General features: G+C 35.4%; 1 protein-coding gene across 4 annotated transcripts; it reads left to right on the top strand.

The window, feature by feature from the left end:
• Nucleotides 1-19,591: 19,591 nt before the first annotated feature.
• LOC148946034 (uncharacterized) lies at nt 19,592-63,797 on the top strand. Of its 4 annotated transcripts, none has more exons than XR_016142533.1 (6): nt 19,592-19,699; nt 29,537-29,721; nt 41,458-41,543; nt 46,950-47,057; nt 53,020-53,183; nt 63,669-63,797. XR_016142533.1 is itself a non-coding variant. In XM_089097978.1 (5 exons), exons 1-4 carry the CDS (start codon nt 19,663-19,665, stop codon nt 47,011-47,013), a joined length of 372 nt encoding a protein of 123 aa, XP_088954104.1. In that variant the 5' UTR covers nt 19,592-19,662; the 3' UTR covers nt 47,014-47,057; nt 53,020-54,329. The 4 variants fall into 4 exon arrangements, 2 of the variants coding, with proteins under 2 accessions (XP_088954104.1, XP_088954103.1); XR_016142532.1 differs by having other exon boundaries at nt 63,633-63,765; XM_089097978.1 differs by lacking the exon at nt 63,669-63,797 and having other exon boundaries at nt 53,020-54,329.
• Nucleotides 63,798-72,089: the final 8,292 nt, after the last annotated feature.

The following is a 72,089-nucleotide window of genomic DNA, read 5'->3' as shown; positions in this document are numbered from 1 at the left end:
AGGCCTATTAATGTTTTTTTTTTTTTTAAAATTGGGAAATGTATTTACATATCTTTAAAATCTTATAAATTGGGATTGAGCAAAGCTGTGAAGCTGAAAAAAATTTTTCTGTACTTGATTTAAGCAGAAGATCTATTTTGCAAGGTTTCACTTTTATAACACACATATTTAAAGAGGGTTTAAAAACCCTCTAGAGGGAGAAAGAGTGGAGGTAGTTACTTCAAAACAACTTCCCATGACATACTTTAACCTGTAGATCCATCCCTGACAGTTTCATTTTCCTAACCCAACCCATTTCCAAGATAGCCAAATGTAGCTAAAGTAGAATTTTATGTTAATTTTTAATAACTGTTGGCAAGTTTTGCATGAAGTACTAAAGCAATCAAAGTAGAACAAAGCCCAAATTAGGCCTGTTGAGAAGGAAATATATTATGAAAACAATTCTTGCTTTATAATAGGTTGTAAAGAATAATTGTTGTTAACAAAGTCTGACAATAGCTCCACTATCATTTACCCCTCCCCCCCGCCTATGTACATACAAATCAGAGCTGGAGTTAGGTTTTTTTCTTGGGCATGGCAAATGTAGACTTTGCTGCTCCTAGCTGCACCATCAAAACTGTTAATATTACAATTTTTGCCCATAAATATTACAGGAGCTTGTTTTGCTGCCCCCCCCCCATTTGTGGCATATGGGGCACTTGTAATTTATAGCCCAAATTACATATTTCCCATTTGTTTTTCTGATTCTTGATTTTTTGTCACATCTGATTTAATTTACCACTACATGGGTTGAAACAAGAATGATGAATAGGAAATAACCTACATCATTTGGGCTAGGCTATATATTTGCACATTAGGGTTGGGAGAGGGGTTGGTGGTAAATTATAGTGGAGCTGTTGCCAAAATGTATTAACTGCAATTATTCTGCATATTATGAAATAAGAATTGTTTTCTTAACATATTTCCTTCTCAACAGCCCAAATTCTAGACTTGTAGGCTATCTGCTTCATTTAAGCAGAAGATCTATTTTGTAAGGTTTTACTTTGACAATGCCTAGATTGTTAAATTCATCAATGGTTCATGCTCTATGGAGGGAGAAGAAGTAGATGTAGGTGCTTCAAAATATCTTCCCATAAGATTATTAAGGTCCTGGATGCATTCCTTAGTTTTATTTCCTCAACTCAACTACTTTCCCAGGTAGCATAAAGTGCCTAAACTAGAATCGTACCATAGTCTGACCACAAAAGCTTTTCAAAATGTGGTTTATAGAGTAAATTACTGGTTTTGCATTCAACTTTCAATGGTCTGTCTGGTAATGATACTAGCTTGTAGCCCAGTTACAATCTTGAACCTCATGCTGAATGGATTTGTGATTCTTAGGTGAGCATATGGCTGATCATCAACTTATCCATCAGTAGTTTATGGATGAATAGTTGATCAATCTATACAGCTTCTGAACTGATAATGTTCATAGTCCTTGTACTACCAAAACAAACATGTTCAAAAGGGATATGTTTTCTGCAGTTGCTGCAGAGATTCTATTTTTCAGGAAACTAGTGATTCTGTGAATATCTCCCCACAGAAGTAACATTCACAGGTTTCACATCAGTCAGAATTAGGTTTCAACAATCTGTTCTTATTTTTCTTGACAATGCCAACTTCATGTTTTATCTGTTGTGACTGGTTGATTCTGCTGACATTGTCCTTACTTCCAACTGAGTTTCTGTGTATGTTCTTGCCACTTTGATCAAATCTGAAAGGGTCAATTCTGATCTTTTCTTATATTAGACTTGTGATGAGGTGATCATGGAATGTTTTATCAATAATTGTACCTCCATATAAGCAGTCAAACACTTAGATTTTTTATTTATTTGCTTACTATTCTATAGCTTTGTCCTCCCTTTGGTCATATTTTTAGAACATATATCAGGAGAATATGAGAATCAACTATGGACTAAAGTAATCATTCAAATTTGGCAAGGTATGCACTTATTTTTCTTTATCCAGAGCTGCTAGTGTCCAAGTGCTGAAAACATCTTGTACTTTTTCACCAAGCCAAATGAGGAGATTTGTAAATTTGATTTTCTGACTTTCTTCTGCTCAAGAGTCCATCAGACATCAGACTAGTATGAGTTTTGAATCTTGTCCAAGCCTCTTTTAGATTTTCCTGCTCCCAGTCAAGCTCAAGATATTGGATAGTGGTATCCATATTCTACTCTGACACCATGTAAAAAAGTTTCTTTTTAAGCATTAACTTCAAAAGTCTAGGTCACAAACCTCAAATAATAGGTCTACATCCTAAACAAAAGCATTACCTATACAAAAACACTGCACATATACATAATGCAAGCAAACCATGGTAAGAAAATATTCATGTCCATGAGTATTACAAGCTGCTTGACCATCCACCTTACTCACCAGATCTAGCCCCAAGCATACATACTTAGACCACCCTCATACATACTCATCACTGGAGCTTCTAATATTCTAATCTTGGTTTGCACGCTTATATTCCTATTCTTTCATAACCTTTTTAACCATGAAAAAAACACCCTGGATCTTGGCTATTCTACTATTAACATCTTCACTGTATCCACCATCTTTATTAATAATAAATTAAAAAAAAGAACTTTTCTAATAAAGAAGTTTAAAAAAAAGTAAAGGCCTTATTAAACTTAGAGTGGAAGAAATAGAAATCTACAATAACTTGAACTCAAAACGACCAGAATAAATACCATTAAATAATAAATGAAACCCAAAACAAACATATATTAAATAAACAGTCTTAGAAAAAATAAATAAACAATTGTAGCAAAAAAAACATACAACAGATACTTATATAAATGAATAAATAAATCTTAAAATGAGCAAAGCTTAAATTGGATATGCCAATCAAGCTTAAAGCAGGAAAAAATATTTTGCTTTTGAAGCATAAATGAAACCCAAACAAACAGAAATTAAATAAATAAACAAACATAGCAAACAAACCTACAATAGATACTAATATAAAAGAATAAATAAATCTTAAAAACATGAAACTTAAATTGAATATGCAAATAAAGCTTGAAAAGAACAAAAATGACCTCAAACAATAGTTTGGGTTTTGCCTCCTCTTACTGTAAAAGTCTGAAACATATTTCACCTTTAGTGCTTTTACTGAAAACAAATCATATTACAAATTCCTCTTTTCTACAACATTGAAAATAAAGATAAATTACAGTAAAATTAGATTTTGAACTGATGAGCTTTTAGCAATTAATATCATACAGTATATCAAATATTCAGTTTAATTTTATTAGTTCTTTCCAAGACTAGAAACAAATAAAGTTTCACTACAAACAAAAGTTTGAATACTGCCCCCTTCCCTTACTGTAAAAGTCTAAAGCCTACTATGTCATTGCTGCTTCACTGAAAATGAACTATAACTCAAATATTTTCTTTTCTAGTTATTACAGCATTGAGAATGAAAATAAAAAGTACAATGAAATAAAATCTTAAACTGATGATCTTTCAACAATAATATCATTTTATATCAAATATATATCATGATATATTAACAGCAACATAATAAAAACATAAAGTTTTCATTAAAGTGCCAATGATGCAGTAGGTTTTAGACGTTTACAGTGAGAAAAGAAGGCAAAACCGAAACTCTTGTTTGAAGTGATTTTTGTTCTTTTCAAGCTATATTTGCATATTCAATTTAAGTTTCACTGTTTCTAAGATTTATTTATTAATTTATATTAGTACCTACTGTATGTTTGTTTGCTATGATTGTTTATTTAATTTCTATTTGTATTGGATTTCACTTATTCTTCAAAAATAATTTAATTGAAGTTTTAAGCTTTATTTGTTTTAAGATTTATTCATTCATTTATATTAGTACCTAAATAATTTCTTAGACCACACTGCTTTTCCATTTACAAAAAATTAAGCATATACAAACGTGTTTCAGTTTCAACAAAGCAGTGAACAAAAAATAAAAACAAAACAATACACTAATTAAAGTATATATATATATATATATATATATATATATATATATATATATATATATCCAGGAGCCTTTTTCAACAGAAAAAATAGCTTGAAAACCAAAAAAATTGGCTTCCAATCAAAACAAAAAATTTACCATTGGAATTGCCATGGCCTAAAGCCTTATGCAGGAAACTTAAAGTCCTCTACCCTGAACAACAAAGAAAATCACCTTTTTGCTATAGGTAGCACTTATGTATCCTCTTTTTTCTTTTTTTCTCTACTCCTAGCAGGGTACTTCAACATCATATACATAGCTGTTAAGGGTTCTTTAAAGAAATGCTATATCTACATTTTTTGTAATTTTCTAAATATGATATTAAAACTAAATATATCTTTTAACAAAAAACTTTATCTTTGTATACAAGATGATGTTATATTGGGTATGATGTCATATTTCAGTGACTGTGCTACCTGGTTCCCTTGAGTTCATTCTTTGCTAAATCAAACTAAGGAAAAGCTGAAAGGCTTTTTCCTGTGTGTAAAGTTTATTTGAGACAAGGAATATAATAATGGTTGAAGTGATATTTTTTTAAATGCATAGCTAAAATTTTGGTAACAACTGCTAGACTTTGTTCTTCTCTTGGTTGTGTCTCAAATTGCAACCATGATTAATACTGTATACTTATTAGTATTATCATGGTTGCAGTAGCAGCTGCAACCTTGTAAAGAATGAACTCAAGGCCATAATAACTGAAAATTCAATTATCCAATACCAAATACCTTGTGGTGCAATATCTCTTGTCCCTTAAAATGACTGTGGTTTCTTTGATTGCAGCAAATGACAATAGAGCTTTTAATTTTTGTTTCTCAGTCAATATCAAATCACATTTGCTGGTACTTTTTCAATCAGCATTTTTGCCTCAACCTAAAAAACTCAAATTTGTGAAAGAGCTAGAGCAGGAAACTGTTTGGATTTGGAATCAGCATATATTTTTTGGTTAGGTAGTGAAAGAATCATTTGTATAGTAATTTGTTTGAAGTTGGCCCCTTTTTTCACAATTTTCCTAGAACTTCTCTCTCTCTCTCTCTCTCTCTCTCTCTCTCTCTCTCTCTCTCTCTCTCTCTCTCTCTCTCTCTCTCTCTCTCTCTCTCTCTCTCTCTCTCTCTCTCTCTCTCTCTCTCTCTCTCTCTCTCTCTCTCTCTCCTCTCTCTCTCTCTCTCTCTCTCTCTCTCTCTCTCTCTCTCTCTCTCTCCGTCTCTCTCTCTCTCCGTCTCTCTCTCTCTCTCTCTCTCTCTCTCTCTCTCTCTCTCTCTCTCTCTCTCTCTCTCTCTCTCTCTCTCTCTCTCTCTCTCTCTCTCTCTCTCTCTCTCTCTCTCTCTCTCAAAGCTTTCAGTCCCAAAGAATTCTTTTGACTTTAAGTATTTAGTTTCAGGTTCGTCAGCCAAAAAAAGAGTATAGAAATGACATCTAATCACATTTGTTAGTATTTACTCAATCAACATTTTTTGCCTCAGCCTCAAATTCAATGTCAAAAAACTCAAATTTGTGAAAGATCTAAAACGGTAAACTTCTCAGATTCAGAATCTACATATATTTTTGGGTTGGGTAGTGAAAGAATCATTTGTTTGAGGTTGACCCCTTTTTTCCACAATTTTCCTAGACTAATGAAAGAAAATACAATAATCTGATTAATATAAACACTCTGTATAGTGTAAAGTAAGAATTACATTGTTTTTCATGCTATTTTTTTATATGTAGTCTGGAGACTTATGAGACATAGGGGAGGGGTGAATTATCAAAAATGTAAACCAAATCATAAAATTAACAATATTAAAAATGTCTTTTTGCTCTAGCATGTCTCTTTCTAAAGAACTTCTATTCTTACCCTTTACTATATTGAACCCTTAAAATGACACTCAGTTTCTTATTGGGTTACGATCTTGGTTAACCTCTCTTCCTCCTGTTAGGCCTTGAACCATTCAAGTAGTACAATATTGTTATTTTTGTTATTTTTCTTTTTGCTTCTTATAATGAATGATCAGAAAAAACATGTAATGCACTATTTTGGCAAGCATAATCAACACCTGCAGTATTTCCTCCAAGGTAACTTTCTTTCAATCGTTTCTGAAGAAGCAGATCTTGGAGTAATTGTTGATGACCAATTGAATTTCAGAACCCATGCTAGTGTTGCAAGATTACCATAAAATAAAAACTCGGTAAATAAAATTGCTAGAAACAGGTACTCCCTAGGATTTAAATGGTAAAATTGGTGTTTTAAGAGTAGCCTCATAGCTACAAGACCAGTTTAGCAATTCTTTTTAAGTATCATTTACAGCTTTTAATGACACACAGCTTTTTACAGCCTTTTAATGATTCTGATTTTCTTGGGCTTAAAAAAAGTAATGCCCCTTCATCCAGATTTCTGTCAATTTAATTAACAGTCTAGTGTATTCCTTTGGCAATCACGTGCCTAGGGTAATGGCTCAACAATTGAACAGTGCTTGATGTTGGATATTGATTTTGTAAAAAAAAAATCAAGTTTACTCTCATTTGGAAGTAAAATCATATTAGCATTTTTTCTACATTTAAACCTAATAAATGTTACCTTAACAGCCTTGAATATTCAAATAGCAGTATTCAGCCACATTCCTCATATCATGTACATGTTGCTTTTCATTCATTTATAAAAGGACTAAATACAAGGAAAAAAAAAAGAGAATTGTAACACACACACAAAAAAAACTGAACAAAAGTCATGGATATGGTCCTAAAGATTATATATTAATTTATATCCCCACCCCCCCAACTTCTGTCCCTTAAAACTAATTCTGCATTTATCTAAAGATTCTTTCAAAACTACTGAAACACAAGGGCTTTTACACTGTAATAATAATTTCTTTAAGATACTGAAGTCAGTAACAACTCATTCAGTAATGCCGGCTCCCAAAACCTTGCTTTAAATAGAGTTACTGGAGATATTCCTATAAATCCAATTTAAAATAACTTAAACTTAAAAGATTAAGATGTTATTTTTCTTCAGTTTAAATTAAGGATCATCTGACCACAACTTTAATGAAAACTAGTTCAGTTATACAAGCCAAGTCAACCACTAAGCAGAGAATTCTTGCCCATTCTAATTGGTGAATAGTTTTCTGTTTATTCTGGCTTGTTTTTTTTTTTTTTTTTTTTTTTTTTTTTTTTTTCATTTAGTCTTTCTCCTAGCCTATTCTGTTAAGAGTTACTTCAAAAGGTTAGTTTTCCCTATTTTTTTTAGCACTGAAAATGGCTGGGTAGACGTTCCTGACAAAATATCTGCTTATATAATTTTTGCTTCTTTTTTGTCCACTGGTTGACATTACCCTCTATTTTCTCGGCTATTTAAAATTATTTTCTTGTTTGTCATGTGTTAATTCTGCTTGTATTCCTTTCTGTATTTAGCAATTCACAGAACTAATGTAATTTTATTTCAGCTAATATTTAACCGTTTTAAAATTATAATTACATGTACATACACTCTATTGTTCTGATAACAAGAGATTGAAGTCAGACAGATTGCCTTTTAAACCAGGGAACACAGCTAGACACAAAAAAATTGTATTCAATCCTTTTTCTGTCAACTTCTTTGTACTTTTGTGCTGTGACAATTTGAAGTGCAGTAAAATATGTAAAATACTCCTTTTATGGAGGTCCATAAAATGACATTAAAACATCCAATTGTATCAGTTACAACTCTAACCCAGGTCATCATCTGCCTTTTAATCACTTGACATTATCAAAAGAACAATCTCAATCCTGCATCTAAAGCGTTTCTAAAATTGTATAATGCAATGGTTCAACTGTGATTTGAGACTGGAATGTCTTTGACATCTCCCTTTTTTAAAGTGACAAAGGAAGTTCTGGAAATGTACAGTTAAGAGAAACTAAGATGATGAGTTGATTGGAGCCAGTGCCTTATAAAGAAAGTCTGTACCATCTTAAACCCCACATAAAATACATGTCGAAAAAATGTGGAGGTAACAATTCTTGTCTGTACAGTTCTTATATCTGAGAACAAAATATGGAGATATCAATTCTTGTATGCACAATTCTTATATCTAAGAACACCCTTCATGATCTATTTGCCCACCCTTTGCATCTCCTGACTAGAGAATACTGTTTTAAAATTACCCTACTATAGAAAGCCAGTCAAGCATTTTTACTTTTACTTTTAATGAACATTTTCAAAGATTTTGATTTTCCTAGTTTTAAAAAGGTGATATCACTCCTCTTTTGAAGACCAATAGGTCGAAATTTCTTAGCATATATGATTTCAAGTTTTGTTAAAATCCTATTTAGTTTATGACATATACATTTGAGTAATATAAATTTTATTTATATATAATAAATAGAACAATTTACAAAATATAATAAATAGATTTTGATTTGCTTAGGGTCTAAAACAGGGGCTAATTTGGGCCCAATCCCCTGACACTTCAAACTTCCTTGAACTTCGGGAGGCTCACTAATCCTATCCCTTGATGCCCCCTGTCCTCTCCCTTCCCAGAAAAAAAAAATATTTATGACTTCCAATTCAGTTCTTCTTTTATGATATACCTTCTGCAAGCATACTCATTCAACAGCCTTAAAAAACAACAACAAGTATATCTCATTCCATTTTATCCGACTTCCATCTTGGCATAGGCATTAAAATAAATGATTGTTTAATTTGCTCTTTGTTTGTTGTTTTGAAAATTGATGGCTACTTGGTTGCCATTAAAATTTGTTTTAACAGGTGTTTTTCTTATGCCCAATGTATCCATTCTAATACTATGCTATACACCTCTAAGAAATGCTTGGCAAAAAACCCCAGGTGTGTCTTAGGGCCAAAAAGCTGTCTGACTTAAAAAAGTGTATCAGAACAGTAATGTATTAAAGTAGATGTGGTTATAATTCTTAAATACTGGAATATTACCTGAAGTAAAATTCTGTGTCGTTGAAGATAATCTGCAGTTTCAACTATGTAATTAGTTCTCACAAATATAGGCAAGGATCATACAATATATTTTTCAGGGGGAGGGATGGCAAGTTGTCTTTTCAATTGTTTGCATTGAAAAGACAAGAAGGTTTATCTATTTTGATTAACTGACGTTGCAATGGTTGAATGTTTACTGCATAGTTTGTGTGTGTTTGCACTAGAGTAGCAACAGGGAAAAAAAATGCTGGGTAATAAGCGCCAATTTTGTCTTGGGCCTTAAGCCTAGGACACATACCTTTTTAAGGTGTGGCCGGCGTTTACCCCCCGGAAAATACCCCTGTGTAGAATATACCCCTCTGTGGAGAATATCAGGACCTCCCCCCCTCTGCAGAAAATATCACTGGAAAATACCCCCTCCATGGAAAATAAGGCTTTCCAAATGTGTGAAATTTATTTGAGTTTAGTTTTTTTTTTTTTTTTTTTTCCATAGGGGAAAGGAAATTTGGTACTTGTACATTATGCGCCACTCACTCAAGTTTACGCTGTGTAAAACTCAAGAACAAACCGGTTTTTCGTTAGTTTCTTTGTTACTTTAGAAGCAGATTTTGTCTATAGATTTGGGGGGGGGGTGAGGGGTATAGCGGGTCTACATGCTAAATATGTTAGGTGCAATTATTCTACATATTAGGTAGATAAATAGATAAGTATATTTTCAAGCCAAATATACGGACAGGTATACGGACATAGTAAAATAACATAAATAGGCCTATGGTCATTAAAAAAGCACACTTGGAAAAATACTTGAATGAAACGTTACATTCACTTTATACTTGGAGTTTTTTTTTTTAGTTAACAAAATTTCTAGATAGCTTGCTTCTCTACAAATAAACTGAGGCGACTTACTATTAAAGACACCTGTAATGCATCAACTCGTTTTTTCCAATTATCCTTTCCCTTATCGTAGAGAGCCTCTGGCACCAGCTCAAGCAGTGCACCAAATAATCTTCTTTAACTCTGCATAGCGGGCAAGTAGATCTGTCTTCATTGGAACATTTTTCTTTAGAATATCTTTCAAATCTTGCTCTAATTGGCAGGCAATTAGCCCTGAGCTGCATCCAAAACGTCAAATATCTAGCTGGTAAATTCAGCTTAAGGTAGAACTCCTACCCATAAACCACCTTAAGATCTTTATAAAACTTTAATGTTTCTGTTTTTTTTTTATGTCCTCACTCATTTTTTGATCTTTTGATTCTCTTTTGCTATCTTAATCTCATACTCCGATTTGTATTTATATCCTTTGGCCCTATACCTTCATTCCAAACAAAAGAAAGATCTGCTAAGTCTAAAATGTATTTTATTTTTAGTGACCATGATCTTTTTTCGCCTGTGAGAGTAAATCTTCAATAGCTGACTTAAGCAACCTATCACTCGGTAACTGGACGACTCTCAACCAAAATTTAATCATTGATACTAGTCTGTAATTTTTCAGTGGCCAAATACCTAGAAATAATTGTCTTCTGACTTCAAACTGTCCAAATACTTTAGCCCCCCCCCCCCCTTTATGTGCTAATATATAACCAAAATTATATATTTCCCTTATTTTCTGTCTCTTGTCTCTGTCCTGTCTCACGCTAGGCTGAAAAAAAACTAATGGAGAAACCGGTTTCTTCTCGAGTTTTACACAGCGTAAGCTTGAGTGAGTGGCACATAATACACAAGTACCAAAATTCCTTCCCCCTATGGAAATAAAAAAAAAACTCAAATAAAATCCTCAAATTTGGAAAGTCTTATTTTCCACGGGGGGGATTTTTCGTAGGGGTGGGTGTTTTCAGGGGGGGATTTTTTCGCGAAGGGGGGGGGTATTTTCCGGGGGTGGTGAGTAAACGCCCAGAACCTTATTCAGGTACTCCTTTCAGCAGCTCAGTTGGCGAACAAAAGCACTACAAAAAATGCTCTTGAAATTGTCAAAACTAAATATTATGGATACGGACACCATTTGCGAACTCTGTAGGTTATCAATAGTTGTATGATTGAGCTCAACTTATTATTTAATTTTTTTAGTAGAGTTAAGTCTTTTATTATTAAAATTCAAATTTTATTCCATCAAAATTTTTAGTTATTTTAAATTCTTTCATCATCAAATTTTAACAATTATCATTATTAATCAGATCTTTTGATTTTCATGCTGAAGAGAAGGAAAGGATTTAGATTTTTTTTATGATCGTAATGAAATTTGATGCTGTTTTTGCAAATTCGCACCAAAAGGTAGAATTTTTTTAAGCTCAAATAAGCACCAATTGCACAAAAAAAACATGTTTAGTGTTCTAGGGTTTATTTCATGCTGCAAGAGAAGGGCGACTTAAATACCAATTTATTATTTGATCATAGACACTTCAAAACAAAATTAATGATTGTAATTAACAATTATATTAGTTTTTTTTTCCTGTTGTGTTTCCAGTAAAATTCACAATAACATATCATACTGAAATCTATTTTTCTTAATCTTTGGGCAGTTTTCCATAATGATAACAGTATGGGGCCATAAAATATATCAGTAAAATATTGGTAAAATAGGTAAAGTAACAATTTAACAGGAGGCCATAAAATTATGGTAAAATACCCAATTTTACCATGACCATTTTTACCAGTTGCCAAGCAACATTTTTCCACTAGAGAAAGAAGCCAATTCTCCAGCAAGAGATTTGTCAACCTTGTAGAACGAGCTTTCAGAAGACATAATGTCTGCTTAGTCAACACACACATTTAAGTATAAAATGAAAAGGTGAATCCTCAACCAGGTAGTAATAAGCAGCCAGACAAAAAAAAAATTCCTACATATTTCATCTCTGAGCATAACATGGATTGAAATCCTTAACTCATTCCAACCCGCAGTTCAGAGTTATTTTAAGCCGATATTCTGTAAGGCTATATAATAAATGGCCTAATCTTAAATGTGATTTGTAGGTTTAAATAGTTAGGACTTGCAGATAGTTAGGACTAGGTTAGTTTGGGTTGGCTTGCTACAATCTTGGCAAACTTTGTTTTCAACATTTAATTTAGTTTTTGTGGTTCCATCAGGAAGGAATTAGAAAAAAAAATGTATTTAAAGAAAGTTCCAGAAATATTAAGAGTATCAGAAGTGTCTGCTATGTTGTATGTTTTGCTATACAAGTACTTTAAAATACAAATCTTTACTTGAAGAGCCAGAGGTTCCCATTTGAAAACAAGAGAAGTGTCTAGATTTGGACAAAGTATCTTATTTGTGTATCAAGAATATCAATACTTTGATATTGATGTTTTTTTTTTGTATTGTGGCCCTAACTTGGATATAACTGTAATACGTTGGTTTAATCTAATTTGAAAAGCTCTAATTTGAAAGTTTGGGTTGGTTTGCTATAATCTTGGCAAACTTTGTTTTCAACATTTAATTTAGTTTTTGTGGTTCCATCAGGAAGGAATTAGAAAAAAAAATATTTAAAGACAGTTCCAGAAATATTAAGAGTATCAGAAGTGTCTGCTACATTGTATATTTTGCTATACAAGTACTTTAAAATACAAATCTTTACTTGAAGAACCAGAAGCTCCCATTGGAAAACAAGAGACGTGTCTAGATTTGGACAAAGTATCTTATTTGTGTATCAAGAATATCAATACTTTGATATTGATGTTTTTTTTTGTATTGTGGCCCTATGTTGTAATATTGTAATACGTTGGTTTTTTCTAATTTGAAAAGCTCAGACAAGTGCTCGGTTACAGTTTAGTTAGGTCTGAAACTTAAAACAGGGAGTTCCTTGGAGTTGAACCAACTTTTAGGCTAAATGTAAATTTGGACTCAAAGTTAGAACCAATTTACCTAGAATTGTATTTAGGAACACAAAGTTTGATCCTCACTTATGTTGTAGACCCATTCCTAAAACTTTGCGGATGCTTCAGGGCCAGATGGCAATGCTTCAGGACCGGTTGATGGTATTAAATTAAAAGTTTCATTGTGTGTTGAAGGGGAAGTTGAAAAAAAGGTGCTATTTGCATACTGCTACTAATGCTACTTCTGCTAATACAAATGTTGCTATGCATAATTACTGAACTTTTCAACAATGCTGAAAAAATTGATGTCTCAAAACTTTGTTTGGATGTTTTTTATGGGAAAGGATGGGCATGGGAGAGGGTTTCCTTCATATCTCTTTGACTCTTAAAAAGGGCACTATAAGTTCCAATTTAAAATCAAATGAGACCCATCTGAATTGAATATGACTACCCATTCCATAAAAACCTTACATGCCCTCAGGGCATAACTTCAAGTCCTTTTCCCAGGGTTCGGGGGGGGGGGGGTTGTGCTAACCCTGGAGACACTGTTATATGTTTGTTGGACTATTTTAAACAAAACTGCCGTCGCACAATTTCAATCAGATGCATTTGGTGGAAAGAGAGATAGTTGGGTAAAGGGGGGGGGCTACCTGACCTTTATCACTATTGACTCTTCAAAGAGAACTAGAACTTCCAATTTCAACCAAATGAGCCACCTATAAAGTTTATACAACGATCCCTTCTATAACAACCTTAAATGTCCCTGGGGCATAACCTACAATCCTTGCCCTCAGGCTCTGGTGGTTTATATCAACCTCAAAAGTCTTGTTATAGGATATTTGGGCTGTTTTGAATAAAATGACTGTCAAAATATCTATTGGATACATCTCGGAAAAAAATGTTGTGTTTGTTTGTGTGTGGGGGGGGGATAGCTGCGCTCTGATCACTTTGAGTGTTAAAAAGGCCACTAGAACTTTTGATTACCAATCCAATGAGTCCCCTCCAAAGCATATACGACCATCCCTTCAATAAGAACCTTGTATGTCCCAGGGCATAACTCACAGCCCTTTCGCTGAGAGATATAGGGGGATGGGAGTTGTGTTCCACACAGACATAATTTCTGAAACCTTCAACTAAAATGAACAAAATTTATATCTCCACATTTTCGGTGGAAGTGTTACGGGAAATGATGAGCGTGGATGGGGGGCTGATTGATCTTAGATCACTTTGACTCTTAGGGCACTATAACTTCCAATTTCAAATCAAATGAGCCTCATCTGAAGTTTATACGACCGCCCATTCCATAAAAACCTTATATGCCCACATGGCATAACCCAACCCTATCTCCGCTTCGCTAGAGGGTTCTGTCACCCTCTAGAGACGTTATTATATGTTCTTTTGACTATTTTTAACAAAATCACAATCTCATAATTTCAATCAGATGCGTTTTGTGAAAAGAGTGGTTGTCGGGAGGGGGGGCTATATGCCTTCCGTCACTTTTGACACTTTAAAAGGAACTAGAACTTCCAATTTTCAACCAGATGAGCCTATTGTAGAGTTAGACAACCCTACCTTCTGTAAAAAAAATTTAAATGCCCCGCAGCATAACTTGCAACCCTTGTCCCTAAGCTCGTGTTGTTTTGTATTAACCCTAAAAGCCTGTTATATGATCTTTGGACTATTTTGAATAAAACGAGTAATTTTTTTTCGTTTGATGCATTTCGGGAAAAAACTACATGTTTGGAGGGGGGGGGGTTGCCATCTCATCACTTTGACTCTTAAAAAGGGCACTAGAATTTCAGGTTACCAATCCAAGGCGTCCCCTCTGAAGTATATACAACCACCCTTTCTATAAAAAACCTTGTATGCCCTGGGGTGTAACTTACAACCCTTGCCCTGAGAGCTGGGTGCATTTGCTATCCTCAAAAATATAATTTCCGGACCTTGTAAATACGTTAAACAAAATGGCTATCTAAAAATTTTGATTGGAAGTGTTTGGAGAAATAGTGGGCATGGAAAATAGTTCTCTCCAATCATTCAACTATTAAAAAGGACACTATCCTTTTCAATTTTCAATCACATTGGCCCTTTTTGAAGTTGTCTACAACAATGCGTTTTATAAAAACCTTATATACCCTAAGGGCATATTAGGGAGGGGGAGGAATTAGGAGGGGAGCCTACAATCCAAATCGAATTGTAGGCTAAACTTATCTGACAAATGTGTTTTTTCGTAACCGAAGCTGTTAAAAGTAAGTAAATAAAGCTCAACTGTTTTAGAGTAGGCTATTATTATCTTTCTTGCTCATCTGATGGTCAAGCTGTTTGATGATTCTAAGCAATGATGTCAATTCACGTAAAAATAGGGGGTGAGAGCAAAATATATTTTTAAAATCTAGGGAGGGGGGATTTTTTTGTTTTTTGAATGAAGGTCCCCCAAAAAATTACTTTCAAAGAATATACCAAAAACTGTGTTTTTCCAAATGAACTTTCCTGATTCTACAAAAATGAACTGACATATTTGTTGGTCATTAATGTTCTTGTATATGTAAAATAGTTTAGGTAAAAAAACTAAAACATGCAGGCCAAATTGCTTCTATTTTGTCAATAAATTTCATTAATATTGCGAAATAATTTTCAGGATTAGCAGGAAGCTGATAATTTGTATTTTTGGCCAATTTTTCTTTTTCTTTTTTTTTGGAGCCAATTTAACCAACTCATAGACTCATAGACTCATTTATTTATAAACAACTATCGTAGCCGTGGCCGAAGCCCCGACTAAATGGCGCTGTTTAGTACATTGCATAAAACTGGTCACTGGCGGTTTAAATAACTGACAAAAAAAGGCACGAAAGAATTGCTGTGACGGGTTGTTCGACACTTTGGCGGCACTAGTTGATTTTTATGGCGGGTGTTGGCGGTGATAGGAGCAGGTGGGGGAAGCAACGAACGGTGTTTCTGGGACGAAAGAAGGGACTGCCCAAAATTGCACATTAACTGTAAGCGCCTATCACGCAACGTTGGCAGTCGTAAGGTACTAAGGGCAGCCTCATAAGAGTTGTATTTCGGGCCTAGTATCACTTTCACTGCCCGTTTTTGAATGGCTTCCAGATCTTCACTTAGGTATTCAATATTATGAGCCTGAGGGCCCCACACAGGACACGCATATTCAAGGATTGGGCGCACATACGTGACGTAAACCGTCTTCAGCTGACTTTGTGAGAAACCCAGTCGGCGCAAGGTAATTAGCGACTGTAATGCGCAACTACCTTTTTTCACCAGACCGGCGATGTGCGCGCTAAATGAACAGTCGTCACTGAAAGTAACCCCGAGAATCACTGAGGTTGAGGTAGTGGGGTACCAAGGAACCGGGCATGAGAGGTCACGCTTAAGCGGATTAAACCTCATGACTTTTGTTTTATTCATATTAAGCTGGAGGTCATTAATGCTACACGCCTCGAGAAAGGAGTTCCTGATCTCACTGCTGAACTGGGGATACACGTCTGACTTTTCAGCAAGATATTTCAGAAGTAGGGAGAGATCGTCCACGTATTTGAATCTGTCTTCAAACTCGAGGATAATGTAGTTAATTACCGCTAAAAACAAAAGAGCTGCCAGCTTAGTGCCTTGTGGTGCGCCACACGTTAGTTCAGCCCACTCAGAGTTTAAGTCACTAGGGAAGAGAGCATAGACACACTGACAGCGGTTACGCAGGAAGTCAACAACTAAGAGCAAAATATGCTTCCTAGCGCCCATCTTTTTGAGGTTATTTGCTGCTGTATAGTGGCGGATCAAGTCAAAAGCCTTACGATAGTCGACTAAAAGCAGGTCAACGAGGCTACTGCCTTTGTCCAACCACTCGGTAATCAGGTGGTAGAGACGTACTAGATAATGCGTCGTACTACTCCCTTTCAAGCAGCCGTACTGAAACGGATCTAGGGCTGGCTGAACTTGGGCTAGGAGCTCTCTATAAATAAAAGATTCAGTCACTTTAGCCATATTAGGCGTAATAGAAATCGGACGAAGCTGATTGCAGGACTTCGGGTCTTTGACTTTAGGTAAGACGCGGACGTAGGCTTTTTCCAAGCACTCGGGAATTTGTGCTCCTTGAACGACTGATTGATCACTGATGAGAGTGGTTTTGCTAAAAACATAGAATATTCTCTTAAAAGTTTAACTGGCAATTCTCCTGGGTAAGAAGCACAGTTGCTTTTTAACTTTTGAAGTTCTTTATACACCGCGAACTCGGATACTTCAACGATTGTATCTTCAGAGACGTCAGCAATGAGGGCTTCGATTTCGGCTTCGGTGAAGGACGGGTGAGTAGTACAGATTGAAGTGAAAAAGGCGTTCACTTCGGCTGATTTTATCAGCGTTTTGTCGTCTTTCTGTATCTTAATTTCACTGGTGGTACGTTTACCGGTAAGACGCTTGACTTCAGAGTGCCACCTACGGGGCTCACCTTGAAGGAGAGGCGAGACTTTGTCATGAACGTACCTTTTCTGCGCTGCTCGTAACAGTTTAACAATGCGGTTACGAAGTATGTTTGCTTGAACAATATCCCCACTGCGATGTAACTGGCAGCGAGTTAAGATAAGCTTCTTTAGATCGGGTGTTACCCAAGGTTTGTCAGTATCACTAACAGTTATTTTTTTCTCAGGGAAATGTTCGTGATATTTACATGACAGCAAAGAGTTGAAAGTATCAACTTTCTGGTCGATATCTGTCATAGAGCAAATCTCATCAAAGTCAAACGTCCCAATCCACTGTCCACTCGTATGTTGTTTCATCCTTAAATATTCTAAGATTTTTTAATTCCATGTTATTGGCGGGACCCCGTATAGGGTCCTCGGGTCCAATCCCTATTGGAAAATATTAAGCTAAATTATTGTTCTTTCTTTCCAGAAAAATCATTATTCAGATCAAGAAAAGGGTTGGTGCAAATACGAAACTGCATAAAGCGCTGTGTATGCTGTTGGGCTTTTGTATGCTGTTGGCCATAGTTGGTGTTCATCTGGCCATAACCACAGCTCCTTTGAAGGCTGACACCAGTCCTGTCAAAGATGGTGACACACTGGGAAGTGAAAAAGGGTCACTCTTATATTTTCTTCAGGTAAACTTATCTGGAATTGGTATATAACACTCTAAGAACACCCAGAAATCTTCTTTAGTATAAGCTGATGTCCAAAATCTGTGTAATTTTTACATTACATTTGGCTGGCTCAGAGATTTTTTCAAAGGTAAAACTAATGTGTTCTCAGACCTCTTCCCCCTAAGGCCAAGATTTTGGGTATTTGCTTTCTAATTTTGTTCTTCTTTGTTTTGTTTTTTGGCTCACACAACCTATGCTTTTGAGTTGAAGCAAATAAACTGATTATGTTTTCTTTTTGAAATAAATAAATAAATTGCTTACATAGGATGTTGTCAATAAAAAAAAATGAAAGGAGGAGGGTCATATCAGGCTTTGCGAGGGGAGGAAATTAGGAGGGGAGTTACAAGGAGTATTAGAGTTTTGAAGGAAACGAGCTGAAATTAACATGAGTAGGGCTCAAAACCCCTAAGCCTTCCCAAGGCCAGAACATAATTTGCACTTTACTGAAAAAAATATAATTGTTTTTGCTTTTATAATTTTAATAAATCAAATAATATTAACATTTTGATTCCTAAATATCAGTATATGTATATTAAACTGACAATGCACATTCATTGGTATTTTTTCAGTAAAGTGCAAATCATTTTCTGGCCTTGGGAAGGCATAGGGGTTTTGAGCCCTAATCATGTTAATTTCTGCTCGTTTTGAGTTTAACTCGGTAATTCACTATATTTTCTGTTCGTTTTGGGTTTCATTTTTTATCGATGCTGATTTGTGGTAGTTTCAGGCTTGGTAGATTATTTGATTTTATTTTTGCTCATTTTTGGTTTAATGGAGTTCTTTACTTTTCTTTAAAAAACTTTTTTTGTTAAAAAAGTTTTTTTTTAATTATTCCAATCTATTCAAAGCCTTACCCAGTCTTCCAATCTAATCGAAGTCTCCCTTTTGATACCCGCCTATAAAGTTCCCATTTCCTTAAAATCCTTCTTTATGACGTCCTCCCACCCCAGACGAGGACGACCTGCTTTCCGTTTAGCCCTACACGGCTGGCCGAAAAGAACAATCTTGGGCAATCTGTCATCCTTCATCCGCACAACGTGCCCTAGCCACCTCAACCTTTCTTTCATTATAGCCATAAAGAGCGGTATTGAACCACATTTTTCGTATAGCCTAATATTTGAAATACGCTCAGTCAGATGGGTACCCAGAACAATCCTTAAGCAATTTCTCTTGAAAACATCAAGCAAATCTTTATCCACTTTTCGGAGCGCCCATGCTTCAGAGCCATATTTGACCACTGTCATTACTGTAGCTTCTAATATTCTAATCTTGGTTTGTAGACTTATCTTCCTATTCTTCCAAACTCTTTAACTGTGAAAAAACACCCTGAGCCTGGGCTATTCTACTTTTGAAATCTTCACTGCTCCCACCATCTTTACTAATAATACTACCAAGGTAAGTGAAGCTGTCCACATGATCAATCTTTTCATTACCCAACTTCACCTTTTCATCTTCACTTATTCCTAGCCTTAGTGACTTAGTCTTCTTAACATTAATTTTCGAACCTATTCTAGCACCCTGAACTCGGAAAACGTCTTAAACTTCATTCATTTTGCTCACACTTTCTTCTAGGATGCTTAAATCTTCAGCATAATCTAAGTCCAGGAGACTTTTTCTTCCCCATTTGATTCCGTGGTTTCCCATTGCCTTTCCTGTGCTCCATGTATATATACATTTATTATAGTTCTACGTTTTTTCTAGATAACCGACTTTCACATTAGCGTGTTCAAAGAATCTGAATGGCATGAAGACCTCTGGACCTTTTACGATGATAATATGCGAGTTATAAAACCCAATGCTGTTATTGCGTCTGGTATGGTAACTTTAACTCCTTTTGATATTTTTTTTTTCTTTCAAATAAAACCAAGAATGATTAGGATATAGGTTGTTCTCCCTAAAAATCAGCAGTGTTTCCTTTACCACAACGCCGAAAGTTTAAATCTAGAAAAATTTACTGAACTTCAGACCACGGCTGAAATACTTGGCTCTTCCGTCATCTGTGTTTCCGAGGTCCACCGGCAAGGTCTTAATTTATTGAGGGTTCCCAACTTTTCTTCTTTTATTAAACTTCGGCCTGATGACCATCCTCTTGGGAAAAAAGGAGGAGGAATTATGCCACTCGTGCACGAAGATTTTAAACCTCAGCTTTTAATTATACCTTTTCTTGAATATAATGATGGAATTATTTGGGAAAAAGCCCAACCTACGCGACTCCCTAGGCCGCTCTCTGCCGTAGCAGTGTTCGTTTTCTATTATTCACCTGGTCAACCAGCTGCAGCAAGAAAAGCTTTTTGGGAGAAGCTGCAGGAATCGACCGATTACGTCCAGAGAACTCACCCATATTTTGGAGAAGTAATGCTAGGAGATGCTAACGAACTCGATAGCAAATCGCTGGCCAGGTCACTTAACCTCAAAAATCTAGTCGATTTCCCAACAACTAAGGGGAATACTTCTCTGGATGTAATCCTGACAAATCTTTTGGAATATTACCAGAATCCAAGTAAACTAGCACCACTTGTAGAAGTTATCATTATATGTTACAGTGGAACCCCTTAGAAAAAGTAAAATTAAATATTCAGTAACCCAAGTTACTTCAAGGCCGATCACTGACCATGGTCTGCTGCAATTCAGTGACTGGATAACGGGAGAAAACTGGGTCGCAGTCTCTTCAGCTAAAGACTTGGATTCCCAAGTAGAAGAATTCCCTAATAAGGTAAATTCAAAATTTCTTGAGTGCTTTCCCTCCCAAACGTAAGACTAAATTCTGTTCTAGTTATAAACCATACGTAAATTCAAAAATAAAGCGACTGATAAAACATAAATTGCACCTAATACGAAAAGGTCAAAAGAACCAAGCAAAACAGTTGGCAAACCAAATAAAATGGAAAATCAAACAGGGCATAAGCAAATTACTATGAAAATGAAGTTGACAATCTTTTGGAGTCCAAGCCGTCGCTGTTTTTCAGTAAAGTAAAAAGTCTGACTGGCAAAAGTTCTCAAAAAGTTGACTTCATGAAGGAGGAGCCTCTAGAGAAAACTGTGAATGATTTAAATGCCCATTTTGCTTCAATTGTGCAGTCTTATTCCCCCTCTTCCACCCGAGGATCCTCCAGTAAATTTAACTACTCCTTCAGATGATAATTTAATTGCTGATATTTCATCGGCAAGTATAATCCGTAAACTCTTCGTTAAAAAGAACTTCCGTTGCCCCTTTTGACATTCCAGTTGCTCTCATTAAAGCATTTGCTAAAGAATTATCATTTCCCCTTCAGATAATTTTCAATAATATAAAAAAAATAAACAGGATATATTCAAAGAAATGGAGGAAAGGGTTTATTACCCCCATTCCAAAGAAAGGAGCAGCGAATGATTTCTCTGGTGTCCGGCCAATCACAGTTATGTCAGTTTTTAGCAGAATATACGAAAGCTTTGTTCCTGCATGGCTGAAAAAATATCTTTTGAAAGTAACTGATCGAAAGCAATTCGGTAACATCCCTAAGTGTTTGACAGTTCATTACCTTGTTGATAACAAAATCCTTTTAGAAAAAATGGCGGAAAAAAATATACCCAGCTTTATTATTAAAATCATCAAGAGCTTCTTAACAAATAGAGAGGAAACTGAAGTATAAAGACCAATTTTCCACTTCTCTGCCAGTTTTTTGTGGAATTCCACAAGGAACTGTGATCGGGCCGCTGGGCTTCCTCCTCATGATAAATGAAATTGCTGCTGAGCTGGAGGACAGATGGAAATACGTTGACGACTTGTCCTTAACGGAACTCGTATCTAAAGATTCGAAGAGCAATGCTGAAGCAATGCAGAGCTATAAGAAGCCACTATTGGGCTTCTTAAAGTCCTGACGGGCACTGAATTGAGCAAAAAATGTTTATTAAAAAACATCAAAACAAGCTAAAACTGGGCCGGATAAAGGACGATTGGAGCGATCGGGCCTCGCGTTTGAAGGGGCCCCGGGCTGCCATCAAAATGAACAACTGATTTTTGAAATTCCAGTAAGCGTTGCTTCTGGAGAGATTTTCCAGGCTAAAACCAATAAAAAAAAATACCTGATATCAACAATAATCAGGATAGACTAAATAGTTAAGCAATTATGTTCAAGGCCGTACCCAGAGGGGGTTTGACCCCCCCCCCCCCCCCCCGAAATGTTTGTCTGACTCGTTAAAGCGTAACAAAAATGGACATAAACAAATTTTCTTTTTTTTTAGTTTTTTTTTGTATAACCCTCCCCCCCCCTCCCGAAAATTTTTTTCCAGTAAAACCCCCTCCGAATAAAAATTCTGGGTACGATCTGGATTATGTTGAATAAAAGTGAAGAAATAAGGGAAATTGATTTAAAAAAAAATTAGAAGCATTTGCAGGACAAAAATTTAGAAATATGTACATTCACGTGCCCATATTCGCTGATGTAAATTTCAAAAGGAATTTTCATAATGTCTAGGGGACATATACGTAAATTAAGCTAAGCACAAAATGAGCGCAAAAGAGAGGACAAAATCCTAAGTTCAATATGAACAAACTGGACCATTAAATGAGACAAGATCCAGAGAATGTAAATTTACAGAAAATGCAAATTTACGACGGGTGATAATGAAAAGCTTAGACCATCAAAAGTGACAAGACCAATCCAAGCAGCTAAGGCAAAAGGCACTAAAAATGTCTGAAGCAATGATAAACGAAAATAAAGATCAAAGAGATATGTAGTTAGAATATTAGCGAAACGCCTAATATTCTTCTAAGAAAAGTAAAGAACTCCATTAAACCAAAAATAAGCAGGAATAAAATCGAATAGCCTAATCTGCCAAGCACACATGAAACCAAAAAATAACAGAAATCACATTTAAGAACAGAGTCAACCTCAAAATGAGCAGAAAATAACATGAGCAGGGGCGTCATTTGGGGGGCATTTGCTACTGCGGGCACCTCGCCTACTACAGGCACTAATGGTAGGCTTGGCCTAGCCCTGGGGTGTCGTTGGGGGGTGGCAGGGGGGGGCAGTTGCCCCCTAATAATGTGAATAAAAAAATTAGGCCTATTAGGCTATACACCCCATGCCCTTTGACTATCCGGATATGGACCGCTCTTGCCATGGACAGTTTATAAGTGACCATGGAATTCCTGTGTTGTTTTAAAGTCACTTTTCTGTGAATAGGCAGCGTGGCGGCAGAGTGCACCTGGCGACGATAAATCACATCAGTCCCGTTTTTGTCACGAAAAAATTACTCAGTGATAATTTATTGCTCCCGCTAGCATTATGCGCTTCTAGGTCCGGGCCTAGGGACCTAGTGGTAAATCTAGGCCTGAGCGTGCACATATTTCTTTTTGGTGAATTGACTTTCCCTTTAAGTTCTCTCTGAAAGTTCCAACTTAATACACAAATCCCTTTTTGAGATACGCCATTTTGAAAATCTGCATGCACATAGTGTCTTTTGATTTAGTTCAAGTTCAACCTCAATTACCTCATTCTGTCAAATTATCAACTTGATATGCGTAGCCTTAGCTTAATAGTAGCTGAGGTCGTAGTAGGAGCAGTAGAAGTAATAATAGTGTTGAATTAGTAGTAGTAGTAGCAGTATTAATAGCAATAGTAGCAGGTAGATGCCCTAGAAGTTTCATCTTGATACGCTAAGCTGTTCCAAAAAAATTGCTGATAGACCTGTATCAGCAATCTCTATGTTATTGCAAGTTTGTTAAAATTTAAGGTTTTTCCAAACAGTTCGTGGCAACGAACTGTAAGTAAGGAGCGACCCGGCTCAATAGCAATCGAAACTCTAAAAACCGGAATTTTGATACCCATAGATACATCAATAGAATCAGATTTTTATGCTGATTTCAAATATATAGGTTTCATTAAGTTACACAAAAAAACACATACAAAATTTGTTTATATCCATTTTTGTTACGTTTTCACGAGTCAGACAAACACTTTGGAGGGGGGGTCACTACTACTTCAAACCCCCCTAACCCTGCCCACCCTCTGGGTACGGCCTTGCAAAACGGTGAAGTCATTGTTGCAGTTTGAAGGAACACAATTTTTTTTCGGTGGTGAAGAATGAAAATGCAAAAATAGGTGAAATAAATTAAAAACTGAAAGTATTATTAAAGATTTTGAGGATTCTATGGAGAGGGGCATACTTTTGTCGGTTCCATTGTGACTGAACCCCCTGTGTAACTGAACCCCCGTGCTACTGAACCCTCATGCAACTGAACCCTCGTGCAACTTAACCCCCGTGCAACTGAACCCTATTTAACTAAACCCTCGTGCAACTGAACCCCCGTATAACTGAACCCCCATGTAACTGTAACTGTGTGTAATCATGTAACTGTGTGTTAACCGACCACAACTGATGAGCGAAAAGTGATGAAAGAGAGGGGTAATACCGAACTCTCAGCTACCATTCATGGGAGACATCTGACAGTTTATAAGTGACCATGGAATTCCTGTGTTGTTTTAAAGTAACTTTTCTGTGAATAGGCAGCGTGGCGGCAGAGTGCACCTGGCGACGATAAATCACATCAGTCCCAATTTTGTCAGGAAAAAATTACTCAGTGATAATTTATTGCTCCCGCTAGCATTATGTGCTTCTAGGTCTGGGCCAAGGGACCTAGTTGTAAATCTAAGCCTGAGCGTGTACTTATTTCTTTTTGGTGAATTGACTTTCCCTTTAAGCACTCTCTGAAAGTTCCAACTTAATACACAAATCCCTTTTTGAGATACGCCATTTTGAAAATCTGCATGCACATAGTGTCTTTTGATTTAGTTCAAGTTCAACCTCAATTACCTCATTCTGTCAAATTTTCAACTTGATATGCGTAGCCTTAGCTTAATAGTAGCTGAGGTCGTAGTAGGAGCAGTAGAAGTAATAATAGTGTTGAATTAGTAGTAGTAGTAGCAGTATTAATAGCAGTAGTAGCAGGTAGATGCCCTAGAAGTTTCATCTTGATACGCTAAGCTGTTCCAAAAAAATTGCTGATAGACCTGTATCAGCAAGGCTCAATAGTAACCGAAACTCTAAAAACCGGAATTTTGATACCCATAGATACATCAATAGAATCAGATTTTTATGCTGATTTCAAATATATAAGTTTCATTAAGTTTAATTTTAACCATCAAAAGTTACGCGCCTGAGAAAATTTGCCTTATTTTCGAAAAAGGGAGAACGACCCCCAAAAAGTCATAGAACTTTAATGAAAATCACACCATCGAGTTCAGCAAATCAGAAAACCCTGCTGCGGAAGTTTCAAGCTCCTATCTGCAAAAATGCGGAATTTTGTATTTTTTTATAAGAAGAAAGATCACGGATGCGTGTTTATTTTATTTATTTATTTTTTTTTTTTTTTATTTCCCCAGGGTTGATCGTACCGATCCAGTAGTCCTAGAATATCGTAAGAGTCCTAGAATATCGTAATTGGAGGGCAACTTGGCCCCCTCCCACGCTAATTTTTTTCCCAAAGTAACCCAATCAAAATTTTGAGATCCTTCCATGGAGGATGCTTCCTTGGGGGAAGGGATATTTCTATGAAGGGAGTGCCGGATTTCCCAGCAAAATTTAAAAAACGATCAGAAATTAAATAAAAAAAACTAGTTTTTTCAACTGAAAGTAAGGAGCAACATTAAAACTTAAAACAAACAGAAATGATTACGTATATGAGGGGGGTCGCCCCCTAGTCAATACCTCGCCCTTTTTGCTAAAGTTTTTTTTTAGTAGTTTCAAAAGAGCTATCTATTCTTATTAACTGACTTTTGTTATTCATGGGTTTGTGATTCAAACAAAATTCAAACTTCAGCGTAAAAAGCGAAGTATTGACTAGGGGGCAAACTCCGTAATAAACGTAATACAACACACGAATATAGAAGTTCGTTATGTAAGTTAATTCTTAATTTATGTCATAACAAAATTTCGAGAAAGCAATTCAGCTAAAAAAGTAAAATTAATATACAAATTTTGTTTTAATTATTCATGTACGGTGAGCCAAAATCAAAGCTGCATTAATTCAATAACGTTCAGAAATTAAATAAAAAAAAAACAATTTTTTTTACCGAAAGTAAGGAGCGACATTAAAACTTAAAACAAACAGAAATTATTCCGTATATGAAAGGGGCTATTCCCTCCTCAATGCCTCGCTCTTTACGCTAAAGTTTGAATCTGTCACACAACTTTTTTTTTTAAACAATAAAAAACTTAGGTTAAATACGTAACCTAACCTAGGTACCTTTTCCCCCTTAAACCCCAAAAAACAATCGTTTAAATATTGTAACTCAATGAGAAACCACGGCTTTGCAGTAATTTATCTATAGCGGTCTCTTGCAAATAGCCTATTTGATGGCATTAGCCAAACTTGACTTCTTTCGGGATGCCCGAATAAGGCGTAAGTACCCAATTTTTAAATGCTTTTTTTTTTAGTTTCTTTTGTATGCCCCCCCCCCCACGAAAAAAATCTAGAAAACCCAACCTCTATAGAAGTTTCCCTACCAAAAAACAGTCCCCTAGTAAAAATTTGCTCCCGCAGAAAAATCCCTCTAGAAAAAGTATTCATTGGAAAACACCCACGGCAAATTTCTCCAGTGAAAAATCTCCTTTCGGACAGAGTTGATCTAGACAATTTCAACACAGTAGACATTTCCACCCAGACAAGTTCCCTCCTTAGGATTCAAGGGCGGATCCAGGAACTTTGTAGGGGGAAGGGGGCGCCAACGAGGGTGATGCGAGAAACTTGTGTTAGGAGCTAGTTGAATTAATGCAAACTTGCATTAAATAAGTAAAATAAACTACTTTAGAGTCCTTTAGGGGGCGCGTGCCTCCCTCGCCCCCCCTCTGGATCCACCACTGTCATGGTTGCAGAGGTAGGTGTAACTTAGTAAAGAACAAACAACAGCGCATAGTAACAAAAAGTTAAAAACATTTTGAAAAAAATTACTACTGAGAAAAAGTTGCCATGTGAAATTGATTCAGGAATGGTAACTATTATTTTGGTTTGTTTTAAAAGTAAAAGTTTATTCCGAAAAGAAGTTTATGGTGATTTCTATAAAAAACCTAAAACACATCAAAAATAGTATCAGATCAATATGAAAAGTGTACAATTGGAATCTTGCATAGTTGAAAACATTGTACAGGGGAGTGCCAGCAATTTGGTCTATTACTTTTGAAGTTAAGCTTATTTGTGGACCGTTGCTAAAGATGGTTATTATATCTGGCCTTAACCTTTTCCAAGAAGATGTAATAGTTGATTGGGGTATCAAATTTTACGATTGAAAAAGAGCAAAACGGAATCTTTCATGTCAAGTTCTTTTAATATTTTTTTTTTTTGTCTATGGGATTTCCTCAAAAATTTGGGACTTGGGACAAAATTTCTTTTGTAGGCTGCGCACGCTAGGCTGCACTGCTCTCACATGTCATCAAATTCAAACAGAGCAATCAAAATTCAAAATAAATACTTAGGCTACGCGTTGACAACAATAGCAGCAGTATATACAAGTTGTAAACTGAATCGTTCACAATAAAAGATTTCTTGTTTTGAACTCTCCTTCACCTTTTCGTTCCCTCACCGCTTTGAACCTGTATATGGGTTGCGGGGAAGTTAGATACTTGATCCTAGTTTTTCCGCTACCCTAGATTTCAAACAATGTTCTTTTTTGTATTTTTCTTCTTTTTTTTTAAATCACACAACCCCCTACATTTTGAAAAATACATTCCATTCTATATTTTCGTAAAACATCACTACTGATCTTATCTGAATTTAAAATGGGTGTTTCTAGGCTAATACGTCCATGTTCAAGCAATTTTCATGGACTGATGAGACCTCTTATACTTTCTAGAAATTTATAATCCTCTTCGTCAATTCTTTTTTATTTTAGTGAACTTCAGTACATGTATTATCAGAAAATATAAGATGACAACGATGTTTCGAACTTTGTGCTTGACAATCATAACAGAAAACACTCCCTGAAAATTTTGAAAATTCCATCTATTTTCATAGACATATCGCTGAACCTGGTAATGCAGGATATCAATAAAGACTAAACTTTACAGATTTTGAGTTTTGGCCTTGCTATTTTGAAAGCAAAATGCAACCACTTTGCGCCAAATTATTTTAACATGTGCAACATCGGCGCAATCGCAAAAAAATTTAACGCGCAACCACCGCAAAAAGCATCCAAATAGCTCAAATATGCCCCACCTGGCCAGACTGGACTATATTACAAGTGGAATGTCAATCGTCTTCTAAACTGGTTTGCAGAATTTTGGTGGTATAGTACCTAATCTCATCATCACAAGACAGGAATGAGCTTCGTTAGACAGGAATAAACATTAGTTCGTTAGTACTACTACTGATACAACACTATTGCTGCTACTACTGCCTTTTGAAAATCAGAACATGATTTCCCCTTTATTGAAGAAAAAACAAACGAACGTGGATTGGTAGTTTAATATACGTATGCTGATATTTATTTCTTGACTTCTGTATGATTTTTTATCTAATAAACTTGAAAAACCGGGAACATTTAAAATGTATTTTATTTTCAGTAAAGTTCAAATTATATTCTTGTCATCAGAAAGTATACGGGGTATCACCCCTTCTCATGTTAATTATTGATACGTGGGTTTATTTGTTGATTCGCAGGTTTTAGAAAGTTTTTCGCAGCAATTTGTTTTAGTTTTAAGTTTGATTTCTTGTAGGAGTTTCTTTTGTTATAATATTTCTAGTCGTAATATTGCTTATGTAGAAAAACACTGTATTAAGTTGAATTGTTTTAAAGAAGCGATCAGAAACGTAAAAAAGAAAAGATTAAGGCTAATTAGTTCAGTCCAACTGGGACGTTTTTTATGAAAGCCAGTTGAAAATTGGTCTACAAACTGGACATAGATCTGACAATCTGGAGGTGCATCTGACATAGATAACAAGTAGATGGGATTTTCTGATGAAGTATAAAAGAAGAGTATGTTTCTTGAAAGTTATTTCCTCTCAAAATGTCATTTAGATAAGAAGCTTTGGAGTTTAATTTCTTATGCAATGTTTATATGTCATTGCAAGTATAAGATTAAGAAAGATGAAAATGTGGTGAATAATTTTATTTGAACAAATGTAAAATGAAAATTTTATTTACGTCTTTCTATCCTATTAATCAGAACGACAAGAATGAACGAGTTAAGTAAACTAGACAAGCCATAATACCTGTAACCAGCAAAAAAATGGCAGGCTCATTTCTGTGTCTTAAAAGATTTTTTTCATGAAACGGAAGCTAAAGACATACATATAATACAAAAGTCTACTTGGCTAAGTCCTTTAACACTACCAGGAGTTATTTCATTTGTGTTTCCCTTTAGTAAACTTCAAGTCAGTTTTTGTACATTTTTTTAATCAAATATGAAATTTATAATATCATATAGGTCTAGTTTCTTTCACTCGGTTCTTCATGTTGTTCTAATTAATATTCTTGAAAACTACAAAGCATATTGTTCTTCTAAAATTAAGTCCCAATACTACATCAGACAAATGTTTCATAAATTTTTTGGAAACTGTCTAGAGGCTAAAAAAAATTCCAATTCATATTCACCATAGATTTTGTTATAGCTATCAATATATTGCCATAGGAACTTGTATTCATGTAAAAATTATCCATTTATTACATTTAAGATGAAGAACCTCCGTCATATCCAGAGATGTTTCAGCTGATCCTCAACAGTATCCCTGGACGATCCGATTCCTTGCAATACGCTGTAAAAGCCGTCCGAAGAGCGCGGAAACTCCTATCTATTAACAACATTCCCATCAAGACTTTACGATTGCAAGCTTTGGAAGTTTCTGGTGCATTGTCTCAAGTACGAATTTATTTACATCTCTTATTTGGATTCATGTATTTATATGTTTGTTAATTGTATGTTTTTTTTTTACAGATTTGTAATTTGACCGTTTCTTTTGTTCTTTTATTATTTTTTTTCTTACGACAAATCTAATTTGGTCGGGAAAATCGACAGAGTAAAGGCATTGGTTCTTTTTATTTGAACTAATACTTTTTTTTTAACAATTTCACCTTTTTATTTTGGATTGTAATGTTATTGACGTCTTTAAGGTCAAGATAATTAAAATAGCCGCAATACGTCAAGCATTCAGCCAATCAACGATCATTGAAACTAGACCAGCCGTAATAGCTGCAACTATCAATAAAATTGCAGGCTAATATCAATGTCTTAAAAGATTTTTTTCATGAAACGGAAGCTAAAGACATATAAGACAAAAGTCTACTTGGCAAAGTTCTTTAACACTACCGGGTGTTATTTCATTTGTGTTTCCCTTTAGTAAACTTCAAGTCAGTTTTTGTACATTTTTTTAATCAAATATGGTATTTATCTTTGACTATTATGCAATATAAGATGACTATTATGCAATATAAGAAAATATAAGATGGCAACGATGTTTCGAACTTTGTGCTTGACAATCATAACAGAAAACACTCCCTGAAAATTTTGAAAATTCCATCTATTTTCATTGACAGATCCCTGAACCTGGTAATGCAGGTTATCAATAAAGACTAAACTTTACAGATTTTGAGTTTTGGCCTTGCTATTGTGAAAGCAAAATGCAACCACTTTGCGCCAAATTATTTTAACATGTGCAACATCGGCGCAATCGCAAAAAATTCAACGCGCAACCACCGCAAAAAGTGTCCAAATAGCTCAAATATGCCCCACCTGGCCAGACTGGACTATATTACAAGTATAAGGACTATATTACAGGAGAATCCTGGAAAAGGAAAAAAACTATGAGATAATATTGAGGGATTTTCCCAGATGTTCCACTGCTTGTTGTTTGGGGACAAGGAATACAGGTCTTTCTATAAAAAAGGGTATTCCAGTATCCTGGAGAATCCTGGAAAAAGCAATTTTGAGGTTAATTTCTAGAACTCAATTATTATAAATGATAAGTGATTATTAATTACTATTTTCGTTCCAAGACAATGAGTAACACAAAATTATTAGCTATAACTGTTGAACGGACTATAATGTTAGCCCCTGTTATGTAGCATAGGTATTTGGGGGCTAAATAATGGAATAATAGCAAATAATTAGTTATGTCTATGTTCTGCAATGTACCCCATGTCTCTTGGAAAACGACTTGGTTATCTGGAGAATCGCTGGAAATCTCGCATTGAATTTGCTATTTTCACATGCCCTGCAGAATTCAAATTGTTCATGAGGATCCTGGTTTCCTCAACATTTCTTTTTCCTCTTTAGTTCTCTGACATTATGGCCCAATTCCGAAATTTACTAGAATTTTAGCACTCATTAATCACCTTAATCCATTTGAGAGCTTTAAAGTCCTCCGGACCTGTAGTGCTCTTGAGTTGACGACTCCCAATTGAACATCCACTGCCTCTTCTTCCACTCCTTGTCAAGGTGGCATTTGAATGACTGGATGGAGGGAGCGCTGACAGTTGAGTCCTTCAATTGAGTCCAAAGATTTATAACTCTTCTTGAGAAGTACAATTGACAGGTTCTCGATCAGGAGCTTAACTTTGGTAGCTTCTTGGAGTGTCCTGTTGCGTAATGATGGCTGGTGCTATGACTGCTGCTAACGATGGTAGAGTTTTCTTTTCGAAGTTTGTAAGTCAGCATCATATCGCTACGCATGCGTCTGTAGACGAGGGTAGGTAGCTTAAGTTACTTGAGGCGGTCCTCATATGAAGTTGATTTTAGGCTTTTCACGCACTTTGTTGCTCGCCTCTGAACATTAATAACTGAGTAAAAATAGAGTTGGGCCAAAGTTGATTCAGAATAATTTCGTTCAATGGTATTCTTTTCCTTCTCAACATTGGCTTATATTACCCAGCAGTGTTTCATTTTTTATGAAAGTCCACAATATTTTAGTGCTATACTACTATTCTTTCTCATACTCGGTTTATCTAAGTGCTTGCTGGTCAAGATTCATTGAAGCTTGATTGTTATTAATACCTAATGGAAACGTTAGTTTATTTTATCCTTACCCTTGTTTTTTTTTTCCTGAGTGCGGTGGCGTGCATCATTTTAATTTCTGAATTTCAGGAATTGTTGGTCCAATGGCTGTGGCTGCTGGTTCTCTTGGTTTGTCTGTCGTCAGTGGTGGTAGTTGCTAGTGGGATTTTAGCTGTGAAGAGAGTCTTTATTATAAGTTGTACCAAAATTTCACTATCTTAGATAAATTGCCTATTGTTTTACTTGTTGTTGTTTTTAAGAAAATTTCTATAATTGCGGAAAGAGGGGAGGGGATTCCCTAGAGTTCACTTGTTTTTCTAATTCCATATTAATGTTAATATTTTTATCTTTATTTAAGGTCATATACATGTTTATGTTTCTAAGATTCCTAAATAACGACTAGTTTTGACCAAAAAGGGTTCTTTTGAAGCATTGAAATTAAATACTTGCATGGTCTATCCAGTGGAACAAAGAAGTCATAATTAAAATAAAGACATACTTAATAACAAACTTATTTTTCTGCTATTCAGAAAAAAAAATTTGGAATCAGTCAAACAAGGCTCACAAATCGAAAAGTGAGGCCCAAGCCCCTTACCCCTTATCTTTTTCTCTACTCTCTATTATTAGTTTTTTTTTTCAAATTAAGTAATAATCAAGAAAGAATTGAAATAAGGTTACATAATATCCTCCCTCCTCTGTAATCCTTTCAGAGCTTAAATCCTGTAATAATTATTGCTCTTTTATAGGAAATTCCCAATTTTTGAGGAAATCCCATAGACAAAAATATTAAAAGAACTTGACATGAAAGATTCCGTTTTGCTCTTTGTCAATCGTAGAATTTGATACCCTAAACAACTATTACATCTTCTTGGAAAAGGTTAAGGCCAGATATAGTAACCATCTTTAGCAACGGTCCACAAATAAGCTTAACTTCAAAAGTAATAGACCAAATTGCTGGCACTCCCCTGTACAATGTTTTCAACTATGCAAGATTCCAATTGTACACTTTTCATATTTATCTGACACTATTTTTGATGTGTTTCAAGCTTTTTATAGAAATCACCATAAACTTCTTTTCGGAATAAACTTTTACTTTTAAAACAAACCAAAATAATAGTTACCATTCCTGAATCAATTTCACATGGCAACTTTTTCTCAGTAGTAATTTTTTTTTTTTTAATATTTTTAACTATTGGTTACTATGCGCTGTTGTTTGTTCTTTACTAAGTTACACCTACCTCTGCAACCATGACCGTGTTGGATCCAGAGGGGGGGGGGTGAGGAAGCGCGCGCCCCCTAACGTAGTTTAAGTAGTGTATTTTACTTAATTAGCGCAAGTATGCATTAATTAAACTTGCTCCTAACACAAGTTTATCGGATCAACCTATTTTGCCCCCCCCCCCCTACAAAGTTCCTGGATCCGCCCTTGAACCATAGTGAGGGGAATTTTCTGGGTGAAAATCTCTAGATCAACTATGTCCAAAAGGATATTTTTCACTGGAGAAATCTGCCGTGGGAGTTTTCCAAGGAATAAATTTTCCAGAGGGAATTTTCTGCAGGAGCAAATTTGTACTAGGGGACTGGTTATTTGGTAGGGAAACTTCTGTAGAGGAAGGAATTTCCAGATTTTTTTTCGTGGGGGGAGGGTATACAAAAGAAACTAAAAAAAATTTATTAAAAATCGGGTACTTACGCCTTATGCGGGCACCGCGAAAGAAGTCAAGTTTGGCTAATGCCATCAAATAGGCTATTTGCAAGAGACCGCTATAGATAAATTACTGCAAAGCCGTGGTTTCTCATTGAGTTACAATATTTAAACAATTGATTTTTGGGGTTTAAAGGGGGAAAAGGTACCGAGGTTAGGTTACGTATTTAACCCAAGTTTTTTATTGTTTAAAAAAAAAAGTTGCGTGACAGATTCAAACTTTAGCGCAAAGACCGAGGCATTGAGGAGGGAATAGCCCCTTTCATATACGGAATAATTTCTGTTTGTTTTAAGTTTTAATGTCGCTCCTTACTTTCGGTAAAAAAAATTTTTTGTGTTTTTATTTAATTTATGAACGTTATTGAATTAATGCAGCTTTGATTTTGTCTCACCGTACATGAATAATTAAAACGAAATTTGCATATTAATTTTACTTTTTTGGCTGAATTACTTTCTCGAAATTTTGTTCTGACGTAACTTACAAATTAACTTACTTAACGAACTTCTATATTCGTATGTTTTGTTACGTATATTAGGGAGTTTGCCCCCTAGTCGATACCTTGCTCTTTACGCTAAAATTCGAGTTTTGTTCGAATCACAAACCCATGAATCACAAAGGCCTGTTAATTAGAATAGACAGCTCTTTTGAAACTACTAGAAAAAGACTCTAGCGTAAAGGGCGAGGTATTGACTAGGGGGCGAAGCCCCTCATATACATAATATTTTCTTTTTGTTTTAAGTTTTAATGTTGCTCCTTACTTTCAGTTGAAAAAACTTACTTTCAGTTTTTTTCATTTAATTTCTGATCGTTTTTTAAATAATGCTGGGAAATCCGGCGCTCCCTTCATAGAAATATCCCTTTCCCTAAGGAAGCATCCTCCATGGAAGGATCTCAAAATTTTGATTGGGTTACTTTGGGAAAAAAATTAGCGTGGGAGGGGGCCAAGTTGCCCTCCAATTACGATATTCTAGGACTCTTACGATATTCTAGGACTACTGGATCGGTACGATCACCCCTGGGGAAATAAAAAAAAATTAATAAAAAATAAAATAAACACACATCTGTGATCTTTCTTCTTACAAAAAAAATACAAAATTCCACAGATAGCAAAATTCCTCTTTTATAGCACGTAGACACAGCCACTGCAATTGCATTTGCCCCTCCAACTCCCACGCCCGCCGAATAAATTTCACCACTGATTGCACCAGTTCTTAAGTTCCTTCTATCCCTCCAACTGAAGAGACATGGTTTAGAAGAGTAAGTAGGAATCACATTTTCCATAAAATAAAAGTTCAAAATAGGGATAAAACAATTTAAAACAGTAGTTTTAAATTTTACTGTTTAACTACTAAATAACTACTGTTTAACTACTAAATAACTACTGTTTTAAAACAGTAGTTTTAAAACAATTTAAACAGTGACTGTCATAACGGTCACATATGTGACCGAAATATCTGGTATTTTTTGTGAAATTTATTATACACTGACTGTTAAAAAGGATTTTATCCCTATTTTGAACTTTTATTTTATCGTCATGGAAAGGCAGTGTGGTCTCCAAGATTATCTATTTCCTGTTGTTTTACTCTTGTTTTTACAATGATGAAAAGCATGTTCTTTTGATAAAACTTTTTCTAATTTTTGTTTATTAACTTATTTCAATAAGAGGCTAATTCATCAAGAAAATATAACATTTTCCATGCTGATAACCTATTAATGCTAAGTTATTAAAATCTTTTCAGATAGCTAACTAGTTGGATAATTTTGGTAATAACTTAAGTATGGTTAGATAGTATTTTTATATTCTATAGAATAGAAATTTTTTGATACTATCCATTAGGTATACTCCCCCCAGTTTGAGACACTTCTGGCACTAGATAGGCTTTGGCCTGTATGCCTTGTGTGGTTTGTTTTGCCCAAAAAGGAATAACTTTTCTGGGATATTAATTTTTTCCAAGAGCCTGGTTTTAGCTTGAATGACTGGCATTATGTCAACCCCAATAAAGTCAGCCTGTCCCTTAACTATAGATGACTTAACAACATTAAATTCACCAAGAACATTGATAATCATATGACTTGCCAGATCATTGTCATGTATCACCTGAAATTGTTGGATTTTACTTTAAATTAAATAAAAAGTTAGGTTTTTCAACTGAAAGTAAGGAGCAACATTCTAAATGCTTTGATTCTAAGCACTTTGATGTAGACTTGGGAAAATATGTTGGTCCCTGCCCTGCACTGGTACCCGGGACCATTACTTTTCATGAGGCCAAAATAAATTCAATGATTTAAAGAATGTGAAAATTGGAACTTAGAATGTTATGACCTTAAAAAATAACTATTGTATCGACATTTTGACTGACAAATTCAGACGATTCGAACTGGGCTTATTAGGAGTTTCAGAAACTCATATCCCAGTGGTAGGAAGCATGAAATTAGGTGATATAGAATTTGTTTACTCAGGCAGGAAGGATGGGGTACATAGACAGGGAGTAGGGCTCACAATCAATAAGGAAGCTGCTAAGTCTTGTTTAGGCTGGGAAGGTATAAATAATAGAATACTAATTGCTCGTATTGTGACTAAAAAGCTCAGGGTATCAGTTATAGAAGTCTATGCCCCTATAGAACCAACTGACCAAGATACTAGTAACTTAGATGAATTTTATTTACAGTTACATGAGGGAAAAGACAAGGTCCCAGGTAGAAATATGATGTTTTTATTAGGAGATTTTAACACCCAAGTTGGTAGAAATAGGGAAATATGGTATCCTAGCCTAGGTAAATTTGGTGTAGGAAAAGAAAACAGTAATGGCTACAGACAGCTGCAATTTTGTAGGTATAACAATCTAGTTATAACAAATAAGGCATTTGGTCCTAAAATGGCCCATATGGTATTCAAGGGATGGTTAGACAGACAACCTTATTGATTATATTATTGAAAACCAAAGACTGGCAGGATCAATCCTTGCCACTAGGGTTTATAGGAGTTCTGTTATTTATGTTAAAAGTAAAAGATCATTATCTAGTAGTGTCTAGGGTTAATTTAATGCAGAATTTTTGGAAGGGTAACTACCTCCCAAGAACTTGTGATGTTGGTAGATTCCAGGATAAAATTTGAGAGAAACTTTCTGGGAACAGTTGAATACTAAACTTGAGAGTTTAAAATTTGATAACGTAGAAGACGGATGGAATAATTTTAGAAAAATAATTTGTCAAGTTGCTCATGGTGTCTTAGGGAAGAAACTTAGGAGCGCAGTTAGGAATATTAGTGAAAATGCTTTATGTTTAATAGAGAGAAGGGGCTTGTACAAGAATTATCTAAGTGATAGATCATTTAAAAACAAAAAGGAATGTAAAGAAAGTGGAAAAGAAAACAGTAATGGCTACAAATAATACAAAATCTTATATTATTTTGTATATTTCCTAAAATTATATTCACTCATAAATACAAATCATCTTTTATCCTGTACTTTATTTTCTTTTTTCCCTTTTGACTGTATTATTGTATTATTATATCTCTTATACTAGCCAATACATCTGCTGTTTTCTGGTTTTCTATTCCTCTTCTTTGATTCACACTTAGTATGGATGGTAGCACCTTTTTTATATGGTTTGCTAATAGGCTAAATTAGACATAATTCTGTAATTGCAATCTGTGATATTAACTGGCCTCCAGTTGTTTAGGTCTTCAGGGCTACCTTTTTTCGGTATTAATTTCACCATCCCTAAACACTGTATCTTGATATCATTGTTACTTAGTAATCCATTAAAAATATCTGCCAGATGTTCTGCAATTTCTTATTTGTAAGTTATTCCATCAAGTCCTGGTACTTTATTGCTATCTGTTTCCAGTATAGCTTTCTTTATTTCTTCTTTTGTTAATTTAGCCATTAGTACAGTATATCATTTTCTTGCTTTGTCACTTGATTATATTCAGTCTTCCAAAACAATTTGTCCATTTTATCTTTCTCTTCTTCTGTCTCTCTTGTAAATACATTCTTATAGGAGGCTGGCTTTGCTGGCTATTTCTCTTTGCATATAAGTGCTGTTGTTAGTGGTTCATTCCTTATCTGGTCTTCACATTTTGCTCTTATCCTATAGGCTTCTGCCTTCTTTTGTTCTATTTCTCTTATTTCTAGTAGAGTCTCAAAGTATTCCTTATTTGAATTTTGCCCTTCATTTATCTCTTATTTTAGTTCACAAGCCATTCTATAAGGAAACTTCAGATACTCATTGCCAGTTTTTGATAATTCTAGTGAAATTGTCTTTACCTCTTGTGTAATTCTGGGCTTCATTGTCTGTTTCTAGTATTTGGGTAGCAACTTGGAATCTGTTTCCTTCACTGATTCATCACGTCTTTGTCTTACATTCATCACGTTTTACGACTGCAGTATTCATTTTCCGTGTAGATTTCTTTCTTCTTTCTTGCATTTTTCATTTTTGTTTGTCCCCAATACTGCATTGTGGTCCATGAAAGACACTATCTTGTGTTCTATGTTTGCCACACTTTGTATCAGTACTTTTGATGCATAAACTCTGTCAAGTCTTGCTCCACCTCCATGTTTTCCTATCCAGTTTAATCTTGTAAGGCTATTTATCTTCTTAAGTTCTTCACAGACATCTACCAGTTCCAGTCCATTTATCAGCTCAACCAATACTCTGCAAATATTCTCTTCTTGGGCTATGTCATCTTTCATACTTGTTACACAGTTATAATCTCCAAGTAATATCAATTCATCAAAATTCTTGGGGATAAATGCTGCAATATCTTGCTGGAGAAATTACTCTCTTTTTCCTATTTGGGGATGCAGATGGCGCATAAACATTTATATATGTTTTTCAATTTATCACTCAACTGATAATTCTTCCTTCTTTGTTGATTCTGACATTTTTTGGCTCAAACTGACGTTTATATACCACTGCTACGCTACCGCCGCCAATACAAGTGTTTGTTAAGTATTTGTATTTGGCTTCTATGCTTTTTAAATTATTAGTATCACTTTCTTATATAAAAACTAATTCTATACTTTCCATCGTCAGAAAGTTTCTTAAAAGCTGCTGCCTTTTTCTTTGCTTCAGTCCATTTACATTTAAACTTGTAAGTTTTTTGGTTCTCGTTACATTCTCCTCTTCCTCACAGGTTCTTGCTTTTTTGTTCTCTTTTTCTGAGCCACTAGATAATGTTGATGTATTCATTTCTGCCTCTACCATATTCCCCAACATATTATCCACGTACTCGTCCACCGCTAGCACCAGTGGATGCTATTCAGCATAGCTTCCATATTTTCCATGCGTTTCAACATTTCAGATTCTTTCTCTTTTTCTTTGTTTTTCTTAAACTGTCTGTTTTCTTTTTTTTATCCCTTTTGTTGTGATTCCTGGTGTAGATTGGCTACAAGCCACATATCTGCGTTCTCTTCTTCTTTTTCACTATCTTTGTCTTTTTCTGGTGTGTCAGTTGTATTCTTGTTAGGTTTTTTCTTTAGCTCTTTCTTTGTGGCCTCTTTATTTTCTGTCTCAGTCTTCTGTTTATTTTCTAGTTCTTCTCTCATTTTCTGCAATTCTTGCTCTACTGTTTGTTCAATTTTTCTTTCATCTTTGCTTGAGGCTTTATCTGTAATTAAATCTCTTTGTTGTGATTCTTTTGTCAAGGATAGAAATGACATATTATCGTCAAGTTCTACTATCTCCCATTCTTTTCTTTGATTTGTGACTGGTTTTGATGGAGACACAGAGCAGTCCACTGCCATATGTTCTTCTTGGTTGCACCTGGCACACGTTCTTATCTGTTCATCGTACCATACTCGCAATTGTAGTCCATCTACAAAAAACGAAAGATGGAATGTTCCTAGCTATTTTTATTTTTGCTGTAAATCTTGTTTTTGAAGTTTCTATATATTCAATTCCCTGGTAAACATCCCTTCTACATTGTAGCACCTTAACATACCCAGTCAATGTTTTTTGTACTGTTGGCCCTTCCATCTCAAAGGTTACTCCTTCAACTTTAATGTAGCTAGGTCTATCCTCGCAGCTTTCAATAATTACATATTTTACTTTTCCATCTGTCGTTGCGACTAGTAGCATTCCATTTCTTCTTTGATCCAAAAAGTTCTCAAGTTCTTCATGGTTTGTAAATTTAACAAAAATTGTTTTCTTGAACTTCAAACCTGACACATTTATGCCTGTCAGATTTTTTTTTGCAGATCTTTCTGTTTCATCCATCTGTGTATCTCAAGTTCAGTTTTCAGGTCTTCCTCTGTAAATGCGGTGAAACTCATAAATGCTGTATTTTTTTGTACACATTTCAGTGTTTTCCCATCTTTTCCACAATTCCTTGTACACTCATCTCTCTTTCTCCTTTTTCACAATACTCTAAACACAAGTAATTAAACTACATAAGTAAAATGGCACACACAGGCAAAAACAAAGCAAACAACAAAATACGCTTAAACAACTACCAACACCACCACTAAAAACTTCCAAAAAAGAAAAAAAAACAAATTAAACTAATTAACAGATTAATTAATTCTATTTAATCCTTCCAGTAGTTATACTTTATCTCAAAACTTTCTGCACGCTACCAAGTGGTCCACGCAAATCTACGAAAAATGCGAATTATTTCATTACTCTTTGCATGCTACCTAGCGCTCCATGAAAATCTGCAAAATATACACAACTTAATGGCATTTCATATTCACACTTAATACCTACCTATACTAAACATCTTATTTATCCTGCTTATTCTTAATAGACCTATCCTAAATAACTTATTCTATTATTAAATAATGTTAAAACTAACCACAAACACTGAAAATACTTTTTAATCTTTTCAATCTATATAATCTTATTTTTGCTATGGAACACTATCATTGTCTTCAATGTTAATAGCAACTATTTAAATTGACAAAATAGTCTATAGGTTTGCAATAGTGAAGCCTTTTGAGTTTGTAGTCTCAACGTTTTCAAAAGCCTTGATGAAACTCTTTTACCGCGTCAAATACAGGGGTGATTCCAAAATCATAAGCAGAGGGACAGATGGTTCTGACAGTTTTTGCTCTTTTAATGTGTCTCACCGAGAACAATTTGTCACTTATCACAATATGGCGTAGGTTTGCCGTCACTAGAATATAGGGTAGCAACTTTATACAAGCATTTGTTTCCTGTAAAAAATAGTGTTTTGTACAAATTAGGCTGCAATTTGACAACTATTTAGATTGTCAATAAGAATGAACCTAAGTCGAAAGAGCCGAATTTACTGATTTACCAAAAAGACAAAATTAATTCATAAACTCAAATATTTCTTGACCTCCCTAAAAGATAACTACTTTTACTACTAACAACTCACCACAAACGCTACGCAACCTAAAGTCAACAACGCGCATGATCCTCCTCTACCTGGCAATATAAAAAGGTCCTTTTTTCTCTCTTCCATGAAGCTCATATCTCCTTTAAATATTTTTATACCCTCTTCCCAGTCCATTTGACGGTCTTGGGCTTTTCATTTGGACACAAGTGCATGACTAGAAAGTCACAAATCATTCCCTGCAATAAAATAGTTTTGAGCAATAACGGTTTCAATTTTTGGGCTATATGAAAAACTGGTATCAAATATTTTGTTTGGAAGAAAAGAAATTTAAAAAAATAAACTTCAAAATATGTTTTAAAAATAAAAAAATATATTATCAGCATGTAGCATGCACATTTTAGTGGAAACAGAAAACACCTTCACCAGGCCAAGAATGTCTTTCGAGTTACTATTTAACCATTATTTTCTATATTGTTATCATCTCAACTTTCTCTTTTAAAATTTTTTTCTGTTTCCTGTCTTTATCTTAAAAAGAATTATTTTGGTTTTGAGAATATCTTTGAACCTTAAGATAATAATCAAATTTGATATTTTTAGGATATGTTTGTTCTCAGTCCTATTGGTCAACTGGCTTCAACTCCAGAACGTTTGGAGCTGAACTCACACCTAGAAGAGGCACCAAGGTGCACATCTAAATTTAACCTAATTTTTTTTTTTTTTTTTTTTTATATGAAGAAAAGGCAGATGTAAACGCAGGCCTTGGCCCTTAAAAAATTGACATCTACTAAAAATTGCTCCTTGGGATGTAACCTTTCAACCAATCTAGATGAAGCCTAGATTGGAAGAAAAGCTAGCCAACTAGCCAATATCTTACTAGCCAACCTTCTGTTTGCTAGTAAGATGAGTTGTTAAATAGATTCAGTATGTGAATACGCATGGCAAAATCAGTATATTTTCAGTATGTTAAAAGTGGCTTATTATTCTTATAAGCAGTCTCCCAAAACTCAGCCAATGCTCAACTTTTTATTTCAAATGAAGCAACACAAAAAATTGAAAATGTCCAAAAGAGAGCTCTAAGAATTATTTTTAAAGAGGGCAAGATACCGTATTTGCATTTGTTAAATATTTAAAAACTAGAGACCCTCGAGAGACGAAGAAATAATTTGTGCCTCCGGTTTGGTAAGTTGGCACTTTTGAACCCCCGTACTGCGAACCTTTTCCCTGAATACCATGTACCTGATAGAAATCGTCCTCCACGAACTGTGTCACAGCCTATTCCCACCTTATCTCCCATTCTCTGTACTACCTTGCGGTATAAGAAATCGTTTATCCCTTTTTTTATTGATATAATAAATAGTGGTTAATTTGTACATAAATTTTGTCTTTTCTCTTATATAATAAAAGAAACAGCTCGTTTTTCTTTATACTCTTTTTTTTCTATCCCCTTTTTATGTTGTTTTTTAAACATTTGTTAATGTGTATATTATTTATTTTTTCAGTTTTATCAGTTTTTATCTTTTTAACTAGTTGCCATTTTGCAGTTTTTAATATAAGTGACAAAGGAATCATATAGCATTCCGATATTTTTTTTTTTTTTTTTTTGCATTGTTTGTCTTTTTTTTAGTTGTTGTGCTTTTGTTATAATTTTCTTGCTTGTTTGTTTCTTTTATGGACTTCGAAATTCGAATTCGGCCCTTCAGGGCTTGTGATAGTAATTTCTCGAAATAAATATCTTTTATATCTTTTTATCTTTTTTATGTAATCCTGGTTGGAAATTTGCCTATTCAATGCTCTTTAATTAACACAGATAACTTAAATTTTGTATACAGGGGAAGTCAGCTCGTCATTCATATTGACTTAAATTTCCAGTACCTGTAATGGCTTTAGTAACCCTTCGTGTTTTATCAAAAATAAATCGTATAAGATGTTTAGTCTGTGTGGGAATGAACTTCTGAATAATTCTTTTGTTTCTTTGCATCCTACCTTTCTATGTCAGATATTCAGATCTTTCTTAGCATTGTCTCCCTGCTGCTGTTTTCCAGTGGCTCCAGAGATAGGAATGAAAGACTCAGGTTCCTTGCATATCAGTGATGTCCCATCCTTAGATTCTTCATTGTCCAATTAATTACCTGTAAGGCCTGAGTGTTCTTGCCCCACAACATCAGGACAATTCGATTTTCGTTTGATTCTATACTGTTTAATTCTTCATAGCATCCAAACCGCTATATATTCTGTCTACTGTGATCCAAACAGACATTTTTTCTTGCTCTTAAAATTCTCAAGAGATTTGGGAAACAATGGACCATTACAGATACCTCCTTCCCTATCTTTATTTGCACCAGTCAGTTAAATAACTTAGTGTTGGTCAGTGTGTTTGTATCAGTCAGTTAGCTGCCTGCTTTTTCTCAAAAATTAAATAATTAAAAAATCAACTGAAAATAAGGAGCAACATTAATACTTAAAACAAACAGAAACTCTTTAAAAAGGATCTAAAAATAATTCTTAAAATACTTTACATCCAAATTTGACGGCCTTTGTGTTTGAGCAGTCTTTCTAAAAGAAATGACAAAAAGTCAAACTTTAACGTAAAGAACGAGAGATTGAAGAGGGCACCACTCTTATACATGGAATAATCTCCGTTAGTTTTAAGTTTTAATGTCGCTCCTTACTTTAAGTTGAAATTTTTTTTATTTTTTTTCAATTTCTGACCGTTTTTCAAGACATGCCAGGAAATCCCATTCCCTTCCCTCATCGTACAAACTTTTTTCGCCCTGGGAAAGTTTTTTTTTGTCTTTTTTACCTTCTTCTCTTGGACAATACCGTACCCACCTCCCACAGAAAATCCCCCTCCCAAGAAAAAATTTCGTATGTTTCTCAATTGAAAATACTATATTTGAAGCATTGGCAAACTCCGTAACTTACGCCCCTTTTTAGAGGGACTAAAGGGGGAGGGGATCATGTCATCCCCAAAGAAACATTCATAGGATCATTCAACAATGCTGAATCAAATGGTTATCACAGAATTTTGATCGGATAGCCTCGGGGGTTAAGCACATGAGAGAAGGGCTAGCTGCCTTCCAATCGTTCTGATAAATTAAGTTAAGCACTACATGGTTCAAGGGGAACCATTTGAAGTTTTCAAAATCTGAGGTTCCAGTGTGCAATGCATGACAGATAAGAAAAGGAAACATTATTATTATTTTATTTAAGAAGAAAATAAAGTCACTAGGATAAGATTAGATATTTATTTCAAAAAGATCACTATCACAAGCCCACAAAGGGCCGAATTTGGACTTCAGAGTCGACAATATAAATGGTTGCACTAAAACTGGCAAAAATGCAAAAAAAAACAATGAAATAGAAAAATCATAATGAACAATCATTTAACAGTCAATAATTAAAACTGTAAAAAGTCAATTAAAAAGTTAAAAAGATAAAAACTGGTCAAACTAAACTTACACAAATACGAATCGAAAAAGAATTAGAACGGACATAAAAAAAAGGGGGGGGGGGATAAGCGAATATAAACAAAAAAAGAGCGAGAAAAAAATGCATATAAATTAAAATGGACACTAAGGACGTTTAAATAATTCAACTTCAGTAAGCCAATAAAAGAGTTAAAAAAAATAAAAACTGGTCAAGAACCGGGAGAGGACAAAAAAAAATAAAAACCCCCCCCCCCCCAAAAAAAAAAAAAAAAACAACGAAAAATAAAATATATAAAAATTAAAGGGGGAACTGAAAAAGGCGGGGGGGACAAGCAAATGAGTGCAAGAACCTTGGCAGCTCCATCAGCTAATAAACACAAACGAGGGGGGGAGGAGAAAATATTGGGACATTTTATTAAATTTTTCCGTAATAAAGGGGACAAAAGTTCTTTCGTATCTGGAAGTAACGTAGCGAATGGGGGACAAAACAGGGATGGGCTCAGAAACAGCTCGAGGCGGCCGTAATCTGGATGGGGAGTGACGTTTGGTGGAAACACTTGCCGTCCGAGGGTTTGTTATGGCATTTTTTGCAAAACGGAGGCACAAATTATTTCTTCGTCTCTCGAGGGTCTCTAGTTTTGAAATATTTAACAAATGCAAATATGGTATCTTGCTCTCTTTAAAAATAATTCTTAGAGCTCTCTTTTGGACATTTTAAATTTTTTGTGTTGCTTCATTTGAGAGGCCAGGGTGCCACACAGGACAAGCATACTCTAATATGGGACGGATAAACGAAATGTATACTTGTAGTAAATGTGATTGGGGGCAACTAAATTTATTTAAAGGTTTAAGGAGGTAAAGCGAGGAGTTTGCTTGTCGTAGGATATTATTTATTTGGGCATCCCATTTCAAATTGGAAGAAATTGTAACACCAAGGAGTTTAAGAGATGTGACAGAGGTTTCAGAAGGAATAGAGCAAGAAAAGGGGGAGGGGATTTAAGGAAACTTGCTGAGACTATTGCGGATTTAGAAGGGTTAACTGTCATGTCAAGGGACGAGGCCTCACAGGCAATATCTTGGAGTATGCCCATTGGGTTGCTAAACATGTTTTTATGACATATCTCTAAAACTGTCAAGTCATCGACAAATTTCCACCTATTGTCATAAAAGGTTGAAAGGCTGTTAATCATAAGAGAAAAAAGGAATAGTCCCCTGAGGATTGCCATTAAATATGGGGAGATGATCTGAGAAACAATTTAGATATTTAACTGCTTGAGATCTATTAGAGAGAAAAGAGGCAACGAGCTTAACAAGGACAGCTTCAATGTGGAATTAATTTATGAGTTTATCTATGAGTAAATTGTGGATAATCAAATCGAAAGCTTTTTGAAGATCAATAGAAATCAGATTAAGCCAAGTGTTAGGTTTTTCAAGTAATTTAACCATGGTACCAAACATGGTACCATGGTCTTGTTGGTACCAAACTGTCTAAGATCAATGAGGGGGAGGACTTTCATCTTAAGCCATTCTGCGAGAAAACTTTTATACAATTTTGAAGAAATTGAGGTGAGGGTAATAGGACGAATGCCATCAAAGCCAGGCTTCCCATTTTTCTTTTTGATTGGGGTAATAAAGCTTTGTTTCCAATATTGAGGGAACTGTCCAGATTCGTTAATTTTATTGAACAGGGTGGATAGGGGGTTTGAGAGGTAATCACTGAAAGCTTTGATCAGAGGAACAGGAATATCTAAAGGGCAAATGCTTGATCGTTTTAGTTTTTCAATTTTTTTTACAACATCAAGTGGAGAAATATGTGGGAGTGGAAAGGGATCTGGAAATGCGTAAGATAGTGGTGGGAGACTGGACAATAGAAGCCAGAAACTTATTGAGGTCATTAGCTGTGGTCTTTGGAGGTTCATTTATATTAAAATTTAGTTGTTCTTGACTCTTGCCGGTAAATTTTTAATTTCAGAGTACCAGTTCTTTGGTTTATTATGGTGAAAGTTTTTAATTTTTTTTTTTTTTTTTTTTTTGTAGGCTCGGGCAGCATTTCTAATTTGACTTTTTAATTCCTTTATTAATTTATTTGCTTCAGCTAAATTACCCCTGTTAAATAAGCTTATTTTCGTGTGGATTAACATTTTTATGTGATTATTTATGTAAAGTTTATCACTGGAGCATTTTCTGATTTTTTTTTTTTTTTTCTGGGAAACATAATGAGTAAGAATCAATTAGTTTATTGGGATTATAAAGGTCTGACAACTTTCACTGGTCAGCCATAATCCAACAGAGAAAAGACCTGTGTCACTGAGGGGACGGCAAACTCCAATGGAGGTAGTAAAGGAACGTTTAGTCGCTGAAGAGGGAGAAAAAAGATCGTAAATCTGATTTCAATAAATGGATAGATCTAAAACCACTAAATTCAATAATGTAAGTATATTTTCAATTTACTGTAGGCCTGTCACAAAACTGTTCCACAGGGAACTTAAATCATGCAGCAAGCACTGTGTTTAATGACAAAGAACTTTGTCATTGAATTCGCTGAAAATAATCTAGTGGATATTCCGGAAGTTCATTATTTTGTGAATGACCCAAAAATAAAATGTAAAAAAAAGTAATTATTGTGTATAAATATGCTAGTTTCAATTATTTTTTTTTTAGTAATTCTACTGATGACGGAAGTTTCGAAAGTTTAAATGACGTTACAAGTCCTGAAAACGTCTAGCCTGAAAGAAGGATGTGTATGGAAGTTAATATTCAAGTGGAATGGTAAACTTCTTTTTTTACTACTTCAGTTATAAACTAATATCAATAAGATAAGATAAGATTTATTGCTGAAAAATGGCTATCACAAGCCCAAAAGGGCCGAATTCGCACTTTAGCGTCAAATACAGCGAAAAAAGAACAACAAACAATCAAACAACAACAGAAAATTATAAAAGGGTCAATGTCAAATACGTAAAAACGTTAAAAACAAATTAAACTCTTAAAATTAGAAGGCCAATGCCAAGTCAGCAAAAATGCCCAAAAAAAAACTCGTAAACTTAACAAGGCTATAAAGTAGAATTAATACAAAAACATCAGTTAGTTACGTCATAAGGTCACTAACAAACATAAATAAAAAACCTCCAAATGTGCAAAATGGGAATTAAAATTAATAACTATGTGGTAAAGATTGAGTGAGGGGGGGGAGGCAGCGGCGATTCAGTGGTTGAAAATGTCAACTATGCAAGGGATAAAAGTTCTTCTATATATTTCAGTGCAAACTCTTATTGGGGCGAGAAGGGGGATTTTTGTTGACACACAACGTGGGAAGCGGGGTCAAAGGGGTGAATATTGACCAGGGGAAAAGGGGAGTTGTTCGAGGGATATGAAGGGCACTGTTAGCAAAATGCAAGGTAATTTTTGGTCTCCTTTCCTTAAGGGTGACAAGGTTAGCTCTCCTAAGAAGCGAAATATAAGTTACTTTACCCTCATTGAAGATAATTCTTAGGCACCTTTTTTGTACTGCTTCTATTCTGTCCGACAATTCAATGGAAATGCCAGGATGCCAAACAGGACAGGCGTACTCAAGGGTTGGACGTACAAATGACAGGAAAATCCTTAAACAGTGCGATTTAGGGCATTAAAATTTTTTAAGGAGTTTAAGGAGGGACGGCATTTGCACGTTTTAAGATGTCATTAATATGACAATCCCATTTTAAGTCGCTAGAGATGGTAACGCCCAGTAATTTCATAGTGGTAACGGACATTTTAGGGGGGATTGGACAGGAGAAAGAAGGGGGAGTTTTAAGAAAATTATTAGTAAGAACAGTTGACTTGAAAGGGTTCACTTTCATATCATCAGTAAGAGCTTCGGCTGATATCGATTCCAAGATGTACATTGGGTTGCTTTTGGAATTTTTGGAACATGTCTCTAAGACAGTTAGATCATCATCGAATTTCCATCTATCCGGGAAATAAACACCAAGGTTGTTTATCATTGTAAGAAATAAAATTGAACCTAAGAGGGTTCCCTGGGGCACACCATTATAAATTGGGAGGGGATCAGAAAATACATTCAGGTATTTCACGACTTGCGTTCTGTTAGAGAGGAAAGACGCAATTATTCTAATTAAATAAGGGTCAACTTGAAAGTCATTAGATAGCTTTTCTAATAGTATATTATGGTTGATTAAATCAAAAGCTTTTTGCAAGTCAACAGCGATAACATTGAGCCATGTATTGGGTTTTTCGAGTGTGTTGCATATTGTGTCCATAAGGTGAACAAGATAGTGGGTAGTAGATGTAGAGCGTAGGTTTCTGAATTGTCTTTGGTCAACATTTGGGATTATTTTTACTTTCAACCACTCAGCTAAAGAGCTTTCATATAACTTCGTAAAAACTGGAGTAAGAGTAATGGGACAGACTCTATTAAAATCTTGATTATGACCTTTCTTTTTTTATGGGAGTTATAAAACCTCATTTCAAACAATTTGAAAATTTACCAGTAGAGTTATTTTCATTAGATAGTAAGGCTCTGAGAGGTTGTCGGCAAATGCTTTAATTAGTACAATCGGGAGGTCTAGTGGACATATACTACACTTTTTAATGTTCTTAATTTTTGCCTCCACATCTGAGGGCGAAATAACGGGAAAATTGAGAGAGCACAAATCATAAGGAGTGTCAAAAGAAAGGAGAGGGAGGTTCTGAACTATGGAAGAAAGAAACCTGTTCAGATCATTGGCTGTAACTGAAGGGTCTTCTTGGAAATGGAAGTCTATATTATTATGTTTTTACCACAAATTTTCTTTATTCTATTTTACCATTTTTTTGGCTTTGTAGAAAATAAATCCTGGACTTTGCATTTGTAATATGAAGAACCAGATTTACGTATTTCTTTTTTTATACGTTTACGCAGTGAGTTCGCTTCGGATGTTTTACCACTCTTTAGTAGATTCAATTTAATTCTAATTAGTTTTTTCAATTGGCTAGTAATGTATGGTTTGTCATTAGAACATGTTTTTACTCTTTTCACAGGGAAGGAATTTATGTATTTTTTTTTAAACAGATTTTGGAATTCGGAGACTTTAAAATTAATGTCATTTTTTCCTTTGAGGGCCAGCCAGTTTTCATTGGGAATCCAAGATCCAAATGTGTAAAGGCCATCATTGGAAATTGGGCGATAAGAGAACTCAGTAACAGAAAAAGTATGATTAAAGCTATTGAGATGCTTCGTTAATAAACAAAAATGGTAACTTCCTCCTAACGGGGGCAAGGGGACAGGAGGGGTATAGAAAGCCTGCATATTGGTGCAAATCAAATCAAGGGTTGAAGTTTCTTTGGTTGCTTGTATCTTCATAATTTGTTTTAAGTTCAGGAGCCTACGCAGGTAATACTTCTTTAGATTGAATGCATCAACCACGAAGAAAATGCCGATGTTTAAAAATACGCTTATTATGGTGCAGATCCTGCTATGCTGGTGTCGTTAGATATATCGCAATTTTATAACATGGGTGTTCGTAAAATCATAGATTCGGTTGGATAAAAACACACTAAAGGGGTATGGTAACACTTTGGGTCTTACACTTACTCAAATGATTTTATCGTAATCTGAAAGGTTGGGAGTATGAATTAATTTAGGAAAGAGATAATTATTTACAAATAATAGTATTCCACCTCCCTTTTTACCTAGGGGGTGATCATGAGGACGAAGTTTTATGAATTGGGAGTAGTTATTAATTCTCAATAAATCAAGGCTCTGTGCTTGGACCTTAGTTACGGCAATTACATCAAATTTGTGTACTTGACAAAGGGCCTCTAGCCCTATAAATTTGTCAAAATTCAGGCTATCAGCGTTCGTAACAAGCAGCATTGGGAAGGCAAAACGGTTACAAAAGAGGGAAATTTTTTGTTTGTTATTTGTCGGAGGCAGTGGGGGGTGGGAGGACCGTGGATCTGGGAGAGGAGAGGCATCTTTTTCGGGATGAACGCTGGGATTCGTTTGAGAAGCAGGATTAAAAGGCAGGGCTGGACCCGGCTTGAGAGAAAGGGAGGACAGCGGACAAATTATGGGGATATTATTAAGTAGGGATTTGGGGTGACATAAGTTAGAACTAAAACACTGGTTTACACTAGAGTCACGTAATTCGATGCTTCCATAACCCGAATGGATGGAAGTAGGGTCTTCTTTGTGGTGATAGAATACGGTGGGGGTCTTAAATTCCCCGGAATAAGCTGGTGGTGGTGCTTCAATGGACGCTGGTGTGTTACATGACAGGCTCGGTGACTCTCGTTTATTGACAGAGTTTTCTTGGCACTGTTGGAGGGGGGAGAATTTGTTTTCGTTGAGTTTAACTGCTTGCAGTATCTCACTGACCTTTGATGTAAAGGTGGGAAGTTTTGATGTAAATAGCTTTTTGACAGGTCCAAACTGACGAGAGAAGGAATTGGAGGGGGTGCAGACTGTGGGTTTAAATTTTTTTTTTCGGCACTATTTAAGGGCTTCTTAAAATATTTGTATCCATATTTCAAGTGGATTTGACTGCATTCACCGAAGCAAAGCCCACTTCTAAAACTGTCACAAACCCTGGAATGCAAGAGTTTGCTCCCAGGGACACTACATTCATTCTTCAAATAATAATTCTTGCACAAATGAAGGTATTTACACGACTCTTCCTTCTTGCAAATCCCTCTCCAGGCATATTTGCATATACCTTTATTAGCATTAACTTGTTTCCTGGATAGTTCATCACTAGTATTGAACACCTAGTTTTACATGCATAATTAGGGTCAATTTCAGAATGAACTTGACCTTGAACACTTGTGCCTGAGAGGGGATTAAAACCAAGAAAGTTGAATCCTTTAAACACACAAACTTGTCTTTTTATCTTAGTTGTACCGGAAACCACTGGATTCGTGTCTACAATTGCGTTGTTTACCTTATCATTTTTTAAATCTTGAATTTTTATGATATTATTAGAAATGATAAGGGCATCAAGAAGTTTTGATATGATATTGATTTAAAAGAAAATTGGGGATATCTGCTTTTGCTATTTGTGAAAAGACTAAGGGCTACGAACTGTAACACTTTTTGAAGAGGATCGGGTGAACATTTTTATAACAACATTTTCAAGTTCACTCATCAATGATAATAACCGCTGCATTGGAGGGAGGAGTGTTTCTTGTCTTGGGAGCAGCAGGGGCGTGGTTTATCAAGGTGGACTGGCAGGAATGCAAAGATCTTGGATACTGAAGCTTCTCCGGTGGTTTGGCAATTGAAATCGGTTGTTTTTGAAGCGAAACTGGCTTGGCAAGACACTTTGGACGTGGTTGAGGGGGGACTGTCCTGGGGCATGAAAAGGGTTTGGCAAGGAACTGATTTGAGAGACGGAAAGGGTGATGACCTCACTTCCTTCAAAATGTTGACTAGGTCACTTCCCGATGGGTGACGTGGAGGTGTCATAAGGGTAGACGGGGTCTGGGTGGAACAACGCAAAGAGTCATCAAAGGGTACTAACTTGTCATTAGTATCTTCTTTTGTAGTACAACCTAGGCAAAGCCAATGTTTTGACCACTTAGAACGTTCTATACCGGAGCAATGTTCATGGAAGTAAAACTCACAGCTACTGCACTGAATAGAGTTAATAGTAACTCTTAATCTGCATTCCCGGCATACTCTCTTTGCCGTTTTTTGAACCGGAATGGGTTTTGATGTATTATCGCTGATAAATCGCAACTAATATCACCAAGCAAACCTACTCGTTACTTCAAGATACCTATACTATAGCTTATAGAAATCTTAGCACTAACAGTAGTTGACAGCTGACTTGAGTTTTGAAATGAAATTCAAAGTAAAGGGGGGGGGGGTTCAATATAGGTATAAATTTCCTTTAATAGTGTCTTTTGTACTTGCAAAAATATCAACACAAGTAAGCTAGGCACAACAATTATTCATCATATAGATGGCGCGAACTAGTAGAATGTAAACTTTACTCAGTCTGGGATTCAATTTATTGAGAAAATTATGACGTTTAGAAAAAATCAATTTCTGGAAAATCAGGGAATTTTCAATGTTAAAATTAATTTGATTAGCACACCTTACCCGGCTCTTCATGTAATCAAAATGGATTAACCCTATCGTGGAAAGATTGACGTTTGAAAAAATCAAGCTTTACGTTTATCGATTCCCTGCATTATCGCGTTTATCGATTTACGGACTCGATTCCCCAATGAAGGGGTATTGTAGGTGGGGGGGGGGGTCGGATCTTCGTAGGATGTGGTTGAAAATTTTCTGGAGGGGTAAGATTTATCGAGAGGAGAATCGTCCACGGAAAGAATTTTCTAGGTGGAGATTTTAAAATGCTTTTAAATTTAACAATGCAATCGTTATTAAAACGTTGGGAAAATTTTTCGTGGGAGAATCAACCGCGGGAAAGAATTTCTCTTGGAGGCAGGATTCTCTGGGGGAAGGGGGTGATTTTTCCTTAAGTTCCTTTCCTTTTAGATTACAGCAACGCCTAGACTAGTAAATAATTGGTTATAGCAAAATTCAACTGCGGCAAATTCAACAGCACATTAGCCTCTTCAATTATCGTATCTTTTAAATGGTGTGTTTCCTCTTCGCTTTGTTTTATGTGTCTAGTTTGTTCTCGACATGGATAGTTTCATGGCGAAAATTGAATTTTACTTAGCCTTGTTGCTTGAAAGTCCTATCAAGGTTTTGCTGACGAAATATTTGAACGTGTTTTAGTGAAAGTACAGAGAAGATTCCAAAGGAAAATGTTATTGATTATGCGAGCAGAATAAACGCTGAAGTGAGGAAGTCCCAACAAAAAGATGAAGAAATAAAAAAAACTACGACAAAACATTTTACAGTTGGAAAAACAGCGTCGGGAGGCATCTATTGAAATGCAGGTTTGTCTCTTCTTTTTATTTTTATTGCTAATGTGCCATAGAAGTAAGGATAATAACACAACTTCTGAATGGTCCATATTTTCTTTCAGGTGGTACTGGTGACTGAGTCCAAGTTATAAAGGCCAACCCTCCTAGATTGGTCCATTCTTTAAATCCCATGAAAAGAAGTTTTTTTTACCCCAAAAAGTACCCCCTTCCCGCACACCAAGCTCAAGAGGTTATCATGGGTAACTGATATTAGTGTTGATACTCCCTGTAAAGTATCCCTGTTAAGTATTTAGAATATACCAGGACAAAGAAATGTTTTTTGTATGAAGAGTTTTAAAAAGCTGCCTGGCATTTGTCCTAAGCCTTCATTGTGACTCTTAAATGCTTATTTAAGACAAGAAAACAAAAATTGACTTTTAAAAAGTAATGAACGACGTTATTACTTAAAGCGCATCTGAACTACACAGTATACGATAGGAGGGGGACTGCCTCTTTCCTTTTTATACTTCAATTATGGGCAATACTTTCTTGTATGCATTTTTGAATGCTACAAAGATGGTCGGCTGCTAATTACTAATTAGTTGTTTACCGATTGTCTTTAAAAAATACGAACAGAACAACTTATTGTTTAAAATATGACTAAACGTATAACTATATCAGAGGCAACGCTGTAGCGTTGCCTATAGTAAAGGCTATACGGCTCCAATGTTTTATATTTTTATTTTATTTTTTTCAGAGGCACTTCGTACGCAAGGGGTCGTCTTAGAAACTTCAAAGGGGGCTCATTTGATTGGAAATAGAGAGTTCTAGTGCCCTTTCTTAGTAGTCGAAAATGATTGGAGAGTAACTAGCCCCCCCCCCATGCCCATCATTCTCCCACACACATCCAATTAAAATTTTGAAATAGCCATTTTGTTCAGCGTAGTTGATTTCCAGATAGAAAATATATTTTTGAGGAGGACACTCCCCCACAACCCTCAGGGCAAGGGTTTTAAGTTATGCCCTGGGGGCATATAAGGATTTTATAGAAGGCGTTGTCGTAGAAACTTCAAAAAAGCTCTTTCGATTAGAAATTCAAAGGGCTAGCGCCCTTTTCAATAGTCGAAAGTGATTGGAGGGCAACTAGCCCCCCCCCCCCACGCCCATCATTCCCCCAAACACATCCAATCAAAATTTTGAGATAGCCATTTGTTCAGCGTAGTTAATTTTCAGATAGATAATATGTTTTTGAGGAGGACACTCCCGCACAACCCTCAGGGCAAGGGTTTTAAGTTATACCCTGGGGGCATATAAGGTTTTTATAGAAGGCGGTGTCGTAGAAACTTCAAAAAAGGCCCATTAGAGTGGAAATTCAAAGGGCTAGTGGACTTTTTAATAGTCAAAAGTGATTGGAGGGCATCTAGCCCCCCCCCACGCCCATCATTCCCCCAAACACATCCAATCAAAATTTTGAGATAGCTATTTTGTTCAGCGTAGTTTATTTTCAGATAGAAAATATGTTTTTGAGGAGGACACTCCCCCACATCCCTCAAGGCAAGGGTTTTAAGTTATACCCTGGGGGTATATAAGGTTTTTTTTTATAGAAGGCGGTGTCGTAGAAACTTCAAAAAAGGCTCATTCGATTAGAAATTCAAAGGGCTAGTGCCCTTTTTAATAGTCGAAAATGATTTGAGGGCAACTAGCCCCCCCCTCCCACACCCATTATTCCCCTAAACACATCCAATCAAAATTTTGAGATGGCCATTTTTTCAGCGTAGTTGATTTCCAGATAGAAAATATGTTTTTGAGGAGGACACTCCCCCACAACCCTTAGGGCAAGGGTTTTAAGTTATGCCCTGGGAGCATATAAGGTATTTATAGAAGGTGTTGTCTTAAAAACTTCAAAAAAGGCCCATTCGATTGGAAATTCAAAGGGCTAGTGCCCTTTTTAATAGTCAAAAGTGATTGGAGGGCAACTAGCTCCCCCCCAACGCCCATCCTTCCCCCACACACATCCAATCAAAATCTTGAGATAGCTATTTTGTTCAGCGTAATTGATTTTCAGCTAGGAAATTTGTTTTTGAGGATGTCTTGCTCCCAAAATCCAGAAGACAGCTGTTCTAACTTATACCCTTAAGAGCTTATATGGTTTTCATAGAAGGCATGGTCGTAAAAACTTCAAAAAAGGCCAACTCAATTATAAATTCAAAAACCTAGTGCCTTTTTTAATAGTCAAAAGTGATTTGAGGGCAACTAACCCCCCCTCTCACGCCCACCTTTTCCCCAAACACATCCAATCAAAATTTTGAGAGCCATTTTATTAAACGTAGTTTTAAGTTCTTGAAATTAAGTTTGTGAAGATGACAACTCCCCCACAGCCCTCAGGGCAAGGGTTGTAATTTAAGGATTATCCAAATCATTCATATTATTCCGTATGGAAGGGATGCTCGTACAAACTTAAGAGATGATTCATTTTATTGGACACTGAAAGTTTTTGTTCACTTTTAAGAGTCTTAAAGAGATTGGAGGGCAACTAGCCCCCCCCCCCCTTTTTCCACGCCCTAAACGCATCAGATAAAAATTTTGACATAGACATTTTGTTAAAATAACTCAAAGTTCTGATAACGAAAAACTCCGGTGTCGACACATCCCACCAGGGCCCGGGGATAGGCGTTATAATTTATACCCTGGGGGTATATAAACAATCATTAAATAAAAAATCAATGGAAACAAACATACCATAGATATTAATGTAAATTAATACATAGATTTAGTTTTTAAAATTATTTTTCTTATGTTACTAATTTTTAGACAATAGAAAACTAAAGGTCATAAAGGCGATAAGGTTTCGATGTTTTATTGTTATTTAGTTGTGCACTAAGATTAGTGAAAACAGGGCCACCAACGGGAAGGTTGTGCACAGCCAGCTCCGTCCGCCCACCCTTTAGGATTAAACCCGACCCCCTAATATCCTCCCATTTGTAGCGAAAATGTGAGGATAGCCTTAGATAGTGCTTGTTAATTGTTATCTCTTTTGTAAAGTTATTTTAGTTGTTTTTAATTAATTTTTATCTGTTACTAAGTTTTAGACAATAGAAAACAAAAGGTCAAAAAGACCATAAGGCTTTAATGTTTTATTGGGTCTTTGTCTAAAAACTCCTCATTTTGTTGTGTATAGGCAGCCCTGCCCGCCCCCTCCTTAGCATTAAACCCGACGCCCTGATATCCTCCCATTTGAAGTGCCAAATGAAACTCAGAGGGGAGAGAAACTAACAAAATGAAAAATAAAATCAAAAAGGGTGAAAAAACGAGGATTTTGTCAGCCAGTGGCGAACCACGAAGATGACAAAATATAAGCAAATATTTTGACAAGGACCTCCGCTAAGTCGTCCTCAGTGCTAAACAAAAAAGAAGACAAAGAAAAAAGAAAAAAACGAAAATCTAACCTTTCGAAGTTTACTTTACAAAGACAGAACAGACACTGAATAAAAACCAGGCAGGAATCAATGAAAATGAATTTACCAAGATGATTGGGCAAGAATCTTTTGCCTTGCAATAGTTTTAGCTGGTCTACAATTTCGGTTTTCATTAGATATGCAAATAGGTTCTTTTAAGTTATACCGGGTGAAAATATTGATTGGGTCCTTCAAGATTAAACTGTCGTAAATTGGGCTTAATGAAATATCTCCAGTATCTCTATTTATTGCTAAATTTTGGTTCATATATTTTTTTATCTCAATTACCTCTGTAAAAGTTTGTGGTACGCCATTTACAGTTGATATTAAGGTTGCCTCGTCAAAGAGAACTAGATGGGTCGGATTTACGAAAATATGTGAAGCCAATGCCGAATCAAAGTTGTCATTGTTATTTTTTAATCTCAGGGACTTATCTATTGAAATTTTGTGCTCATGCAAACGTTCACCTAGTTGTTGATGGGTCCTACCAATGTAAAATTTTCCACAAGAACACGGGATTCTGTAGACAACACTACCCATTACAGCGTCCGTTTTATCTTTACCTGAATTGAAAAAATGTTCAACTTTGTATTCAGTTTTGAAAGAAACAGAGAGATTATGTTTTTTTTATAATTTTTTCCAAGTTTATTGCCAAGTTTCGGGATGTATGGTAAAACGATGAAAAAATTTTTCTCAATTGCCGGTGTAACTGAATCAAGGGGGACAAACTCCCTATTTTGTTCTTTTATCTTTTTTAATCGTCTATCTATTATATTTTCAATGAGTTTGATTGGGTAACCATTGCAGAAAAGAATATCCTTGACATAATTCCATTCAGAATTTATATGATTACGGGAACAAATTTTTAAAACTCTGCCGACGAAAGAGATTATTACCCCTCTTTTCACAGAAGGAGGGTGATGGGAAGAGAAATGTAGATATCGATTTTTTTCGTTTTTTTTTCTTTTTTTTTCTTTGTCTTCTTTTTTGTTTAGCACTGAGGACGACTTGGCGGAGGTCCTTGTCGAAATATTTGCTTATTTTGTCTTCTTCATAGTTCCTCACTGGCTGACAAAATCCTAGTTTTTTCACCCTCTTTTATTTTATTTTTCATTTTGTTAGTTTCTTTCCTCTCTGAGTTTCATTTATTTTAATAAATAAAATATTATTAAAGCTTCAGGAATAAACACCAGTATATGTATATTAAACTAACAATCTACGGCCATTTGTTTGTTTTTTTAAAGTAAAGTGCAAATTATGTCTGGTCTTGAAAAGGGAAGGGGGTTGTCAGCCTTATTCATGTTAAATTTTGCTTGTTTTGAGTTTGACTCGGCTATTTATTGTAATTTCTGGTTTTTTTTTAGTCTCATTTATCTACTGATGACTATTTGACTTTGTTATATTTTTTTTTTTTTGCATTTTCTACTTAGTAAAGTTCTTTACTTTTCTTTGAAAAGCATGTTTTGTAAGGAAAATTTTTAAAATTAATTTTCAATAAAGAACAAGCGATTTTGCGGAAGATAAGCGTAGTTTGGACGCACGCCTTTGAATATTCACCTTCTCTGTCCGATGGTCCTTTATTCTTGCTCTGTAAGGGCTTTCGGAGGCTCATGGAGTGCCAGAGGGTTTGTGAGCCAACAAATTTTGCTTCTAATAATATGTATAAACATACTGTATGATTCCGCTTCAAAGAAGGGATTTTGTGCCAACCTCTCTGTTACAAAATCAGCAAAAAGTGGAAGGCAGCTATTGAACCCCAACTGGTTCCTTTCGTTACTCCAATCGTGGAGGTAAAAAAAAACCTTTAGGAACTCCTGTTCAATTAAGGTAGAACGTACATGCATTTTTGCTAAAAAGTTAGCCTTTCTTTGGCAATATGGAGCATTGGAAGGTCACTGACCCATTTTGATTCTGCAATAAGTGTAGATGAATAATCTTTATTAAATTTTTCTTTCAAAAAAGGTGGAATATTCCTACCTTTTTCTTAAAATAGGCAAATGTGAGGGGAAGGGGTGGAGTGTCAGCAGGGGGTAGAGGGACAAGGAGGGGGTATTGGAAATTATTGCCTGTAATTTCTTTTATACATGAGATCGAAGTTACCCAAATCATGGCACAAATACTGGCACTTTTAGGCTATGTCACTGATAACCTATCAGTAGTATTATTAGTTTTGTTGCTGAATAATCTAATTTCATAAAAGTCTGGTTTCTGGTTCTCTTTTACCTTCATGGGGCGTTGGATAGACCAAGCGTCCTCAAATCTTTTCAAATATCATACTTTTCAAACATCAAAACTTTGATCTCATAATCAAGTAATAGACATCAGATGACAGGCCTTTTTGCCCGTGCCAAAGATGTCCCCCCCACCCCCCTTGCTCCCCCTTCCCTGGATCCGACCTTGCTTGTATATGAATATACGTTTAATTAAGAATCAGGAACGTGGAAATTGAACTTAATTTCCTGAAAACGTGAATTTTACTAGTGACTCAGATGAATTTTACTTACAGTTACAGAAGCAAATATACAGGGTCCCAGGTTGAAATATGATGTTATTACTGGGAGATTTTAACGCCCAGGTTGGTAGAAATAGGGATAGATGGTATCCCAGCTTAGGTAAATTCGGTGTAGGAAAAGAAAACAGTAATGGATGCAGACTTTTGCAATTTTGTAGGTATAACAATCTAGTTATAACCAATGCGGTGTTTGGTCATAAAATGGCTCATAAGTTAACATGTTATTCACGTGATGGTAAGACAGCAAACCTTATTGATTATGTTTTAGTAAACCGAAGACTGACAGGATCAATTCAAGATACTAAGGTATATATGAGTGCTTTAATTGATGTTAAAAGTAAAGATCACCATCTAGTAGTGTCAAGGGTTAATTTAAGGCTGAAATATCGGAAGGATAACTACCTCCCGGGAAGTTATGATGTTGGTAGACACCAGGACGAGAATTTGAGTGAAACTTTCCAGGAACAGTTGAATACTAAACTTGAGAGTTTAAAATTTGATAATGTAGAAGATGGTTGAAATAATCTTAGAAAAATAATTTGTGAAGTTGCTGAAGGTGTATTAGGGAAAAAAGCTAGAACTGCAGCTAAGAATATTATTGAAAAAGCTTTATTTTTAATAGAAAGGAGAAAGGACTTGTACAAGAATTATCTGAGTGATAGATTGTATGAAAACAAAAGAAATGTAAAGAAAGTGGAGAAAGCATTAAAATATGAACTAAGGAGGTGTGCAGCTAGACGGCATAATAGTAGAATATTGTACTGGCACGTTAACAAATTGAGAGGGAGTAATCAATCCGGACTTGGCCCAGTTAAAGATAGGAATGGGGTAGCAATTAGCGATAAGGAAAAAACGAAAGAGAGATGGGTCGAACATTTTGGGAATTTGCTTAACTGAGATAGAGTTGCAGAAAAAATATAGAGGAAAATGAAAAAGTTTGTGATACCTTGGATGTGAAGGAAGATTTGTTTTGTGAGGAGGAATTAGCAACAGTACTAAAAGGATTAAAGAATAATAAGGCTCCAGGTGATGATAGGGTGGTAAATGAGTTTCTTAAATATGGTGGCTCTGAGGTTAGAAATAAGTTACTGAAGATTATGAATATGATTTTTGAAAAAGGGGAAGTACCTAACGATTTTAGGAAAACCTTAGCCTAATTAAGCCACTTTATAAGAAAGGTGATAAAAGTGAGTGTGGTAATTATCGAGGCATTAGTCTGGTCTCTGTAGGTAGTAAATTACTTAGTAATATGATACTTTTTAGACTGAAAGATGCCGTAGACAAAGTTTTAAGAGAAGAGCAGTGCGGTTTTCACTCTTAAGCTAATAATTGAGAAGTCCCTGAGTTTTCAAACACCTTTGGTCCTCAGTTTTATAGATTATGAGCAAGTGTTCGATTCTGTTGGTAGAAGAGCTTTAGTAAAGGTTTATTCTTGTATGGTACACGAGACAAATACATTAAAATGGTTAGTGCTGTGTATGAGAATAACACTTCTGCGGTTAAAGTAGGAAATGAGGCTAATAGCTGGTTTTGTATTAAATTAGGAGTTAAGCAGGGTTGTGTTCTATTCCCTTTTATATGGATTATTTTGATGGACTTTGTCTTAAGGAGCAAAAGAAAGGCAATGGGGAACAACGGAATCAAATGGGGAGGAAAAAGTCTCCTGGACTTGGATTATGCTGATGATTTAAGCATCCTAGATGAAAGTGTGAGCAAAATGAATGACATTTTAGAGGTTTTGCAAGTTCAGGGTGCTAGAATTGGTTTGTAAATTAATGCTAGGAAGACTAAGTCACTATGGCTAGGAATAAGTGAAGATGAAAAGGTGACGTTGGGTAATGAAAAGATTGATCAGGTGGGCAGCTTCACTTACCTTGGTAGTATTATTAGTAAAGATGGCGGGAGCAGTGAAGATGTCAAAAGTAGAATAGCCAAGGCTCAGGGTCTTTTTTCACAGTTAAAAAAAGTCTGGAAGAATAGGAAGATAAGTTTGCAAACCAAGATTAGAATATTAGAAGCTACAGTGATGACAGTGGTCAAATATGGCTCTGAAGCATGGACGCTCAGAAAATCGGATGAATTTTTTCTTTATATTTTTCTTCGAAAGCGCTTAGTGATTGTTCTGGGTACCCGGTAACACGGCTGTATGCCAAGCAATGAGCAGTGCAAAAAATGCAGTTCAGTACCACTCCCTAGAACTATAGCGAAGGAAAGATTGTTGCGACTAGGGATCGCTGCGCAGCTAAAGGCTAGCCGATCGCTGGAGATGGTTACCTTTGACTGGCCGTCTGAGGCTCAACGGAAAGCAAATTATCCCCGTCTTGAGGGGGAGGACGTCATAAACAAAGATTTAAAGGAATGGGAACTTTGTGGGCGGATGTAAAACAGGAGGGTTTGAATAGATTGGGGTGGAGGAGGAGCGTGCGTAGCTGTGTTGGCCTCTGGCGACTTGGTGCTGCGGTGAGTTGTTAGTAGTAGTAGTAGTTTCAGACAAAATTGAACAAAATTCCAGAGTTAATCACCTTAAAACCGGATCCAATCTGGTATTTTTGGTAAAAGTATTAATTAAGGTCACACATTTTAAAAACATACACTGCCATCTGTCAGAGCTTTTATAATCTACCAGAAGCCCCATAGGTTTTTATATTGAGATTATTTGCTTTGGCTAAACGTGGGCCAGTCTCCCCTATACCAGTTTTGATATTTAATTTTGCCCAACTGTAAACTTTTGAATTGAATTCTTAGAAGAAGCTGTTATCTAACCATAATGTGATATGTGTCAAATCGCTTTTGTGGTGTTTGTGTTTTCTGGAAATTGGAAGTTTGATAGTGGGTCTCTTATATTATACTGTTGCAGGAAAAGTAGAACATGGAAAATGTTAAAGGCCGAGTTTTAGCGAAATACAGAATGACTAGTTTCTAAAGACCTATATTCAAAGGACCTCGGGAAGTATTAGTAAAATCCCTCCCCCCTCCATCACAGAAGCGGCTGCCCCCCTCTACACAAGATGCTGCCTACACCCATGTATACCAGGTAGGGATATATCTATCCAGGGAATTTAATTCCCTGCAAAATATGAATGGGGATAGGGAGCAACTACTTCGCAAAGAGTATGCTACTGTAAGTGGATTTTGGAATAGATGGATAGAATTTGTGCAAATATGGAACTTTTTAGAAATAATTTATGGCCCATAATGTTTCTTAGCGCTAAGCTAATTATTTTTGAATGCTGCTACTTTTTGAATAGAAAAATATCAACACAAACTTTTTTCACAGTCGACAGAGGCTTCTTTATTAACCGATAGCTTAATCTGGTAATATACTTTAAATAATTTTTTTTTTCAAATTTCTTTAACTTTTTTTAAATAGATACTGTTTTTAATCTGGTTAAGATATAATTTTTTTTTTTTTTTTACCTTAATTTATTTTATGTTTTTTAAATCTAAAAATATTAACAATTAAATAGTAATTGAATTCTGGGCCCCTCGCTATCTCTCTCTCCATCTCCTTTCTCTTTCTCTCTTTCTCTCTCTCTCTTCTACTTTTCAATAATAAAAAAACATAATTAATCAAAATATGCATAGTGACTCCAGTAAATTCTGTCTATTCTAGTTTTCTAAAAAAAAATGGAAGGGGAAAAGAGCATTGATAGTCAACGCTAACGATTATCGGATGTACATTTGTTTATGATTCTGCTAAGCACCCCTTTGAAGCCTCTTGCCCTAATTATTGAACAAATATAATATTTTTAACCTTTTGTTTACTTTATAAACTCATAGACTGACGCCTTGTCATAACTATTAGTAAAGTATCCTTTTGTGTTTCTCCAAGTTTGTTCTTCTGCTTTTCGTAATAATCTTTTACATTCGACGGAACCATTTGGGCATTTTAATGCTCAAACTTTATAGAGGACTGAACATTAATTTGGTTCTTTCTGTTTTACGGTCAGTTTTATGTTTTAGCCCTGTTCTTTGTTTATTTTTTTTTATCACTTCTTTGCATGTCTTTTATCTACAATCCCCAGAGACATATTCAGACACACCTCACAAATTGAATTTGTCATAAAAGTCTTGACTGAATAACTATCCTTTCCTGAGAACTGCAAATACGTTCTTTTGACCATTTAGATGCACATTTGTATTGTGATTCAACTAAACGCCCTTTTGAAGTGCTAACCCTAATTATCGAATAAATATACTATTTTTAAACTATTATCTATTCTTTTAACTCATAGACTGACGCCTTGCAATAATTATCGGTTAAATGTCCCTTTTTGTTCCTCCTAGCCTGTTCTTCTTTTTCTTTTTTCGTAATAATATTTCACGTTCGAATGAAACAGGCATCCATTTGGGCATTTTAACGCCCATCCTTCATGGCGGATCGGATGTTAATTTGGTTCACTCTGTTTTAGGGTTGTTTTCAAGTTTTAGCCCTGTTCTTTGTTTTTTTATTTTTTTATCACTTCTTTACACGTCTTTTATCTCCAATCGGTTAATGTCCTTTTTCTTTTCCAGGTTGAATATTAACTTTCATGTTCATCCTTCTTTCAGGCTTGACGTTTTCAGGACTTGTAACGTCAATTAAACTTTCGAAACTTCCGTCATCAGTAGAATTACTTGGTGCCTCTTCTAGTTGTGAGTTCAGCTCCAAACGTTCTGGAGTTGAAGCCAGTTGACCAATAGGACTGAGAACAAACATATCTTGAGACAATGCACCAGAAACTTCAAAATCTTGCAATCGTAAAGTCTTGATGGGAATGTTGTTAATAGATAGGAGTTTCCGCGCTCTTCGGACGGCTTTTACAGCGTATTGCAAGGAATCGGATCGACCAGGGATACTGTTGAGGATCGGCTGAAACATCTCTGGATATGACGGAGGTTCTTCATCAGACGCAATAACAGCATTGGGTTTTATAACTCGCATATTATCATCGTAAAAGGTCCAGAGGTCTTCATGCCATTCAGATTCTTTGAACACGCTAATGTGAAAGTCGGTTATCTGAAGAAAATAAAAGAGTGACCCTTTTTCACTTCCCAGTGTGTCACCATCTTTGACTTTTCCATCTTTGACAGGACTGGTGTCAGCCTTCAAAGGAGCTGTGGTTATGGCCAGATGAACACCAACTATGGCCAACAGCATACAAAAGCCCAACAGCATACACAGCGCTTTATGCAGTTTCATATTTGCACCAACCCTTTTCTTGATCTGAATAATGATTTTTTATTTTGTTTCTAATAAAATGTTTTCAGCCAGCCAAAGGGCTGGCTGTTATGGCTCAACTTCTACTCCTGATTAAAAGAATCGCTTCCGGAAACTTTTCTTTTCTAGGTATAAAATTAGAGATGAGCAGTAAATTTTGATACTTAATTCTGTGTAGTCTGTATACTGTTGTCGTCTTTTTGTGTAATGGCGTGTATTTTTACATAAAAAGTCCTTGCGACAGACCTGGCTTCTTTTAATCGTAACTTTAAAATAAAAATCAAGGGTTCTCCACCTTAAGTTCGTTTCCTTCTCCGTATAGTTGTTTTTTATGCCTTTTTTTTCTCCCCATTTTTACATTTTAAAAGAAATTGAACCCTTAACTATTTTCCAATAAATTATCGTTTTTGCTAATCCCTCGCTAAACGAATTTACTGCTCATTTAAGCTCTTCTGCTCATTGCACAGCTTCTGCTCCTCAGCCAAGAAATCGTATCCTGAGTCAACAATCAAGTAAACAAGAAAAAACATTTTATTTTCTCTTTATATAAATAAATATTAAAAAGAATGTTCAAGTACAACTTTATAATTTGTATTCTTACAGCTTATCATATACTTACTACTTGCCTGTTCCTAGACTGTAGAGACTTTTGTACAAACTACAGAGACTACAGAGTCTGTTCCTAGACTTTCTTGCGACAGAATGTTGTCTGGGGTTTGATGTGTTCGACCAAGAGGTCACATGCAATAAGTCTTGTGACAGAATTAACCATAAACTTAAAAGGAGGAAGATAAATCTTAATTGATGCGCTATGGGATAGGATTATTTCATTGAGAATGTTTAAGAATTCTTCTTTTAAAAATATACACGGCGATTCTGACTATTTGTGAAACCAAAATTCTTGGAGGTATGAAATTCTTAAAATATTGAATTGCGCCAAGCCTGGACTTACCAATAGGCCCACTAGGCCCGGACCTAGGGGCGCACAATAAATTATCACTGAGTGATATTTTTGTTAACAAAAACTGGACTGGTGCAATTTATCGTCATAATGCCAGGTTCACTCCACCACCACGCTGCCTATTCACAGAAAAGTGATTTTACAAAAAAACAGGAACTCCATGACCAAGTACAAACTGTCAGATGTCTCCAAGAATCACAGCTAACAGTTTGGTTTCACCTCTCTCTTTCATAACTTTTAGCTCATCAGTCGTGATCTGTTCAGTGCTTTCATTATCCCCAAATGTTTGGGGATTTCTCTAAAAATATTGCAAAAACAGAGCAGCAAAAGCCCTTTGACTAGGAGCATCAAAGCTTTAAATACAGCCCCCACTGCAGGCAACCTTTTTTTTGCAACACCTTCATTCCACTGCTTTCATAAAACATTAATTTAACATTAATTAAAAATATTATTTTAAAACATTAATTCATTTCACTGTTTACATTAATTTAACAGCTTAAAATCTTCCTCCAAGGTAAGAAAATTCCTTACCTCATGTTAAAAAAACAAAAAGCATGTTTTTGTGTAAATAAAGTTTTACATAAAAATCCATGGTATTCTAATATATCCTTAATTGTAACTGTACCCAAGGAGGAGGGGGGAGTGTCTCCCTTTCCCAAAATGAAGCCATGAGCCCCCTCTCATTTTTTCTGTTCCTACTCTATTCCCAGACAAAAAAACCCTTCTGAAATACCATGCTCAACTGATGTTCAGACCTTTAGGCATCTTTATCTCTAACATTACAAGTTACCAATGTAGCAACCTTCCTTATATAATGAGGCATACATGTTTGTTGGTGGGACAATTGACAACATAACAAAATCCCCAATTTTCTTCAGCTTCAGAAGAGAAAATTTTGACAAAAGATGCACAGAAAAGATCTGAAAAAAAAACAACACAAATAATTAAACTTATTTCTTGTTTACTGCAATAACTACAAAAATTAAAAAGGAATGCAACCAATAGACCATGGAAGGGGTGGTATAATCAGTTTTGAAGTAGAGCAGCAATGTCTGTTCTACCATGTCCTCTGAGCTATCATCAACTTTTTTTGCAAACAATCAAAGGTTATTGTTGGTTATGATATTACCAGATTTTCCCAATGTGACCAACTATCATGTCAATGGCTCCCTGAAAAATTGGCCTGCAAACACAATCAGCTTTTACAACAACTAGAATGCTGCCAAAACTGGCTCAAAGGCCAGAAAGTTACCATAGTAAAGAGCCATGAGCCTCCTTGACATAATTTTTCCCATAGCCACTTAGTCCAGAAGGCACAGTTATCAAAACTTGGGAGGGGGCTCATTTGATCAGAAATTAAAAATACTAGTACCATTTTAGTGTCAAAAAGATTTGAAGACAGTCAGCCTCCCTTTATTCCCCTTTTTTGGCTCCAGGTGACCCCTAAACTGTAAGGGTATTGGATTAAAATTGAAAGATATCTATTTTGTTGAATAATAAAACTCTAAGAAGTATAAAACTTAGAGGAACAGCACTAGACTTTACAGTCAAAATCAGCAGTGCTGATTGCTTATATAGCCTTTCAATCAGTAAGTGTAGGGGGAGGTTGGGGTCAGCCATTCTGTGTTTTTGCACACCCTTTCTGTTTACCTTCCTAAAATTTCAACAGGCAGCCATTTCGAGCTGGATCAACTTTAGGTGATCCTAACAAATCCTACCTCTCACCCCAGTACCAAAGCAAATAATTAACACTAGGACTTGAACTTCAGCCCATTAGGACATAGATTTCCAAGTTGAGCAATATTCATCCATAATTATGTCTGTTAGTTTTATGTAATTCTTGAATTTAATTCCTTTTTTTTAGGTTTCATAGTAATTTCTATTCAGTTTAGTTTAAATTTGCCTCTTAATTTTTTTTTTGAAAAATATTTATTTTATTAATTGCTTCTAAATACAGTAGCTTCTTTGTCTGTAGAATGAATTTGGTGTAAAGCAAGTGGGAAAATAGTAACTGGATGATATGACAAATACTTATGTTTTGCTGCATGTTCTTTTTAATTTTACAGACTTTTCATGCAGCAAAAGTTGTTCTCCAACCCAATACTTCAAACAATTATTGCCCAGAACTAAATAAACCTATGGAACTGATTACACTTCATCCTAACTTCAGTGGTAAAATTTCATTATTTTTTAGGTCATTTCTCATCAATTGTTGGTTCTTAATGGCAGATGAAGGCAATTAAAAAAAACAAAAAACTTTTGTGAACAGCCTAGTAATAAGGTAATGGATCTCTGGTCAACTAGGTCCCTGTGTGATGTCACTATCTTAGTAGTATTCTACAGGTTAACTGTCTTTTTGGCTATGTTTCCAATTTACAGAGGAGGTGCAATTACATGTTTATTTTTCTCAATTTCAGAATTTAATAGCCTTCTTTGAAAAAATGATGGAAGTACTGAATACTGTTAATGATTAAACAAAACACTGAAATGCAAGGTATCATGACTCTGGACTTCTGGTACAATGACCTACTAAACGAACTGCATGGCCTATTTCACTCAACCGATATTTCTTGATAGAGCTGGCTTTTGCTTTCGAAGCTTTACCACATTTCTTGCAATTGAAAGCTTTCGTTCCGTTTACAGCTTCACAGGTACAAGTAGTAATCCCTCTTTTGGACCATTTTGTTAGCCCACTGTCCATGCTGATAATAGTCAAACTTTTTGCTCGTTCTTTTGCGACTTTATTGACATCTATCAAAATTTTCTTTTGAAATTTTTGCCTCATAGAGAAGATTTGACTACATTACGACGAGCTAAATCACAAATAGTCAGAATCGCCGTGTATATTTTTAAAAGAAGAATTCTTAAACATTCTCAATGAAATAATCCTATCCCATAGCCCATCCATTAAGATCTATCTTCCTCCTTTTAAGTTTATGGTTTATTCTGTCACAAGAGTTATTGCATATGACCTCTTGGTCGAACACATCAAACCCCGGACAACATTCTGTCGCAAGAAAGTCTAGGAACAGACTCTGTAGTCTCTGTAGTTTGTACAAAAGTCTCTACAGTCTAGGAACAGGCAAGTAGTAAGTATATGATAAGCTGTAAGAATGCAAATTATAAAGTTGTACTTGAACATTCTTTTTAATATTTATTTAGATAAAGAGAAAATAAAATTTTTTTTCTTGTTTACTTGATTGTTGACTCAGGATACGATTTCTTAGCTGAGGAGCAGAAGCTGTACAACGAGCAGAAGAGCTTGAATGAGCAGTAAATTCGTTTAGCGAGGGATGAGCAAAAAAGATAATTTATTGAAAAAAAGTAAAGGGTTCAATTTCTTTTAAAATGTAAAAATGGTGAGAAAAAAAAGGCATAAATAACAATTATACGGAGAATGAAACGAACTTAAGGTGGAGAACCCTTGATTTTTATTTTAACTTTACAACTACAAGAAGCCATGTCTTCTTGTAGGGGGACATAGGGACTTACTTTTCGGTCAGACCCAGCCTTCCTCATCAAGCTTCGCGCTGTGAGAAAGCCATCATAACCTGACTAAATTGTAAAAATTGCAAAGCTTTATTATGACTTTTGTGTAATGGTAAAAGAAATGAAGCATTATTTTGATCTTTGTGTAAGAAAAACAAACCTAAAATCGTAAAATCTATTCATTTTACTGCCTTCCTAGCTTCAAAGAATAAAACAGATTCTTCAAAAGCTAAAACTATTCATTTTCATAGTTATGACCGAAATGTAAGTCCCTATGTCCTTCCCTGCCTTCCTCATCAAGCTTAGCTTCAAATAATAAAACAGATTCTTCAAAAGCTAAAACGATACATTTTCAAAGGTCTGACCGAAATATAAGTCTCTGTGTCATTCCCTGCCTTCCTCATCAGGCTTTACTTCAAAGAATAAAACAAATTCTTCAAAAGCTAAAACTATTTATTTTCATAGGTCTTACCGAAATATTAGTCCCTATGTCCATCCCTGCTTTCCTCGTTAATCTTTGCTTCAAATATTTAAACAGATTTTTCTAAAGCTAAATCTATTCATTTTTGTAGCTCTGACTGAAATGTCCCTATGTCCTTCCCTACCTTCCTCGTTATCCATCGCTTCAAATTATGAAACATATTCTTCAAATGCTAAAACCATTCATTTTCATAGGTCTGACCGAAATGTAAGTCCCTATATCCTTCCCTGCCTTCCTCATCAAGCTTCACTTTGTGAGAAAGCCATTATCACCAGACTAAATTGTAAAAATAGCAAAGCTTTATTATGGCTTTTGGGTAATGGTAAAAATAACGAATTATTATTTTGATCTTTTTGTAAAAAAAAAAAAAAAACAGACCTAAAATTGTGAAAGCTATTCATTATACTGCCTTCCTAGCTTCAAAGAACAAAACAGATTCTTCAAAAGCTAAAACTATTCATCTTCATAGGTCTGACCGAAATGTAGGTCCCTATGTCTTTCCCTGCCTTCCTAATTAAGCTTAGCTTCAAAGAATAAAACAGATTCTTCAAAAGCTAAAACTATTCATTTTCATTGGTCTGACCGAAAATGTGAAATTAATGGCAACTGTAGAAGACTGTCCTATTATGGAAGTGCACAGAGATAACAGGATGGGATTAAGAAGTACGAGTGATTCTTCCCATGGACTCAGTCGGATACCGAGCACAGGCGTCACTAGCCGAAGTTTTTGACGGGGCCGGGGGGGGGGGGAGGGGGGCAACGAATTTTGTGTTTCAATGTTATATTATCTTCCTTTTGTGATTTCAATTACGATATTAATTTTCTTTGTCAATTCATTTGAACACTTAAACTATTTTCTGCCATATTCAACATATAGATGACATCCACTGACATTAAACCAAAAAAAGCCTTGACCTACCAGCGTAAAACTAATCTTATTAATAACTCCTATCGATTGAAACAAAAAATCAACACAGAATATTTTTATATATTAGTTGGAATTTAAGATATCATTAACCCCCTTTAACCCCATATAGGTATCATTATGAAATAGCTTACATTCTTTGTGAAAAACCAAATTAAGATCCGTCCCTCACGAAAAAAAAGTCTAGTTAATATCATTGATTTCACACTGTGGAAGTCTCCACAGTGCCTTGAAGGAATGTCCTAAAAACCAGGAAACCGAGGAATGTCCTGGTCCATAAAAGACGACGTGAATGTCGAGCTGCAGTGTAGGAAAACAATGAGGTTGACTGAGTCTAAATAAAACTCCGAATATATATATTGCTATGTCTAATTTCAGAAGTCCTGGCTTCACTGCCCCAAAAATGACTTCTGCATGAGAATGTTATTCTATTGCTCGTTGAGACATACATCAATGTTTCAATTTAACTTAGCTATAGGCCCATAGACACAGCCCTTGTATCGTGTTTAAATTTGATGTTCACTACCTTATAAGCATGCTCGGAAGACAAAAATCAAGAGAGGATAGGAAGGTAAGAAGAGAACTGGAGAAAGAGCTCTAGAGAGAGAGAAAAAAATATAACTGTATATAAAGTTCCACAGAAAACTTAGTGCCTACTTCTGGCTATATACAGAAAGCCTGATAATTAAAACCACAGTTCATATAATTATCCAGTATGATCATTCTCTATCTCACCCATTATAAAAACCCGGACCGGGGTGCGAGTGCTCCGGAGAACGTTTTTGCAGATATAAACATAAGCAAAGTCAGATCTTTTCATGGGTAGACAAGTCAGACTGTGATCTAATTGGAAACAAGTGGAAACCCGCTATTACAAATAATGCACTTTGTTGGAAACAATCAGAAACAGACTAACCCGCATTCCCGCTAATGCAGAAATAAGTGGGTGGAGCTTTTTGTTCGCACCAAGAACGAAGACCAGAAATGATCTGCGATAAGCTTACTGGATAATTATCTGAACTGTGATTAAAACGGAAAAAAATACAGCAGAAGATCATTTATTTATACACCATCATTCCACAGCTTAGTATAATATACTTGATATTAAATCTAGTGTATTAGGAAATAAAAGTACGTGACTAGTAATTTAAAATAGGCCCATTCCACTGAGAACAACAATCTAGAATCTATGTATAAACTATGGTTGCAAGGTTTGTACAAAGTGGGCTAGTGATCTTATTTCCTCAACAAATGATATTCACCGCCTTACTACATTATTTGTTCTTAAATTCTAAGGTTTTTAGGAAGACATTTGTTAAGCTTAGGTGACACAGTCAACGAAACACTGGACATATTTTTTGACAAAAAAGCCTTCTTCAACAGAAACTTTTTTAGAAACTATCATTTTCGTCGAAAGATCAATAAAAAATGAGACATTCTTGTTATGTACAGTATATTCTCTTATTAAAACGTCCATTACCCGATCACCAATTTTTCTTAACAGAAGTCTTTTACTCTTTAAATGGTGAAACAAGCATTAATTATGTAGAAAACCGTAAACAAGTAATAATTAAATGGAATACAAGCTAAGGTCTCTCCCTGCTGGGCCCTTCCAGCCTTCCTGCCCTCCCCTTACTAAGTCAATCACGGTCACCATATTGCTAAATTTGTCCAATGAATTGTAACCAAATACAAATGAGAAAACTAACCACGTGAATATATAAACCATTGTAATAAATTCAAATATTAAAATAAAACTGAAATTAATGTTTTCATCGAGCTTGTACTTTTTTTCATCTTGCAGTTTCCAAAGCATGTACCAAAATTTGCGGTTAATGGAAATATGAAAAGAAAAGTAATTAAAGCTCTGTAAAGTTAATAGAAAAACTTCTTTTGTCCCAACAAAAGACTACATC

Source organism: Artemia sp. Qi Xiang Cuo, chromosome 12, assembly GCF_049724085.1.
Source record: "Artemia sp. Qi Xiang Cuo chromosome 12, ASM4972408v1, whole genome shotgun sequence".
NCBI classification, from domain to species: domain Eukaryota; kingdom Metazoa; phylum Arthropoda; class Branchiopoda; order Anostraca; family Artemiidae; genus Artemia; species Artemia sp. Qi Xiang Cuo.
This window is presented reverse-complemented; position numbering and strand designations above follow the sequence as displayed.

Excerpts from the sequence above, each read along its gene's own strand:
- LOC148946034 (XM_089097977.1), top strand. The coding sequence starts at position 19,663 with ATGCGAGTTATAAAACCCAATGCTGTTATTGCGTCTG. Across the intron at positions 19,700-29,536 it reads CAATGCTGTTATTGCGTCTG|ATGAAGAACCTCCGTCATAT; the intron begins GTATGGTAACTT and ends ATTACATTTAAG. Across the intron at positions 29,722-41,457 it reads TTTCTGGTGCATTGTCTCAA|GATATGTTTGTTCTCAGTCC; the intron begins GTACGAATTTAT and ends TGATATTTTTAG.